The sequence below is a fragment of the Canis lupus genome, chromosome 1, assembly GCF_011100685.1.
Source record: "Canis lupus familiaris isolate Mischka breed German Shepherd chromosome 1, alternate assembly UU_Cfam_GSD_1.0, whole genome shotgun sequence".
Taxonomy (NCBI): Eukaryota; Metazoa; Chordata; class Mammalia; order Carnivora; family Canidae; genus Canis; species Canis lupus.
In genome coordinates, this window is record NC_049222.1 from 25403287 (window position 1) to 25475375 (window position 72089).

The 72089-nt window shown below is 36.2% G+C and overlaps 1 long non-coding RNA gene and 1 pseudogene across 2 annotated transcripts; one reads left to right on the forward strand and one right to left on the reverse strand.

Annotated features, from left to right (window-relative positions):
- Positions 1 to 204: 204 nt before the first annotated feature.
- On the reverse strand, positions 205 to 38691 carry LOC111095250. Of its 2 annotated transcripts, none has more exons than XR_005353499.1 (5): positions 38525 to 38691; positions 33249 to 33299; positions 6574 to 6775; positions 5577 to 5938; positions 205 to 5402 (listed from the first exon to the last, which is right to left on the reverse strand). It is a non-coding gene; the product is annotated as an uncharacterized LOC111095250 (long non-coding RNA). The 2 variants fall into 2 exon arrangements; XR_005353498.1 differs by having other exon boundaries at positions 205 to 5426.
- Positions 20241 to 20957, forward strand: LOC476204 (annotated as a pseudogene).
- Positions 38692 to 72089: the final 33398 nt, after the last annotated feature.

Genomic DNA, 72089 nt, shown 5'->3' on the forward strand with positions numbered 1-72089 from the left:
GATGGATAATTTCTAACATTGATAGGGAAACAGGCACACACACACAGAGTTGGTGGGAGTATTAATTTTATTACAGATTTTTTTGAGAGAAAATTTTTTTAAAGATTTTCTTTCTTTCTTCTTTCTTTCTTTCTTCTTTCTTTCTTTCTTTCTTTCTTTCATTCTTTCTTCATAGAGACACAGAGAGAGAATGAGAGGCAGAGACACACGCAGAGGGAGAAGCAGGCTCCATGCAGAGAGCCTGACGTGGGACTCGATCCAGGATCTCCAGGATCATGCCCTGGGCTGCAGGCGGCACTAAACTGCTGTGCCACCGGGGGTGCCCTTTTTGAGAGAAATTTGGTAATAAATAATAAAATGTAAAATTTTTTATAGTCTTTGGTTCAGTTGTAGGCTCTTGTAGAAATCCAGTGGAAACAAACAATCATGCATGAAATATGTTCACTATAGATCTTTTAGGATCATGAATAACTATCGGTAATCAATAATGGAATTATCAGACAGATTATGTTATATTCACACTCTGGAATATTATACAGCCATTGAAAAAGCAGATCAGTATGAATTCCTGATTTTAGGGAAAAGGGAATTGCTGTTTCTTCTTTTTACTTTATATGCTCCTCTGTTATTTGAATATAGTTTCAACAAACATACTACTTCAGTAATTTTTATGTAAATTAAATGACATATACGATAGATAAATAAATCATGCTCACTTAAACAGAACCAACACTGTGAAAATTATGGAAAGATCTGCATATTTTTGTGGAAAATAAGCTTCATAAAGTAATTTTTACAATAATTTTCCAATAACTAATATTTGTTAGCAGCACAATCATGAGGACAATTATGTGTGAGCAAAATGTAGATACTGCTTAGCTTAAGATTTCAAAATTTTAAGTAGATTTAAGAGTGTCTATAAGTGTATCTTGTCAATTGTAGGTTTTTTCTTTAATTAATCAGATATCAAAGAAAGTAAAATAAGACCTAAAGTTTAACCATTTTCTAAATACCTGAGAAAAAAGTGCTGTTACCAAAAAGAGGTGAACATGAGTAATGAATGTGTGGGCATTGGACTGGACATTGAATAATTTCTGTATACAAAGCATATCTTGTATTAGCAATGGAATTAAAGGTTTTTCATAATATTTAGGTTAAATAAATAAATATGATTCATTTTTCAACTTATTTGAATAAGCTTTTAGAGGAAAAAGAGTATTTCAAAGTTTGACATTAAAATCTTTACGATATCTTATATTTCTCAGGATTTTGTTTTCTTCCCTAAAAAAAGGGAAGGGGAGGGGCAACTAAATCAATGGTGAGCAAACTATTGCACAAAGTCAAATCCAAAAAACAAAAAGGCTACATTTTTAGCAAGCAATGGAAATTATATCTTTTAAAATAAGAAAATGCAGGGACTATCACTGGACTCAAGCAGTCCATTAATTTGCTGTCACTTGAGGGTTTCAAAATGTTAGCCATTTTCCAAAAATTTCATAAATGATACATACTGTAGTATCCAATTATAATGTTGTGGCTTGAACAAAATTTGGTTCTGAAAACAATTCTGAAACAAATGTATTTTATAATCTGTGTGATGGTTAATTTTATATGTCAACTTGGATGGGCCATGGTGCCCAAATATGTTGTTGAACATTATTCTGGATATTTCTTTGAGGGTGCTTTTAGATGAAATTAACATTTAAATTGGTGGACTTTGAGTAGAGCAGATTGCTTTCTATAGTGTACATGGACCTCATTCAATCAGTGGAAGGCTTGAAGAATAAAAGACTGAGCTCCCCAAGCATGAGAGAATTTTGTAACACTCTAAACCTGAGAGCAACATCTGTTTTTCCCTGAGTTTCCAGCCTGACAGTCTTTAGACTTGAACTGTAACATTGGCTTTTCTCTGGGTTTCCAGACTGCTAGCCCATGCTGCAGAGTTTGAACTTGACAGCTTCCATAATTGCATGAGCCAGTTCCTTAAAATAAATCTTTATATATGTAAATCACTTACACACACGCGCGCACACACACACACACATCCTATTGGTTCTGTTTCTCTGAAGAACCTTGACTAATACAATCTGCTTAGTTTTCTCAAAGTGTATTTAATTAATTTTAAAATCATTTTCCCATTGCAAATAAATAAATCCTCATACCTCACAGTCCCCATCTCAAGGTATTTTTCTGACGTAGCCAATAGCTCTCACTGATTGCTTAGCGAATTCGTTCTTGAATCTCCTTTCTTTGCAGACCTAAGTGCACTCAAAGTATTAGAGACTACAGAGGTCCCAAGTGGGGCCAATGAAACTGGGTTTTCCCTCTGACAGATTAGGTTACATGTGGCCAGAAGACTCAGGTAGTACTCTTTAAGGTTTCTCCCAGAGATATCATAGAGTCTATAATTCTCAACATAACATTTACTATAAATTGGGTATGTAAATGATTGTGCAAGTTGAAGCAGAAAACTGAGTAGTGAACAGTAATGTTGCTGCTCTGGGCACAGGATTTTCATTGGCTTCGGAAACACTGGTTTTCTCATAATAATGATTTAACTGGTCAGGATGGTGAAAATGGGGCATTTGAGGTATTCCTAGATAAAATCATGTAAGGGACCCATGGTCATAAAGCAAAGGTACAATAGTTGTCAATGTTTATCATCCTGCAAAATACAAAATTATGCTTCCTCTCATTGAATTCTAGAATTGGAAAAGATGTTATAAAGATGTTATTTCATTAAACCTCTCATTTTAGAGATTAAAAAATAAGAGTCAAAGAGGTCAAAATAGACTTCATCAGACCTATCAGGTCTTAAGATTGAAATGATCTATAAGGATTACACACAGGAAGCACCAGAAGGCCCAGGCAAGCAGTAGAGTCTGGAGGCTTTGACTTACATTTCCTCCACCACAGTTGTATAAAGCAAGACTTCTTAACCAGCATTTATCTATTCTGCATAGGATGCCTTACAACAGCTGAAAAAGTAGGAAAAGAACAAAGCTGATTTATGAACTGACAGCTCAGTAAGAGTGTCCAGCTAAAAATGGATTGGGACTTCACTGCAGCCCCTCTCCATGGTGACCTTGGAAGACATTGGCTGGGGAAAATCTTTGCAATAGGCAGAGCTCCAAGTGGTACAATCGATATTCCTCTTTTGATGGAAATAAAATAGCCCAGGATTAAAATTATATAAATATATAGGTGACATATAGCTTGGAAGGAAAAAGATGGGAAGATCATGGAGAGGAAGGTCTGCAGTCATGTTTTGTGGATGGACTAATGGGAGTGGGCATACAGTGTGAAGATCTTTGTATTGTATGTTTGTGTCCACTAGAGAACATCTACCCTGGAATAGGCATTAAACAAACAAATAATCAGAGTAGACAAAATGTCAGCCAGTCCATGTCAGCCAACTCTCTCTGTCATCAGAGCCCCCAGTGTTGAACATCAGATACAAAGAAACACAGTTAACTGTGGTGTCAAGAGTGGAGACTTGGCAAGAGAAACCAGTGCTAACCCCCAAATATAGCACCATCCCTTCCAGGTGCCAAGCAACCACCCAGTGGCAAATTGAATATGTTGTACTTATTCCATCCTACAAGAACCCTCCATTCATTTTGGATTGACACTTTTTGAATCTACACATATTCTACGTATGGATTTGCCTTTCCTGTTGGAAGAGTCTCAGACAGCATCATTATTTATGGGGTTACAGAAAGTTTCATCCATCCACATGAATTCCCAATAGCATTCAACAGACTAAGGTAGTAGTTTTTAACCAGGAGTAATTCCCCGCCCTCCCAGGGGACATTTGGGAACATCAGGAGCCACAGTTGGTTGGCACGTTTGGGTGGTGCTACTGACATCTAGTGGCTAGAGGCCAGAGTTGCTGCTAAACATCCCATAATGTGTAGGAAAAACTCTGGACTAAAGAGACTCACTTATGGCAACGGAGTGCAACAGTGGGCTTACAATCAGAAGATCCACAGGTCTTGTCACATAACACAGCATCTGAAAGCAGCTAGCATTGAAGAGCAATGGAATAGCTTATAGATGGCACAGATAAGACAGGTGCTTCAAAAATAAAACCATATTAAGATAGGGAGTCATCTTCCACAACACAGTATATCCTCAAATTAATGACTACTCTAGAGTGTTGTGCCCCATTAGTTAGAATACATGGTGCCAGGAACCAAACGGTGAAAATGGGAATGACCTATAAGGAATTTCTGCTTTCTTTTTCTGAAAATTCTGACCTATGTGTGTTTTGTGGTTTTTGTTCCTAAGATGGAAAACATCCACCATGGAAATTCAAAGTGTGATTTATGCCATGTACTTCATACTCCTTATGCTAAGGAGCCAGTGGCAAGGGGAGGATACCATATTGATAGAGGCGATTGATCTGATCATCAGGAGGAAGGCTTTATGACATATTGCGGACAGGGAAGAATATGGTGTATGGTTATCTCGTAGTACTTCTTTGCCTAATTTGGATGGTAAATGGACAAATAGAGTAGTAGCCACAATTTCAAAAGGGCTTAATGACCCAGGGTTTAGGCAATCAGATATGACTTTGAGTTGCTCCACCAGCTAAGCCACTAAGACCAGCAGAGATACTAGCTGTGGAAGAAGAATCTAGGATAGATTGTGGAATAAGGAGACAATAACTTATCATAACTGTAGCTTCAATCCCACATGCACCAGTGAGAACTACAGTTTTTTCTTTTAATTTTCCTCTAGTAAGTCTACCCTAGGAAAAACAATCACCATAGTCCTGGAGGAATGACTTTTGGGGCTTAGGTAAAGCAAGAGGAGCAAAGACTTGTACAAATGGACAATAATGGATGCTGTACTACCCTGCCTGGATTCCTCTTCCAACAAGGAAGGACTAATCCCCTTAACTGCTGAATGTGTTGCTGGCTGAGAACTCTCAGCTGCCAGTCCTCTCTGGAAGTTGCTGTCCCCTAAAGAGAGCCACATTGCATAGTATCACTGGTCCCTTTTTGAGGTGTATTTAAGGTGTATCGAAAGGCCATTCTGACCTTAGGGCTCCCCTTGGGCCTGCCCTAGGTGTTGTTGCTGCACCACAGCTCAGTTTCTCCCTTGGCCCTACTATGCTTCCTTACAATCCTGCACAGAAGCTAATCCTGACAGCAACTCCCCCCAAAACTATTTGTGGACTAAGCTCCATTTCCTGGGCAACTTCCTGGGGAACCTGACCTGCAACATTAATACATGTACTGCAGTCCATGCCCTTCAAGATACAGTGAAAGTATGCTGCTTAAACTTGCCAGAACTTTCCCTATTCCCTGAAAACTTACCTTTGAATGTCTGTTCACAGACACACAACATTCTCTTCCTTGCTTTTGCCTCTTCTCTTTCATGTTTGGGAAAGTTTTCTGCTAGAAGCCAGAATGACAGTTCTTAGAATGAGAAAGAAAAACATGTAAAAGGCTTACTTCATTTTTATCTGCAACAAGTACTCTGTGATAAAAAGATTGAAAAGAATTGCAATTATTTCAGTCCACCAAATATTTGGCCTGCAGCATTTGTTTATGAAACGCAAAACTCACCTTGATCTAAGCTCAAATTTACCATTACTCTTTTTTCTTTTTCTTCTTTCAAACACACTGACTTTGTTTATGTCAATCTTGATTTTAATAACCTTCAAGAAAAGTAGAACTTATATCCATTTTCCCAACAGCAGTGTCAGGTTCCTATGTTTGTCATTTCTCTTCTTGTGCATCAGTCTCTGCTTTGGGTGGGAATGGGGGGACTGGCTGGGGTGAAGGATCAGCATCAAGTGTTAACTGAAGAACAAATGGATAATCTCAACCACTTGCAATTATAGTCAAATTCTTTATTGGCCAGACCTGAGTTCGAAGTATCTCCATTCAGCAAATAAACTCAGACCATCCCTTTTAAGTGCACATTTCTATGGGGGAAAAAAAAAAACAGAAAAAGTTAAATATAATTGGGATAATTTATTTAAGTGCTTAATAGAATTCACTAGTGAAACCATCTGAGCCCAGCATTTTCTTGGGGGGTTTTTTAAAAACAAAGATATAATTGATATGCATTATATTGAAAGTTTTGGTGTACAACATACTCATTTAATATATGTATATGTTGCAAAAGGATCACTACAATAAACCTAATTAACTTCCATTACCACACTTAATTACAAAGTTTTTTCTTGTGATGAGAACATTTAAAATCTACTTTCTTAGCAACTTACAAATACACAATACATTATTATTAACCATAGTCACCATGTTGTACATTACATCCCAGGACTTATTTATTTTATACCTGGAAGATTGTACCTTTTGATTATCTTTTAATTATCACTTTTATTTATTTAATGGGACTATTCCATTTTCCTTTCATTTCTATCAGTTTGATTAGGTGTTTTTCTCAAAAAAAAGTTTATCCCTTTCATCTGATTTGTTTAATTTTTTCTTTAAATTTATCACAGTATTTAATGTTTCTTTTTTTTTTGCATAATTAAATTTTCACCTGTATCATTTACTATCACCCAAAAACTTTAGCATTTCTTGTAGTGCAGACCTGCGGCAGATCAGTACTTTCCCAGGTTGACAGGTTTATATTTTTCTTTAATAAGTTTAAAGATGTTGTTCCATTGTCTTCTGGCTTTTTCTGATGAGGGGTCAGTCTTCATACTTCAGATCTCTATCTTTAAGATATATTTTCCTCCTGTTCTTTTTATGTGCTATTTGACATTGGCTTTCCACAGTTTAAAATAATGGACCTAGCAAGGGAAACAAAAGCAAAAATGAACTCTTGGGATTTCATCAAGATAAAAAGCTTCTGCACAGCAAAACAAACAGTCAACAAAACTAAAAGACAACCTACAGAATGGAGAAGATCTTTGCAAATGACATATCAGATAAAGGGCTAGTTTCCAAGATCTATAAAGAACTTATTAAACTCAACAGCAAAGAAATGAACAATCCAGTCATGAAATGGGCAAAAGACATGGACAGAAATCTCACCAAAGAAGACATAGACATGGCCAACAAGCACATGAGAAAATGCTCTGCATCACTGGCCATCAGGGAAATACAAATCAAAATCACAATGAGATACCACCTCACACCAGTGAGAATGGGGAAAATTAACCACAGGAAACACCAAATGTTGGAGAAGATGTGAAGAAATGGGAACCCTCTTGCACTGTTGGTGGGAATGTGAACTGGTACAGCCACTCTGGAAAACTGTCTGGAGGTTCCTCAAAGAGTTAAAAATAGAACTTCCCTGTGACCCAGCTTTTGCACTGCTGGGAATTTACCCCAAAGATACCGATGCAGTGAAATGCCGGGACACCTGCACCCCAATGTTTCTAGCAGCAATGTCCACGATAGCCAAACTGTGGAAGGAGCCTCAGCGTCCATTGAAAGATGAATGGATAAGAAGATGTGGTATATGTATACAATGGAATATTCCTCAGCCATTAGAAACGACAAATACCCACCATTTGCTTCGATGTGGATGGAACTGGAGGGTATTATGCTGAGTGAAGTAAGTCAATCGGAGAAGGACAAACATTATATGGTCTCATTCATTTGGGGAATATAAAAAATAGTGAAAAGGATTATAGGGAGGAGAGAAAATGAGTGGGAAATACCAGAGAAAGTGACAGAACATGAGAGACTCCTAACCCTGGGAAACAAACAAGGGATGGTAGAAGGGGAGGTGGTCAGGGGGACAGGGTGACTGGGTGATGCCCACTAAGGAGGGCACTTGACGGAATGAGCACTGGGTGTTATAATGTATGTTGGCAAATTGAACTCAAATTAAAAAATAGGAAAAAAATTAAAAATTAATTTTAAAAAATAATAAAATAATGGACCTGGGGTTTCTCCCTGCATAGTGGTTGCTTAAATTCTTATAAATTATGGGTGGATTTTTGATAAAATTTTGAAATTTTCCAACCAATATTTCCCCAAATAATTTTTATGCTCCATACTCTCTCATCTCTCTAAGTCTCCAATTATACAAATGTTAACTCATCTGATGCTTTTGTACGGGTCACTAATGTTTTGCTTTTACTTTCTAATCTTATGCTACATTTAATAATTCTGATAGAAAAATCCAAAAAAAAGTCAAAAGGTGAAGTTTAGACCTCACTTTCTTTTTTTGTTTTATTGTCTTGGCCAGACTTTAGTATTTGTATTAATCAAAAGCAAGGATAATAAGCATTTTTATCTTTAATCTTAAGGGGAAAATATCTAAAATTTCACCATAGGGAAACAGTTTTCTAAGGTTATTGAAAGATATCTTTGATCAACCTTAGAGAGTTTCCTAACTTTAAATATTTTGTTGGTTTTAAGTAAATTTTGAAATTTATTGCTTTTTTTTTCAACTCTTGGGAAAATATGGGGTAGTCATCACTAGTGTTGCTCTCCACACTTTTCAGAATGTCTCCATTTCTGAATACGTGTAGGATTGCTCTTCCTTGTCCCCTGGAAGTCAGGTTGGTTGTGTTATGTGGTGAGCAGAAGAGATCTGGGTCACATATGGGCAGAAATCTTCAAAGCCAGTGTGTTGTAGTTTGCCAGATTCCCTTCTTAGTGATTATGTAAGTATGTTTAGAGAAGGAGCTTCCATCATCCTGGTTCCCTCATTGACTATGATGAGCAGGGTCTTTTTGCCAATATTCACTTGATGAGTAACATGAAAAAAAAATGTAATTTTATCATGATCAACTGTTCAGATATGAGGGTTATTTATTCACGCAGATTAACCTAGCCTAATCCCTTATTTTTCTTTTTATGCTAAGCCACTCTTTCATTTAAGATACTTACATCTGATTATAATATATTACTTACTAATATTTTTTATTTCATAGCTTCCTTTCATAGATAGTATTATACTTGGCATACCTAATAGTCAAAACCAGGTAAGGAATGCAGCTTAGGGAATATTTCTTTAAAAAATGTTTTCTTCCTAGTTGAATATATGGTCCCTTCCCTCAGGGAATGATAACTAGACAGTTTATTAGAAAAAAGTGAATAAGTCCTGAAAGACAATTCTACATGTGCCATGCAAGCTTGGAGTAAAAAGAAAAAGAAATATTTTCTGGAATAGCAGAAATAGTGGAATAGCAAGTTATACAGTTTGCCTTACTAATAATAAACAGCAAAGTTAATCTGTAGGAGTGTGAATTTGATTCTATAGACATCAAAGATTTTTAAATAAGGGAGTTTTTTTTGTTTTAAGAAGATGATTAATATTGCAATAGGATGAATTGCAAGAGGTGGGTACTAGAGGTCCTGAGAGGTTGGGAGGGGCAAGGATTTTTCATTGTTGATGTGAAACAATGAGGATCTGGACAAAGGGATGGAAAGGAAGGAATAGCTTTGAGTTTTGCTGAGCTACATGGTTTACAGGTTTATTTGTCTGACTTAGCACTTGAAAACCTAACATTCTTTATTTTTGTATATTGTGAGCTATATAAATAGAATCTGTAACTAGATACACCTTTATTGGACAACCACCTCAAATATATTAGTTTATATTATTGACTCAATATGCTAATGTTTAACACTAAAGCCAAAAGTGAAAACACAGATGCTATAAGGAAAGAAAAGTTGGCAGCACAAACCTCTGGCAATTAAGGTAGGGTATATTTTGTTTGTTTGCTTGTTTTGTTGCCTTCTGTTGTACAGCAGGCATTTGTGATTCAGGTATATTTTTTTATTCTGATAGAAAAAAATCCTCCCACTGAAACAAAAGTACCATTATAAAGAGCTAGATGGGATCAACAGCACCCTATTTTGTCATGTCTTGCATGACTAGAAGGGGTCACATTCAGGGACTGTTGATCAGACTTTTTTGTCTCCTTTTTAAAAGACATTCTGGGAGTTGTGATATTTTTCCATGTTCAAAAGTATTGTTTGTCCAGGGAAGAGGGTTTGGGTGTCAAGCATAGGGCATTTTGGAGTTTCTAAAGTGGTCACTTTGAGAGTCATTTCATAATATATTTGTTGGTATGTCTTTCTTCCAGTTCTGGTTTTGTTACCTTCTCTCTGTTTTCAATGTAAACAGCGGTACAAAGGGAGCTATCTTCCTGCTGCTCAAAATAACTACTTACTTGGGTAAAATTTATAATGTTGAATTCTACTTTTAGCCAGGAAATGCAAACAAAGCTTGGAGACTGCTTGTTCCCTGACCCCAAATTCATTCCATGTTGCTATAGCATCACCCCTGAGAAAATGGGCCCGCCTGTTTTCCTCCCCATAGATGCACTCAATGGGCTTTTGTCAGCTCTTGAATTATAACATTAAAATTTAAACACCAGGGATTTAATGGAGGATTATTATGACACTCCAGTGCATTCTTTCTGTTGCCATTAGCAACAACCAATGGATGAAATAAAATAATTGTTTTAAGAGATGCTATTTTCCTAAAAGATGAAGGATCTACCCCACATTCTGGAGTTTTATAAACTGGTTTGTGTGGGACTGTTACCATGAGAAGAGTACTGGTAGTCTATAATATCAATCCAAGGATTGAAGGTATTTTTTTTTCTTTTGGTTCACCAATCTACAAAAGCCAGATATTTTCACAGGCTCCCAGAAGATGAACTTCAATTTGCTGCTCCCAAACACATTTTCCACTGTCTGGAAGATGTGCAAAGGCAATAGTACAGCGTTCTTCATCTCAAATCCTTCAAAGTGCTGTGAGAATAAAAGATCGCCGCCAAAAGCCCCAAAGAGATCTGTCTGTCTGTATGGTATGGTAATAACTGAGGTTAGTCCAGATAGGATTCTGGGAGAAACTCGGCTATTGAAACCTAATGAATGGAACTGAGAATTTCTTGTTACAATGCTGTTTGTTTCTTCAATTGGTCATATTGTTGGACATAAGAAGACATCAAAATAAATATTAAAAGCAAGATATTGTTGGATTGGTTTTTGAATTTTCATTTGGTTACATATTCTGTGCAATTTTCTTATAGGTAATTTTGTATCTAGATTTATTTTCTCTACCACCTCTTTGCCTACTAATTGTGTGACATTTTTACTTCCTCCCTGATCTAATGTCAGCATCCAGGTTTACATTCAGGATTGTATTTTTCTTTTCAGCAACAGAGATTACAACTTTCATTGCTCTCCCAGCTACTAGAATATGGATGCATCCTTTCCTCTCTTTTCTCAAAATATTTTGAAATTTTTTTGGTCTTTGGAGTAAATTTAAGTTCATTATATAAATAATACAAAATTAATAACAGGCAATAAATAAACTGTTCTTTGGATTTTCACCACCCAGAGATAATACTTCTTAACCTAAGTGTGATTTTTCATATACAGCAATGAAAATTAGTCTTGTTTTCACCAAAGATTTTTTCAGGGTCCCCCTGGCCTCTTCCAGAGGCAACTCTATTACGAGTGCCTATGTTTTCTTTCACAGGTAGTCCACACAAACATCTATATATGTGCTATTTTTGCATGAAAGTGATAAATTTTACATTTTTCAGTGTCATGCCTTTTTATGAAACAATAGGTCTTGAAACCAGAATTCATATGAGGAACAATTTAGGTAATATTGTTGTGGGCCAGAGGGCTTGGAATTTGAGGGAGGAGTGGTAGGGATTTTCCTTAAGGTTACCTGTAAAAGCAAGCACAGTGTTATTTGTTAGGTTGTATGGAGCTGATCAATAAATGGAAAAGATTATGAACCATGTTCTTATTCACACTTAAGATAACACTGAGAAAATCCTGTCCATAAAAACAAAAAATTATCAACATTATTTTTACTTGTCATGTTTTGGGATAATTTGACATGGTTTGTATAGAGCAACTAATTTCTCTCTCTAGTCCCTAAATTAGAGATTTTTTAATAGTTCCCTGTCATTTGGGGTGGGGCAAGATGGCAGAAAATTAGGACCCCCAAGTCACCTGTCCACACCAACTTACCTAGATAACTTTCAAATAATCCTGAAAACCTACAAATTTGGCCTGAGATTTAAAGAGAGAACAGCTGGAATGCTACAGTGAAGAGAGTTCACACTTCTATCAAGGTAGGAAGATGGAAAAATAAATAAAAAAGCATCCAGTGGGGAAGGGGACCGGCTAGGAGCCGGGCTAAGGCCGGGCAGTGAGAGCCTCAAGGACAGGAAAGCCCAGTCCCAGAGAAGCAGGAACTTTATCAATCTTTACCAATCTTTACCTGCTTTACCAAAGCAGGAACTTTACCAATCTATGGAAAGGCGCTCGCAGGGAACTCGGGCAGGATCCCAGGAGGGGCAGTGGAGTCACCAGGTTGCGGGGGTCACTAACAGAGGAAGTGCGCCCTGCGGGAGAGCACGCCACACACCACAGGCTGAGCTCCCTAAAGGGCTAGAGCGTGTGCCCGGCAGGGCCCTGGGAGCAGTTCAGGCGGAGGCTCAGGCAGCGGCTCCCTCCGGAGGGGGCTGCCTGGCCCTGAGAGCAGTTCAGGTGGCGGCTCTGCAAGGAGGGGGCTGCGCGGCCCGGGAGCACAATTCCAGTGGTGCAGGCCCTGGGGACCAGGGCACTGGGGGACACGGCCCAGGATCCGGCACTCCCCTTGGGACAGGCGGAGGCCGGGAGGACACAGGACAGCAAGGACGCTCCTGCTGCTGGGCGCCCCTGAGCTGTACAGATCAGCGCCCCCCTACCCCGGAGCATCCAGGCCCTTGCGGAGGGGAAGCTGCGGTAGTTACTGCAGGACCGGACTCCAGATCTGGAGAGCTGGCCACTGCCAGTCTTGTTCCTCCCTGTGTCACCTTATGCCTGGGATGGAGCAGGGCTACCAGGGAACAGGGGCCTCACAGGATAAACAGCTCCCACTGAGTCCGGCACCTGGCACGTGGCAAGGTAGCTCCCCCAGGTGCACACACCTGAGAGTAAGCACAGCAGGCCCTTCCACCAGAAGACCAGCTGGAAGGACAGGGAAGAGCAAGTTCTTGACCGATGAGTGCTGGAAAGCTCAGGGGAAGTCGAGGGACTTACAGTATATAGAATCAGAGGATACCCCTCCTTGGTTGTTTTGTGTGTGTGTGTGTGTGTGTGTGTGTGTGTGTTTGTTTTGTTTTTGTTATTTGTTATTTGTTTGTTTTCCCCTTTTTTCTCTTTTTTCTTCATTCCTTTTTCCAGTAAAACTTGTTTTTAGCCACTCTGCATTGAGCAAAATGATTAGAAGGAAGAACTCACCACAAAAGAAAGAATCAGAAATAGTACCCTATCCCACAGAATTACAGAATTTGGATTACAATTCGATGTCAGAAAGCCAATTCAGAAGCAAAATTATAAAGCTACTGGTGGCTCTGGAAAAAAGCATAAAGGATTCAAGAGACTTCATGACTACAGAATTTAGATCTAATCAAGCTGAAATAAAAAAATCCATTAAATGACCTGCAATCCAAACTGGAGGTCCTAATGACAAGAGTTAATGAGGTAGAAGAATGAGTGAGTGAAATAGAAGACAAGTTGATAGCAAGGAAGGAAGCTAAGGAAAAAAGATAAAAACAATTAAAAGACCATGAGGATGCAATTGTAAATGGGATTGACTCCTTAATTTCTCTTTCTTCAGTCTCATTGTTAGTGTATAGAAATGCCACTGACTTCTGGGCATTGATTTCGTATCCTGCCACACTGCTGAATTGCTGTATGAGTTCTAGAAATCTTGGGGTGGAGTCTTTGGGTTTTCTATGTAGAGTATCTGGCCATCAGCAAAGAGGGAGAGTTTGACTTCTTCTTTGCCAATTTGAATGCCTTTTACTTCTGTTTGTTGTCTGATTGCTGAGGCTAGGACTTCCAGTACTATGTTGAATAGCAGTGGTGAGAGTGGACATCCCTGTCTTGTTCCTGATCTTAGGGGAAAGGCTCCCAGTGCTTCTCCATTGAGAATGATATTTGCTGTGGGCTTTTTTTGAGAATGATATTTGCTGTGGGCTTTTCATAGATGGCTTTTAAGATGCTGAGGAATGTTCCCTCTATCTCTACGCTCTGAAGAGTTTTGATCAGGAATGGATGCTGTATTTTGTCAAATGCTTTCTCTGCATCAATTGAGAGGATCATATGGTTCTTGTTTTTTATCTTGCTGATATGATGAATCACATTGATTGTTTTACAAGTGTTGAACCAGCCTTGCATCTCGGGGATAAATCCTACTTGGTCATGGTGAATAATCTTCTTAATGTGTTGTTGGATCCTATTGGCTAGTATCTTGTTGAGAATTTTTGCATGCATGTTCACCAGGGATATTGGTCTATAATTCTCCTTTTTGGTGGGGTCTTTGTCTGGTTTTGGAATTAAGGTGATGCTGGCCTCATCGAACGAGTTTGGAGGTATTCCATCTCTTTCTATCTTTCCGAACAGCTTTAGTAGAATAGGTATGGTTTCTTCTTTAAACGTTTGATAGAATTCCCCTGGGAAGCCTGCTGGCCCTGGACTTTTGTGTCTTGGGAGGTTTTTGATGAATGCTTCAATTTCCTCCCTGGTTATTGGTCTGTTCAGGTTTTCTATTTCTTCCAGTTCCAGTTTTGGTAGTTTGTGATTTTCCAGAAATGCGTACATTTCTTCTAGATTGCCTAATTCATTGGCATATAGCTGCTCATAATATGTTTTTAAAATCGTTTGTATTTCCTTGGTGTTGGTAGTGATCTCTCCTTTCTCATTCATGATTTTATTAATTTGAGTCATATCTCTCTTCTTTTTAATAAGGCTGGCTAATGGCTTATCTATCTTATTTATTCTTTCAAAGAACCAACTCCTGGTTTTGTTGATCTGTTCCACAGTTCTTCTGGTCTCTATTTCATTGAGTTCTGCTTGAATATTTATTAACTCGTCTTCTGCTGGGTGTAGGATCTATTTGCTGTTTTTTCTCTAGCTCCTTTAGGTGTAAGGTTAGCTTTTGTATTTGAGTTCTTTCCAGTTTTTGGATGGCTGCTTGTATTGGCGATGTATTTCCCCCTTAGGACTGCTTTTGCTGTATCCTAAGGATTTTGAATGGTTGTATCTTCATTCTCATTAGTTTCCATGAATCTTTTTAATTCTTCCTTAATTTCCTGGTTGACCATTTCATTTTTTTAACAGGATGGTCCTTAACCTACACATGTTTGAAATCATTGCAAACTTCTTCTAGTGATTTAGTCCTAATTTCAAGGCATTATGGTTTGAGAATACGCAGGGGACGATACCAATCTTTTGGTATCGGTTAAGACCTGATTTGTGATGCAGTATGTGGTCTATTCTGGAGAAAGTTCCATGTGCACTTGAGAAGGATGTGTATTCAGTTGCGTTTGGACGTAAGGTTCTGTAGATATCTCTGAAAAGCATAAGATACCTAGGAATAAACCTAACCAAAGAGGTAAAGGATCTATACCCTAAAAACTATAGAACACTTCTGAAAGAAAATGAGGAAGACACAAAGAGATGGAAAAATATTCCATGCTCATGGATTGGCAGAATTCATATTGTGAAAATGTCAATGTTACCCAGGGCAATTTCCACGTTTAATGCATCCTTATCAAAGTACCATGGACTTTCTTCAGAGAGTTGGAACAAATTAATTTAAGATTTGTGTGGAATCAGAAAAGACCCCGAATGGCCAGGGGAATATTAAAAAAGAAAACCATAGCTCAGGGCATAACAATGCCAGATTTCAGGCTGTACTGCAAAGCTGTAGTCATCAAGGAACTGTGTACTGGCACAAAAACAGACCCATAGATCAGTGGAACAGAAGAGAGAATCCAAAAGTGGACCCTCAACTTTATGGCCAACTAATATTCGACAAAGGAGGAAAGACTATCCACTGGGAAAAACAAACAGTCTCTTCAATAAATGGTGCTGGGAAAATTGGACATCCACATACAGAAGAATGAAACTGGACCATTCTCTTACACCATACACAAAGAAAAATTCAAAATGGATGAAAGATCTAAATGTGAGACAAGATTCCATCAAAATCCTAGAGGAGAACACAGGCAACACCCTTTTTGAACTTGTCCACAGTAACTACTTGCAAGATACATCCAAGAAGGTAAGAGAAACAAAAGCAAAAATGAACTATTGGGACTTCATCAAGATAAGATTTTTCACAGTGAAGGATAGAGTCAAGAAAACTAAAAGACAACCTACAGAATGGGAAAAGATATTTGCAAATGACCTATCAGATAAAGGGCTAGTATCCAAGATCCATAAAGAACTTATTAAATTCAACACCAAAGAAACAAACAATCCAATCATGAAATGAGCAAAAGACATGAACAGATATCTCACAGAGGAAGACATAGACATGGCCAACAAGCACATGAGAAAATGCTCAGCATCACTGGCCATCAGGGAAATACCAATCAAAACCCCAATGAGATACCACCCCACACCAGTGATAATGGGGAAAATTAACAAGGCAGGAAACCACAAATGTTGGAGAGGATGCAGAGAAAAGGAACCCTCTTGCACTGTTGGTGGGAATGTGAACTGGTGCAGCCACTCTGGAAAAGTGTGTGGAGGCTCCTCAAAGAGTTAAAAATAGATCTGCCCTACGATCCAGCAATTGCACTGCTGGGGATTTATCCCAAAGATACAGATGCAATGAAATGCCGGGACACCTGCACCCTGATGTTTCTAGCAGCAATGTCCACAATAGCCAAACTGTGGAAGGAGCCTCGGTGTCCATCGAAAGATGAATGGATAAAAAGATGTGGTTTATGTATACAATGGAATATTACTCAGCCATTAGAAATGACAAATACCCACCATTTGCTTCAATGTGGATGGAACTGGTGGGTATTATGCTGCGTGAAGTAAGTCAATCGGAGAAGGACAAACATTGTATATTCTCATTCATTTGGGGAATATAAATAATAGTGAAAGGGAATATAAGGGAAGGGAGAAGAAATGGGTGGAAATATCAGAAAGGGAGACAGAACATAAAGACTCCTAACTCTGGGAAACGAACTAGGGGTGATGGAATGGGAGGAGGGCAGGGGGTGGGGGTGAAAGGGTGACGGGGGGCACTTGACGGGATGAGCACTGGGTGTTATTCTGTATGTTAGTAAATTGAACACCAATAAAAAATAAATTTATTATTTAAAAAAAAGAAAAAGAAGTTACTGTGAAAAAAAATGACAAATACCCACCATTTGCTTCGATGTGGATGGAACTGGAGGGTATTATGCTGAGTGAAATAAGTCAATCGGAGAAGGACAAACATTTTATGGTCTCATTCATTTGTGGAATATGAAAAATATTGAAAGGGAATAAAGGGGAAAGGAGAAAAAATGAGTGGGAAATATCATAAAGGGAGACAGAACATGAGAGACTCCTAACTCTGGGAAATGAACTAGGGGTGGTGGAAGGGGAGGTGGGCAGGGGGTGGGGGTGACTGGGTGATGGGCACTGAGGGGGGCACTTAATGGGATGAACACTGGGTGTTATTCTATATGTTGGCAAATTGAACACCAATAAAAAAATTTGTATATATATATATATATATTTCATATATAATGAAAATTAACCACAGTCATCATATATATATATATATATATATGACCATGAGGAAAGATTAAGGAAAATGATTGCCTCAGAAAGAAAAATCTGTTTAACTGGGGTGCCAGAGGGCCTTGAAGAGGACAGAGGGACAGAAAGTGTATTTGAACAAATCATAGCTAGCAACTTCCCTAACCTGGGAAGGGAAGGGAAACAGGCATTCAGATCCAGGAGATAGATCCCCCCCTAAAATCAGTAAAAACCGTTCCACACCCTGACATTTAATAGTGAAACTTGCAAATTCCAAAGATAAAGAGAAGATCCCTAAAGCAGCAAGAAACAAGAAATCCCTAACCTTTCTGGGGAGAAGTATTAGGTTAATAGCAGACATTTTCACAGAGACCTGGCAGGCCAGAAAGGGCTGGCAGGATATATTCAGGGTCCTAAATGAGAAGGACATGCAGCCAAGAATACTGCATCCAGAAAGGCTCTCATTCAGAATAGAAGGAGAGAAAAAGAGCTTCCGAGATAGGCAGAAATGGAAAGAATATGTGACCACCAAACCAGCTCTGCAAGAAATATTAAGGGGAACTCTGTAAAAGAAAGAGGAAGTCCAAAGAAACAATCCACAAAAACAGGGACTGAATAGGTATCATGATGACACTAAATTCATATCTTTCAATAGTAACTCTGAATGTAAATGGGCTTAATGATCCTATCAAAAGGCAGGGTTTCAGAATGGATAAAAAATCAAGACCCATCTATTTGCTATCTACAAGAGAGTCATTTGAGATCCAAGGACACCTACAGCCTGAAAATAAAATGTTGGAGAACCATTTGAATGGCAAATGGCCGTTCAAATGGTCCTCAGAAGACAGCAGGGGTAGCAATCCTCAGAGCAGATAAATTAAAGTTTATCCCAAAGACTATAGTAAGAGATGAAGAGGGACACTATATCATACTCAAAGGATATATCCAACAAGAGGACCTAACAATCATGAATATTTATGAATATTTATGCCCCTAATGTGGGAGCTGTCAAGTATATCAATCAACTAATAACCAAAGTTAAGACATACTTAGATAATAATACAATAATACTGGGAGACATTAACATGGCACTTTCTGTAAATGACGGATTTTCTAAGCACAACATCTTCAAAGAAACAAGAGCTTTAAATGACACACTGGACCAGATGGATTTCACAGATATTTACTGAACTTTACATCCAAACGCAACTGAATATTCTTCTCAAGTGCACATGGAACTTTCTCCAGAATAGACCACATACTGGGTCACAAATCAGGTCTTAACCAATACCAAAATTTTGGGATTGTGCCTTGCATATTTTCAGATCATGCTTTGAAACTAGAACTAAATCACAAGAAGAAATTTGGAAGAAATCCAAATACATGGAGGTTAAAGAGCATCTTCCTAAAAGATGTAAGGGTCAATCAGGAAATTAGAGAAGAATAAAAAGACTCATGGAAACAATGAGAATGAAGATACAACCACTCAAAATCTTTGGAATACAGCAAAAGCAGCCCTGAGAGGGAAATACATCGCAATACAGCCATCCCTCAAAAAACTGGAAAGAAATTAAATACAAAAGCTAACCTTGCACCTAAAGTAACTGGAGAAAGAACAGCAAATAAAACCTACACCAAGCAGAAGAAGAGAGTTAATAAAGATTTGAGCAGAACTCAATGAAATAGAAACCAGAACTGCGGAACAGATCAACAAAACCAGGAGTTAGTTCTTTGAAAGAATTCATAAGATATATAAACTATTAGCCAGCCTTATTAAAGATAATAAAGAAAAGGAGATTAATGAAATCACGAATGGAAAAGGAGATATCATCACCAATACCAAGGAAATTCAAACAACTTTAAAAACTTATTATGAGCAGCTATATGCCAATAAGATTCTAGGCAATCTAGAAGAAATGGACGCATTTCTGGAAAACCCACAAACTACCAAAACTGGAACAGGAAGAAAAAGAAAACCTGACAGGCCGATAACCCAGGAGGAAATTGAAGCAGTCATCAGGTTGTACTACAAAGATGTGATCATCAAGACAGTGTGATACTGGCACAAAAACAGACACACAGATCAATGGAACAGAAGAGAGAATCCAAAAGTAGACCTTCAACTCTATGGTCAACTAATATTCGACAAATCAGGAAAGACTAACCACTGGAAAAAAGACAGTCTCTTCAATAAATGGTGCTGGGAAAACTGGACCGCCACATGCAGAAGAATGAAACTAGTCCATTATCTTACAGCAGACACAAAGATAAACTCAAAATGGATGAAAGATCTAAATGTGAGACAAGAATCCATCAAAATCCTAGAAGAGAACACAAGCGACACCTTTTTTGCATTTGCCACAGCAAGATCCAAGATACATCCAAGAAGGCAAGAGAAACAAAAGCAAAAATGAACTATTGGTACTTCATCAAGATAAGAAGCTTCTGCACAGCAAAAGAATCAGTCAACAAAACTAAAAGACAACCTACAAAATGGGAGAAGATATTTACAAATGACCTATCAGATAAAGGGCTAGTTTCCGAGATCTATAAAGAACTTATTAAACTCAACAGCAAAGAGACAATCTAATCATGAAATGGGCAAAAGACATGTTCAGAAATTTCACAGAGGAAGACATAGACATGGCCAACAAGCACATGAGAAAATGCTCCGTGTCACTTGACATCAGGGAAATACAAATCAAAACCACAATGAGGAAACCCCTGCCGCCACCAACATGGAGACCTTGTACCGCGTCCCGTTCTTAGTGCTCGAATGCCCCAACCTGAAGCTGAAGAGGCCGCCCTGGGTGCACATGCCGTCGGCCATGACGGTGTATGCTCTGGTGGTGGTGTCTTACTTCCTCATCACCGGAGGAATAATTTATGATGTTATTGTTGAACCTCCAAGTGTTGGTTCTATGACTGATGAACATGGACATCAGAGACCAGTAGCTTTCTTGGCCTACAGAGTAAATGGACAATATATTATGGAAGGACTTGCATCCAGCTTCCTGTTTACAATGGGAGGTTTAGGTTTCATAATCCTGGACCGATCAAATGCACCAAACATTCCAAAACTCAATAGATTTCTTCTTCTATTCATTGGATTCGTCTGTGTCCTATTGAGTTTTTTCATGGCTAGAGTATTCATGAGAATGAAAACTGCCGGGCTACCTGATGGGTTAAAAAATGCCTTTTGACAAGAAATCCGTGGATATTGGATTTGCCCCTGTTAATGAAGTTTTAAAGGCTGTACCAATCCTCTGATGTGAAATATGGAAAAAGAGTGAAGCAGCAGAAAAGAAGCATCTCGTGAGAAATAGGAATCATATTAAAGCTTGAACTAGAATGTCTTCTTGGTATCAAAGAGACAAATTTCTCACAGTATTTCTCCTGCTGGCCTGTACTGACACACCAGTGATGTTTAGTGGCATTTTCTTCTTAGTTTTTCATTTCTTAAAGAAAATATACTCCCATTTCCACAACTATAATATTGAATAAAGTGATTATTTCTTATAGCTCCCTTAACATTTTGTGGAGATGACATTTCTGACTTTCAAAAATTAATGTAAAATCAGGAAGCGAGATCCCATAAGCTGAGAACTCTGATCAGCTTTACCTATGGTGCTTTGCCTTTAAACAGTGTGACAGTACATTATTCAGATATGTGTGAGACTGTTTCTGCCCAATAAGATGTATGAAAGGAGCAGAAATAAATAATTTTTCTAATTAAAAAAAAAACCACAATGAGATGCCACCTCACACCAGTGAGAATGGTGAAAATTAACCACAGGAAACACCAAATGTTGGAGAATATGTGAAGAAATGGGAACCCTCTTGCACAGTGTTGGTGGGAATGTGAACTGGTACAGCCACTCTGGAAAACTGTCTGGAGGTTCCTCAAAGAGTTAAAAATAGAACTTCCCTGTGACCCAGCATTTGCACTGCTGGGAATTTACCCCAAAGATACTGATGCAGTGAAATGCCGGGACACCTGCATCCCGACGTTTATAGCAGCAATGTCCACAATAGCCAAACTGTGGAAGGAGCCTCGGTGTCCTTTGAAAGATGAATGGATAAAGAAGATGTGGTGTATGTATACAATGGAATATTCCTCAGCCATTAGAAATGACAAGTACCCACCATTTGCTTCGATGTGGATGGAACTGGAGGGTATTATGCTGAGTGAAGTAAGTCAATCGGAGAAGGACAAACATTATATGTTCTCATTCATTTGGGGAATATAAAATATAGTTAAAGGGAATAAAGGGGAAAGGAGAGAAAATGAGTGAAAATATCAGTGAGGATGATAGAACATGAGAAACTCCTAACTCTGGGAAACAAACAAGGGGTAGTGGAAAGGGAGGTGGGTTGGGGATTGGGGTGACTGGGTGACAGGCACTGAGGGGGGCACTTGATGGGATGAGCACTGGGTGATATGCTATATGTTGGAAAATTGAACTCCATAAAAAAAATTTAATTTAAAAAATAGTTTCTTGTCATTTGCTATCAAAAACAATGTTTCAGTAAACATCCTTGCAAATATAACTATTTTTAAACATATTAATATACTTGTACTCTAAATTAGTAGAAGTTGAATTACTTAGGTCAAAACATAATGTACATAGATGTTCACCATCAGAGAACCAGACCAAGCATATAGGAGTACCTCTGTGATTTGAGGGCCCCTTTGAACCAATAGTGTCACTTTGGAAAGCATAGTGGAAATTGAAATTTCCTCAGGAGGAAAGCTCCACTTTTCATATCAAGCTGAGAAGTAGCTGGGCCAGGCTGACTGTGCTCTTGAATAAATCATTTTCACCTGACAAAGGAGTCTTATTAGGCTATTTTAACCATATAAGTAATTGAGTTCCAGTTGACCCACCCAAAAAAATGGGACTGTCACTCCAGAGAGTCACAAGGCCTCCGTGGATCAGGTGTTTAGCTTTGCCAAGAGCACAATAGCAAGCTATAACTGGTTTCAAAAAGTCATACCTGGTAGCTATGCCAAAGGGACAATGAATCTGAAACCCCAATGTCCCTCAGGGTAGAAGCTGTTTCACTTTGCCAGAAACCCCAACTTCCTGAAACTTTTCAATGAAATTTGAACTCAAAGGTGTGTTCTATAAGCACTTACCTATATGAGGCTTCCATGATTGGGAGAATCCCCTTAGCACTTTTCAGATGAGGAAGAACATTCAGATATAGAAGCAACAACAGCCATACATTGAGATGGCCCAAATTTCTCAACCTCTAAAGTCCCATTAGCTTATTTTTCCCACTGTAAAGCCTGCCCAAACTCCATTCACTTGAATCTGGGTGCCCACTCACTCTATGGGACTGGATAAGATAGTGACCTGGGTGGTTGTACCCAGTAGTTTCCCAGCATAATGAGAGGGACTGGTGTGTATGTCCTTTGGTATCTCTGGGGGACAGGAAGACCTCTCTGTAAAGCAATTGGGATTGGTATAGATAGGAAGACAGTAATCAAAGGGTATGGAGGGAGAAAGGGGCTCCATGCCAGTAAAAGAATTGCATTCAATTTGAGCAGGTTTTATGCACATACTAGCTTATAGCTCAATAAAAAGAACTTCTAATGATTTTGCTCTGTCCAAAGTATTGTGTTGAGTAGCAAGGTCCTCAGTGCTGACACTAGTTATTTTTTGGCTGTGGAGCTTCTTTGGTTCACCATTTATAGCCACATTGCCTTTTAGCTGAGGTTGTAAGGCTTGCTTTCCCATTGCCCTGGTAAAATTAGCTCATCCACCCTCCCAGAGTAGAATGAGCAATAATCAAGGCACTGTTTGGGCAGCTTGGTTCAATCCTACCTCTCACTGCTCTAAACATTTATTAACAGGCAAGACAATAGACCACACCACCTTCCCCTTGCCCAGCATTTGCTGTCAGATCCCAAAGAGTCTTATCAGATTCTCAGACCTGGCCTGCAGGACCCTGTGCTTTCTTTTCCACAAGTAGCATCCCATCCTTGTCACTAAAACTGTTAAAGACTTGAGAAGGGTCTAATTTGTTCTCTTACAAGTTAACAAGTTAGGATTTGTATGGAGGGTGGGGGGACATAAGGGTGATATTCTTGTAGGACCAGAGGGTTGGGGCCTTGATAGGGAAGACTAAGGGACGCCTTGACAAGCATGATAAGCAACGTGAACATCGACCTATTTTTCAGGGTTCCTTTTGCTCCTGAGTCCTATGGAGGTGACATAGATGGGCCCAGATATAGTCTACATATGAGTAGTTTGTGTTCCAGGAGAGGAACCCTTAGCATAAAGAATGTCAATTTAAAAAAAAAAGACTTTATTTATTTATTCATGAAAGACACAGAGAGAGAGGCAGAGACATAGGCAGAAGGAGATGCAGGATTTGATCCCAGGACCCCAGGATCATGACCTGAGCCAAAGGCAGATACCCAACCAGGAGCCCCAAGAATGTCAATATTTATAATGAGAAATAAGCATGTCTGTTCTTCAATCCAGAGGGAGATATTATCTTTATTTTAGCAGACAGTAAGCATGCCTGTAATTTGTTCCAGGGGGAGATACCATCTCTATCATTCAAAGTTATTCAGTATACAAAACAACCTTAAAAAGGTAGTCTTAGAAGAAAAAAGTCAATGCCTCTGTTCCTAAGATGTTTCAAGCTATGAGACCATGGAAAACTGTTTCTCAACACATTCTATGGTTTGGATGTTCTTAAATGTATTCAACTCCCCATTCTCCATTCCCCATTGGTTGCCATTCTTTTATTAAAAAGCAGTGCCAGCTGCTGTAATAATCCTTATATCTTGTTGAACAGGTTTGTCCAAGAGTGACTCACTCCCTAATGTGGAAAAAAAGAAATGATAAACCTCATATTCTTATTTTTTCTAGAAAAGTAACTGAATGCAGAGACTATAGAATATAATTTCTTAGTACATTTGGGTTGCTCTAACGAAAACAGACTGGTGGCTTTTAAGTAACAGAAATGTATTTTTCATGGTTCTGGTGATAGGGAAGGCATTGACTGATTCAGTGGCTACTTCCTCCTTCCTAGACAGCCATCTTTTCACTGTATCCTCACTTGGTAGAAAAGATAAAGGCACTCTCCAAGGTTTATTTTATAAGGGCATTAATTCCATTCATGTGGACTTCATCATCATGACTTAGGTACCTCCCAAAGTCCTACCTCCAAATATCATCACACTAGGGATTATAGGTTTTCACATATGAATTTTGTGGGGACACAAACATTCAGTCCATAGCAAAATTAATAAAGAATCTTAAAAAAAAGATAATATCAAAATTCTATGAACCTTTAAGTAGAGGAAATTTTAAATTCTTGGGGAAGAAGTTGCACAAAAAAAGAATAATCATATAATAAGAATAACAATAAGATTAAGATAATCTGATGGGCTTTAGGACATGCTACCTAAAAATATTGACACATTGGCATATTAATTATCTTAAGCTGAAGGAGCTTAAGAAAATGGCATAAGTAGGAAAGTCTTTCTGGCCTTTCCTCCCCTTCTCCTCAAAACAGGTCATAAAACCCTCCTGTGGGATGTGTCTTTCCTATACCCAGACGAAAGAAGCATCCTTATCTGCAAAGACAAAGGAATGCCAGGAAGAATCCAAAAGTAGGATTTACTGTTTTCCTCAGTTAACTACAATTACTTCAGATTCCTCAACCTATCATATTTCTACACTACTGCCTACTCTTCATCAATATTTTTAAAATTTTATTTAAAAGACCTGTTTAATTAAACACATTAAAATATGTTTATATTTTTATTTAAAAGAGGGAAAAGAAAAAAAGAGGTAAAAGACCTGTTCAAAAAAGATTCAGAAGTCCTGAGGTAAACAAGAGGTGAAGATTGAGAGAAGGGGGGAGTGCTAACTACATACTGGGTTTAAAACCATGTTTTGACATTTGAATGCTAAATTTATGGGATACACTTTTAAAAAGTTCTCTTCTGCTGCCATGGTAGAGTGTTCTTTCAGATCTGGGAGAGAAGGTCACATTTATTTATTTATTTATCTTTTTAATAATAAATTTATTTTTTATTGGTGTTCAATTTGCCAACATACAGAATAACACCCAGTGCTCATCCCATCAAGTGCCCCCCTCAGTGCCCACCACCCAGTCACCCCACCCCCCACCCACCTCCCCTTCCACCACCCCTAGTTCGTTTCCCAGAGTTAGGAGTCTTTATGTTCTGTCTCCCTTTCTGATATTTCCACCCATTTCTTCCCCCTTCCCTTCCCTTCTATTCCCTTTCACTATTATCTATATTTCCCAAATGAATGAGAACATATAATGTCTGTCCTTCTCCGATTGACTTACTTCACTCAGCATAATACCCTCCAGTTCCATCCACGTTGAAGCAAATGGTGGGTACTTGTCATTTCTAATGGCTGAGGAATATTCCATTGTATACATACACCACATCTTCTTTATCCATTCATCTTTCAAAGGACACCGAGGCTCCTTCCACAGTTTGGCTATTGTGGACATTGCTGCTATAAACATCGGGGTGCAGCTTGCCATCAGGGAAATACAAATCAAAACCACAATGAGATACCACCTCACACCAGTGAGAATGGGGAAAATTAGCAAGGCAGGAAACCACAAATGTTGGAGAGGATGTGGAGAAAAGGGAACCCTCTTACACTGTTAGTGGGAATGTGAAATGGTGCAGCCACTCTGGAAAACTGCGGAGAGTTAAAATAGATCTGCCCTACGACCCAGCAATTGCACTGTTGGGTATTTACCCCAAAGATACAGATGCAATGAAATGCCGAGAAGGTCATTTTTAAATACTCATCCATGATATAATAATGTAGGATATTTTTCTGAGTAGGATTGCAGGAAAACCAGCAGAAATATTTTTAGTTTTATTAAACATTTTAAATACCATTCCAGTTTGGTACAGATTCTTCCAGAAAATGTAAATAGAGAGAAAAGAACCCCATTTCATCTTATAAGTCAAATATTATCTTAATAATAAAACTAGATATATTAGTTTTCCATTATTGCTGTAACAAATTATCACAAGCTTTGTTGCTTTAAACAACAGATATTTATTAGAGTCCTAGAGGCCAGAAGCCTGACCCAAGTCTCACCAGAGTAAGATCAAGGTGTTGTGTCTCTTTCTGGGACTTAGGGGGGAGAATTGATTTTTAGAGGCCACCTGTGTTTCCAAGCTTATGGCATCTGCCATCTTCAAAGACATCAGTGGTAGGCTGAGTTCTCACACTGTCTCTGCTTCTCCACAGATGGGGAATGTACTTTTAAGAACTGAAAGAATTAGGTTGGGTCCACTCAGGTAATCAAAGCTAATCTTCCCTTCTCAAGATCCTTAATCACATTTGCAAATTTCCTTTTCCCAAGTAATATAGATTTCAGAGATTAGGATATGAACATCATTTGGTGGGGGGGCCACAATTCTACCTACCACACCCAAGAAGTTAGTATGAGAAAGGAAAACTAGAGGTCAAGTATTTTTTTTAAGATTTTATTTATTTTGAGAGAGTGTGTACATGCCCCTAAATGCAAGTATTTAAAACAATATTTTAGCGAAAGAATACTTTGTGCCTCTTAATCCATGATCATATTATGATCAAGAATTTCAACATTGTTGAATAGCTTAGAAAAACCTATAAATATAATTTGGTATGTTAAAAGAAGAAGACATAAGGGTAGGTTGGGCGCCTGACTCTTGATTTCAGCTCAGGTCGTGGTCTCAGGGTAGTGAGATCAAACCTGGTCTTGAGCTCCATGCTCAGTAGGGAGTCTGCTTGAGACTCTCTCCCTCTCTCTTTCTAAAATAAATTAATAAAATCTTTAAAAAATAAAATAAGAGGACATATAATCATCTCAGTAGCTACAACAATTGCTAAAATTCAATTATTTATGATCTTAAAAACCCTTAGTAAACTAGGAATAAAATAATTTTTGTAATCTGATAAAAGAAGTCAACAGAAAACCTTTGAGACAAAACATTCCTTTCAACATAGAAGTCTAAGTCAAGTAAGACAAAAATAAAGTTCTAAAATTTGGGGAAAGGGACGCCTGGGTGCTCAGGGTTGAGTGCCTACCTTTAGCCCAGGGTGTGATCCTGGAGTGCCAGGATCAAGTCCCACATTGGGCTTCCTGCATGGAGCCTGCTTCTCCCTCTGCCTATGTCTCTGCCTCTCTTTCTGTGTCTCTCATGAATGTATAAATATAATCTTTAAAAATAATAATATAAATAAAATAAAATAAAATTTGGGGAAAGAAGCTAAAATATTTATAATTCACAGATGAAAAAAAAACAAAAATCAACAGAATTAATAAGACCATATGGCCAGGCGCTTAAAAAAAGTTAACCTAGAAATCTGTATATAGTTGCAATAAATTGTTAAAAATGTAATTTTAAAATAGATACCATTTTCTTATGTCAACTTAGAGTACAAGATGTATAGAAATAGGGATCCCTGGGTGGCGCAGCGGTTTGGCGCCTGCCTTTGGCCCAGGGCGTGATCCTGGAGACCCGGGATCGAATCCCACATCAGGCTCCCAGTGCATGGAGCCTGCTTCTCCCTCTGCCTGTGTCTCTGCCTCTCTCTCTCTCTCTGTGACTATCATAAATAAATAAAAAAAATTAAAAAAAAAAAGATGTATAGAAATATACCCAATGAAAATGAAAATATGTAAGGCCTTCATGGAAAAAACCTTTAAATATTATTGAGACATTAAAGAAGATCTAAAAAAAATTTAAAGCTTTGCCACCTTCAAGAAGACTTCCTATTATACAGATGTCAGTATCCCCAGCTATTCCACAAGTTACCATCTAAATTAATCTTTTTACCTCTGGATCTTGAGACATAGCTAATAATTTTCTAACAACATTATGCATATACTTGAACCTTACGTGATCATGAACAGAAAACATTATAAATAAATAAAGGTATGGTGATAAACTGGAATATTATACAGGAGTGAAAATAATGAAGCTTTAAACACATGTGGGAAAAAGTGATAAAGATTATATATATGATTCCACCTCATAAGACTCAAAAATAATAAAAACTAAGGAATATATTTTGGAAAACTTTTTAAAAATGGACAATAAATTCAAAATTCAGGAGAATGGTTACCTTTGGGGACAGGAAGATAAGATATGAAAAAGTATAAATATACACAGGTAGTTCCAAAGCTGTTGGTAATACTCTCTAAGTCCAGAAATTGATTGTTTACTATTATGCTTCAGAACCTACATATATATTATGTCTATTAAACACTATGTAATAAAAATTTTAAAAGTTAGGTGTTACAAGTAAGAGGAACAATATTATTAAAATAAAACAAAACACAACTATAATGTTCTCACCATTAATGATAACCTTGATTAATATTTTGTTGTATTTCCTTCTAGTACACACACATACACAAACACAAATATTTCCCTTATTTCTCTAAATAGCATCATATTATTTAGACTATTAGACTTTTTCCCTTTTTATAAGCATTATGAGCATTTCCTTTTTTCTTAAATAGTGCTTTAAGATAGAACTTCTAAGGTTTCCATTAGTTTCCATTATCTTAATCACTGTAACTTATTTACCCAACACACCAGTCTTAACACTGACATTGCATTCCTGCATTGTTATGACTGTGATGAATATTCTTGCACCTAATCCTTTGTAAATATAACTTTATTTCCTTACTGTAAATTTCTAGAAATAGAACTGATGAATCAAAGTATACAGATTTTGGTGGTCAAATTGACCTTTACTTTGACTGCCCCCATAGTATGAGGCATAATTTTTTCTCTCTCACATACTGCAGTATTAAATTTTGTATTTAGCATTACATTTAATGCTGTAATATAGATGCTAAAATAACACCATGTAAATTTTTAGAGGAAGAATGAACCTAGTCAATGGAGAGATCAAAATACCCTTTTCTTATCTTTCTTTCTCCTCTCCTTCCCTTCTATCTTTCATTTGTATACATAAAAAAGCAAAACAAGAAAGAAAGAAAGAAAGAAAGAAAGAAAGAAAGAAAGAAAGAAAGAAAGAAAGAAAGAAAACAAACCCACTATAAATCACCAAGTACTGGAAGAAAACCAAAAGAACAAAGAAGGAAACTGATACCCTAGGTAAAATAAAGAATTCTTATCAATAACAAATTTAAAAGAATCATCCTCCACAAGATTCCAGAAAATATTTTATCACTAAAACAAAAATATGTTGCTAAAGAAGAAAAGCCAGAGAACCAAATTTTCTTGGACCTTAAATCTATGCTTCCAGAAATAAAAAACTGTTAAAACCATGATTTTGGAAATAAAATTATTCATAAAGAGATTGAATTAAAAATAGTCCTGGTAGAAGAACCTACTCACATCAAGGAAAATATCCCAATGAGAAGCAAAAAGAGATGAAAATTGGATTATGAATGTGGAAGTGTTTTAAGCTACTACATACATATAAGGTAGCATTAGTAGTAGGTAGTGGAATATTATATACAATGGAAGAAATTAAATATTCATACAGAAAATTGGGACAAATATATTTGCCTAATATATAAAGATGTGAAGATATCCATGTGAGTGTATCTGGTTGAACAGCTGAGTTGTCTAATTTGACTAAATAACTTTGTCTTTCAGAAGATAACATTTATTGTGGAATTATTTCTCAGCATTGTGGAAATCACATAGGTTCCTAGAAGTTACAAGATACCTTTTCATTCAGGCTGGAAATACTAGTAGCATGGAATTTCATGCATGGTCTGATACTTCTGTGATTACAGGTAAGCAATGCTTGGGTAGGTATACACGAGAAACCAATGATGGTTTTTAGGGAACATGGGTCAATTTTACCAACTTCTTCCAGGGCTGACTTAAGTTCAGACTGACAACAAGGATTCTGCATCATTGTCATTTCATCTCAACTCAATTTTCCTTTTTAGTGACTTTAAAACCAAACAGCACAGATAATTTCATTGGTCTGTCAAGCTCTCTGTAATACACTTAGGTTTTCATTATTATGCAATTTGAGTGTCTACACATGGATTTTTCATAAAGACATGTGATTCCTACAAGATATAAATGACCTGATGACCCCAAGCTCCTAAAATAGGATGGCAAATATACCTGAAACCCAACAGTAATTCCAGGAAGTCCGCTAATACCCATGCTTTCAAACCACAGATACATGGTACTCAGTGAGAAAGCACCTTTAGCCTAGTCTTACTTCTTAGTAATAAGAAGTAGGTTGGTGACATACACCATTTCCAACAAAATGAGGAAACCTAAACCACTGACTAACATTCTCAACTCCAGAAATTGGAATTAGGTTATGGAGAAAATAAAAATATTAAATGAAGTGACCCTGATAAATATTGACTTTCTGGCAAGTTTGGATCTCTTCATGCTAAATAAAAATATGAGGTTTCTTACTGACACTTGACCTATGAAGTCATCTCCAATAATGTTATAATATATTGGACAAGAACTGCAAAACAAATGATTCCCCTAACTGAGCCAAATTATTACAACAACCTTTGATTAATTCTTTCCATATTATGCTTTCCTTTTGCCAATTACCACCTACTTCCTCCATATGGTCTTCTTTGTTTATGGGAATTTCAGGCTATTGGTATCATAAACTTAAAGTGCAATGACCACAGACAGAAAGTATAAACAAAATGTAATCATAATTCAATATCTTAATTTGGGAAACAAAGGTGAAAAAAGACCACAAAACTACTGAAAAATGTACAAAAAACGAGAGATAAATTTTCTTGACTGGGCTAAGTTTATCTAATTATACTCTGATAATTCTATCTTCCAACCCATTTCTAACTTCTCATAAAGAAAAGTCAAAGTTTTCATAGCATTTCTTCTTTCTCCTCTCCTAAATTGGGCTTAATTTAATTTGTTATCATATTCTTCTACAGGAAACAATCACTGTTAATACAATAATTTTATACTTTGCACAGGTATATTTCCAAGTAAATAATATCATGACTAACATAAATTTTGATGGTATGTATGCCAGATGAAAAGCAAATTGGCTCCACACATGTTATGGTGTATGGGAGAAGGAATGTAAATATGAAAAATAATGCATGGTCCTTGTACTCCAAAAACTTGCCAATTACAAGAGGTAAAAGACCTGTTCAAAAAGATTCAGGAGTCCTGGGGTAAACAAGAGGTGAAGATTGAGAGAAAGGGGGAGTACTAACTACATGTTGGGTTTAAAACTATGTTTTGACATTTGAATGCTAAATTTACAGCATGAACTTTTAAAAAGACCTCTTCTGCTGCCGTGTAGAGCATTCTTTCACATCTGGGAGAGAAGGTCACTTTTAAATACTCATCCATGATATAATAATGTAGGATGTTTCTCTGAGTAGGATTGCAGGAAAACCAGCTATGCATGAAGTCAAGATGTATATATATGGCTCCAGCCAACTGGTTGTGATACATAGCTCAAGAAAATGCCATTTACACTATTTACATCTGACTTTAATATTGACACAATAATTGTTGCAATTTATCAAAGAAAAACAATCCACCACAAAAATTTTCTTTTGATGTTATGGAGATAAAATGATTGTTCAGTTGACTGATTAAACTCACTTTCAACCAACTATGGTTTTAATAGAAACATGATCCTTGCTTCCCATCCTACTTTTTTTTTCCCAATTCAATTTTTGGTTCATTTTATGACTGTGAGAATGTAACAAACTAGTGTTCCACCTATCAGTGGTTTAAAAATAATTTCTTTGAGGATATTGAATAAATCAGCAGAATATCAATTGATAAGACCAGAGCAAAAAGAATCTAAAAATGCAAAATAGTCACAAAAGAGGCCTATTTGCTGTTCTTTCCTATTCTGCTGTTCAACATGCTGTGTTTCCCTGGGCAAGTCACTTGAGCATGTCAAAGGGAGCCCTGGTAAACATAAAATTGCCAGCACCCATTCCCTCTGGCTACATTACCAAGAAATGATATTACCATAGAATACTAAAGGTTCATTTTGTTTTGTTGTATTTTGTTTTAATCAGGAAAGCAGAAAAACCTGTTTCATAGGTTTGGTTCTGCCTCTTGGTCACTGTATGACATTATGCACATTTCACTCCCTCTTTGGGCTTCAGTCTTCTTATTTGTGAAATAATGTTGGACTAAATGATCTCTGGTTCTATCTAGCTCAAAATTCTATTATTGGGGAAAAAAGTGCCTCTGGGCTTCTAATTTGAATGCCAGGTTTCAGCCTGATGTGAATTAAACAGTTTGGATTATAAACCAACTAACTACAAAACAAGGGTTATAATGGAAACAACAAGTGACCTTTGGCCGTGGCAAAGCTAACAATTCCCGCTATAATATTCAGTTACCGCTCAAATCCCTGGGCAGCAACTGGAGTGTTATGTAACAGTGACTATTGCAAGATTACCCAATCCTCTCGCCTAACCCTAATTGTACAGTCTGCTTGTGGCTCCTGTAAATACCTGGTTCTCTTCAATGACAAGCTCTAGGATAGATGTGGCTGCCACCACTAAACCCAACTCTTGGTGGTTTAAAAAACACAGTTATATGCAACTTGCAAGCACTGCCCTTTTTAGAGTACATTATTTTTGCTTTCCCTTCTGCCTCTTTTCTAACTGGCAATGACTTCTGCCCAAAATGACCTAGCACTAGGAAAAATTCTAACAAATAATAAAATGCTCCAGCACAGGTAGAGTACATACTGTCCTCTGCCTTAAGGCGCAAACCAAGTAGAGAGGTCCAGCTGGAAAGACCTAGAGGAAAGGAAGAGAGAGATGATTTATGTTAACTACAACAAATCTTAAATTGATGGAATTGACTCCTTTTTGTCTTTGCATTTAGCCTGTACTCCTTTTATTATACGCAAATGTTTGGCTTTCAGGAAAAAAAAATGATAACAAATTTAGAAGAAAAAGAATATTTTTAAATTAGAGTGTAATTGACATCATTTTTATAACACAAAATAGAAATAGATATCAAGCTAAATATCAAGTGTGACACTTAAGGTGAAATAATAGATTTATTACAAGATGTGCATATCACCTAAAAGTTTAGTGATTAGAAACAATGTAAACATATATTCCTCAAAATAGAACAATCCAATAACATAGTTCTCAAGATGTACTAATTTTTTCTGCTTATGAAATTTTTGCATTCCTATTTTTTAAAACACCAGGTAAACAGAAAAAACAAAAAATCAAAACTGATAGCAACTTATCAAATCTTCTATACTTCATCAATGCATGGTTATATTAACATATAAAGAAATTATGTTCATAAATTTTGCATGCTGTTTATCAATCACTGTCATATAAACACTGATATTATTTAAATTTTTGATAATAGTGTAAATGGGCATGTATTTTATAAATTATAATATACTTATCCATTATGATGAATTTTACATTGTATACAATTTTTCTATGTATTTTTATGAACGATATAATAAACATCCTTTTGCAAACATTTTTGCCTGAATTTCTAATTATTTTATTCCTTAAGCTACATGTCTTAAGCTATTATACAGACTGCCATCTAAATCTAAAAGCTATAGCTAAAATTAAAATTATTTTCCATGTGCTACAAGGAATTTCTAAGGCCAAATAAGTGTACACTATAAAGATACAAACCATATAAGTTAGAAATAAAAATTCTTTATGTGATTCAAAATGTTTATATACCTGGATGCTTTATATTTCAAAACTATGTTGTAAATATTCTAAATTCTAAAAACTGTCCAGAAAGAAGAAATTCATTTAATTTCATTAATTATGCTAAATAAGAATATTAGTGTAAAACCAGGCTTATGAATGACAATCATATAGAAACTTGGCTATGCTGGGATCCCTGGGTGGCGCAGCGGTTTGGGGCCTGCCTTTGGCCCAGGGTGTGATCCTGGAGACCTGGGATCGAATCCCACATCAGGGTCCCATTGCATGGAGCCTGCTTCTCCTTCTGCCTGTGTCTCTGCCTCTCTCTCTCTCTGTGTGACTATCTTAAATAAATAAAAATTAAAAAAAAAACTTGGCTGTGGATAGATTTTTAAATATCATGATATAAAACAAAAATTAGTGGTAAGATGAGAACTTCCAACCATCAAAATTACATATGCACCTGTATTCACAAACCATCCTCTTGTCTTTTTTATATACATATACAATGGTAAAGGTACTTTTCCTTCAATCTGAAACTAATTCTTTCACTCATTGTGTGGGTCCAAGCATCCTCACCTTCTTTAGGGGATTTTGTTCTATCCATTGTGTACCACTTCTTCTGTATCCACAGTTCCTTACTCTCTACTTCATTTTTTCCATCAGCATTTTAAAAGTATACAACCCTCTTCCATTTTTAATATCTTTCCAATTTATACTGTCTCCTCTAGTTATTACTCTATTTCTTTCCTCCCTTTGACAGTCAAGTATTTTTTTGAAGAAATGTTTGTACATACTGACTCTCTTTCTCATTGTCCTATCACATCTTAAGTCACTGTAAAAGGGATCTCACTTCTATCATTCAATAACCCTTGCCAACCCCTTAATTTTCCTATTATGTGTCATCTCAGTCCAGTCTTTTTCTATCTCTTTGACCCTCCTCCTTTTCACTCTTCTGTAGAGATGTTCCTCAGGTTTTGCCATTTAAGTCATGTCACAGTTTATGACCTTCTGTCTTTGAATTTTGAATCCTATATTGTTAATTAAGCAACACAATCAACTTTGTAAATACATATTAATAAATTTTTTCATCATCATTAGCCATTCAGCTTTTATTCACAATTATACATTCCTTTAGGTGCCATAGTTTTTACTTCTTCTTAAGCCAGCTCCTGGAGCTAGAAAATCCCCCATTTAAATCCATTTCCAAAATCCTAGAATTTTATAAATAAAATAGCAAGTTTACAAAGTGAAAAAAATATTTTAGATGAGTATGTCTATCTATTTGCTGGGGGGAGGGGGGGAGGCGTGAAAGCAAGCAAACTGCTTTCCAAAATTTATTTCTAACATAAATAGAAATGGGGGATGACCCTGAGACCTTGGATACCCAATGGACAGCTCCATTCTTGTCAAGGGTGCCTGATACTGGCACCAGAGAAGATGTCCTTCTTTGTATGCTTCGGACTTGACTCAGCAACTCAATGTGCTGCCCACACACTGGCACAGTTAAGTACTCATAGAAAAGAAGAGTCCAAGCTGACAGCCTATGGCTGGGACTCTGTCTATCAAAGCAGTTCCTGAGAAGAGTGGGTGGTGTTTAGTCACATACATAAAAGACCAATGTCATGCCTATTCTTCACATATCCTAAGATATTGTACTTTAGTTCTTTCAAAGAAATTTGTATATCTAGGAAGTTTAAAGTTGACATAGTAAGATACTCTTTTCTAGTTATGATCTTGGCTAATGCAATTGTCTGATAACACATTTAGGATTTTTAATTGAATTTTTGTATTGATGTGGCTTGAAAAGTGTTTACTTTGTGTGCATATGTTTTGGACTCTAATTTTAGTGAATTACATGGTAATGAGGAACAGAAGAACTGTTATCTGCTGACACATTCTTAAGTAGGGGAGCTACTCAGTGATAGAACCAACCAGATTACCTCTGAGTGCATGATTCTGAACATCTAGATGCCTATTGTTTTGTTGTGTATATTTTAATTTTAATACAACTTTTTGTGGGTTCTTTAAGTCTTCTCAAAAGTAACACTGAGAAAACCACTAAAACATATATCAAAAAAGCGTTCTTTAGGCCAAAATAAAATTGTTACTTGGACTTGTAAATAAAAATACAAATAAGGATAAAATTCTGAGTGGGAGAAAGAGCCCAAATACCAAACACTCTGCTAACAGACCTACAATTGGTAAAATTATGCTCTTGTTTGGCACTGAACAGACATTCCCAAAAATTGTACAGCCACATAGTGGAAATCAGACATAAAACAGCCTTAGCTATTGGGTGAATTTTATTACTTATCCAAGTAAAAGAGCATTTTTAGGGCATGACAGGCTGAAATGTAGGAGTATACAGTACAAACTGTACACTAATAAAACTTTGTCTTGCATGTGGGTTGGAAGCATGGATTTTCATGACTAGACCAAGTTATAATCACATTCTTGGATTTTAGATTTTTTCCCTTTTTTTTCCCTTTTTTAATAATACAGGTATAACCTCCTATTTTGTAAATTTAATCTTAAAATATAGATTATAGAAAAAAGATGGAAATGGTGATAATATTTCAGTAATGGAATCTGAATAAACCTTTGACAAACAGAAGGTCACTTTCCAAATGATTAGTCAGAAGTCTATCTTAATTTGGAACAGATTTCTGCCTAAGACAATGGAGGAAAAAAACCTTACCACACACACCAAAAAACAAACAGAAAATGATAATGTATATCCAGCACTATGTAGGTCTGTATTTGTGTAGGATAAACCATTTAATATAGGAAATGACAATGCTTATTAAGCCAGCCAAAGCCAGGATGCCATCAATTATAAACATCCTTCCCTCATATATATCAGGTAATATTACTTGGGACAATGTAATGTGAACACAAGGCTTATTCAAATAACAAATAATCCCACTATATTTTAGCTGTAATAACTTTGTTCCAAGACAATAAGAGATGGGAAAAATCAAGTCGCCAATATTTCCTGAGTACAAATAACCCCTAAAAATGTTTGGGTGGGTTTCTGCAAGTCTGCATCTACACTATCTGCATCTACACTATCTGCATGTACACTATCAAGCTTAGCTTCTTGAGGAACAAAGATTTATACTGTTTTACCTCCAGCACAGAGCATAATATCTGTAATATCGAATTTCTAAACAAAAGTTTATTCAATTAACTTGCTAAGAATTTTGGAAGTATAGAGCACAGAAGATTTTCAGGGAAGTGAAAATACTCTGATATCTTAATGATGGTTACATGTCATTATATAATATTTGTTCAAACCCATAAAATGTACAATATCAAGAAAAAAACTCTAAAGTCAACTATGGACCTTGGGTGATTATGATATATAGCTTCATCAATTGTAACAAATTACCACTCTGGTGGGGGATTTTATCATAGTGGAGGCTGTGCCTGTGTCAGGGAAGGAAGTATATGGAAAATCTCTGACTATCCTCTCAATTTTGCTATGAACCTAAAGCTGCTCTAAAAAATATATATAAAATCTTTTTTAAAAAGATACCTAGACCATTGTGATATGTGGCTTTGCCCAAGTCCATTTAACCTGTCTGAGCCATGGTTCCTTATTGATATTAAAAAAACTTCTCCAACTCTAAAAGTCCCAGACACCATGAGATCAGTGATCTCAGCTGGAGATGACCATATGCCAGCACTATTTACCAACATCCTTTTACTGTTCCAAGTCAATTAGAGGGAGCCCCTATGACTTATTTTTAGGCATAGTCAAGTTCATTCTCAGTAAGTACCCACATCATTTTGTTTGTTTCTGAAGCAGATAAATGGTTAAATCATAGAAAATTATATTGTTCCTACTCTAGTCCCATTTCACAAAATCGTACTTTCTCAATTCTCCAAATTAGTCTTGTTAATAAGTAAATTCTTTTCTGATAAGGTAAGGATGTCCAACAAACTAAATTTAAATATTTGAAGTCAGACTAGTCACTTTAGTACATTATAAATAAAGCCAGCAACAGCTTCCTTATGGCATTGTTAACCTTAAATAATCTTTATGAAATTCTCATTTTATGGGTGGATCTTTGTTAAAATATGCCTATTTTGGATGTTTTGGAATTCAGAACTTTAAAATATGTAATTTTCCCTACTGGAAAATATTGATTCCTCCCCCCGAAAAACCACATTAGTTTTAGTGTCTCATATTCATGAAACTAGTAAAAATTAACAATTATCTATAGGTTTAAAATACAATCCCCTTGAATAATCCAATTTCCCATAATTCCTGGATGCTGTAGCCATGACCTCTTAAGGACCTTATAAGTAAGCAAACTCACTGAATTTCCTTCAGACCTGTCCTTGCATCCTGTATCTTCAGGGCAACATTACTTCATAGGCCAGGGATCTGCTATCAGGGAATGCACACCAGTGAGCTGGCAAGACAGTCAGAGTGGCCAGCAGGAACAATCGGGGAGGCTGCAGGCTTGTTTATGTTAAAAGCTCTTGCTGCTAGACAGCGGAACGAACTCTTTTAGAATTTGTTCCCATAATAGTCCTCAAGGCAATGACGCACAGCTGTGGAGAGGAAATAGGCTTTTTAATTTGTTAACCATGCCCAGAAAAGAAGAAAACCAAATGCTCAAAAGAGACTATGAAGAGTTCTTTTTAAAGTCTCCTCCAAAAATAGCTTAAAAAAAAAAAAGGAGTACAAACTCCCTCTCCCCCATCACAATGTACATATATATGGTTTGTTTGTTCCTTAATATCTATCCAAACTTTGATTTGAATCTAATGAAATCTTTTCTTCTGAATTCTCAATTTCACCTTCCATTAATGATCACATTGTTTAGAGACGCTGCTATCATAAAACAGAATCATTACTATTGAAATATCCCATTTGGAAAAATTCAAAAAGTCAGGGAAAACAGACCTAAACTTCTGTCCAGAAGATTAAGGTTAAGATAAGAATGTGATTTCTTTAAACTGAGGGCCCCAGGTTTTTAGAGCAGGAAGTTAAATATTTTAATCCAATTCCACCCTATATATATAGCTCTTACCCAAACCCATTTTCTCTTTTTAAGAATTGTTTCCAGTTTCTTATGTTTTTAATGCATTTACCTTGGTTATCATGAAATATTTCAAATATACAGCAGGTAAGATTTACCACAGCAAATGTCTGGAACCAAGACCTAGCTATGAATCTCCATCAAGTTATAATAGTTTATCATACTTTCTTCATCTTTTAATTTTCATTGTTGTTGTTAAGAAACAGCTCATTACAAATATGACTGACATTTCCTGACCACCTTATTCACATCTTATGGCACTTCCTTCCTCAGTCTTTGCCTTCCCAGAGAAAATCATCAACCTAATTTGATTATCATTCTCATGTATACATACACTATTATAACACAATGTCCAGAGTTCTTTGGCATGTTTTAAGATTTTACATAAATGGTATCATATGCATCCTTCAGTAATGTCCCTTCATCAGTTAATATTGTGTTTGAGACTTAATCAAGTTAATATGGGCAGCTGTAGTTCATTTCTTTTCACTAGTGTACCTTATCTATTCGCAAGATTCTTCCGCAATTTATTTGCCTGTTGTTTTTCATGTTTTTGCTATTATTCATGACACTGTGAACATTTTCATACATGTCTCTTTGAAGACATATGCCACAGATTCTCTAGATTTCTTTTTAAGATTTTATTTATTTATTGAGAGACAGAGAGAGAGAGAGAGAGAGAGGCAGAGACATAGGCAGAGGGAGAAGCAGGCTCCATGCAGGGAGCCTGATGTGGGACTTGATCCTGGGACCCCAAGATCACGCCCCGGGCCAAAGGCAGGCGCTAACCCCTGAACCACCCAGGGATCCCCCAGATTCTCCAGATTTCAATCCTATTTAATGTAGTCAAACTTCAAAATAGATGTAACAATTTACACTTCCAGCAGCCTTAAATTCTTAGCGACACTAGATATTACCAACAATAGATGTAATTTTTGTTAATCTTAGGTTTTCAAGTGTGAATTTCTGTTTTTACTAGCATCTTCACCATGTTTATGAGATTTCAGTCTATTCCAATCTATTGCTTGGTTTTGCTATATTTATAGGAGTTACTCATTATTTTTATGTATTCTTCTTTGGATATCAGCATTATAAATATCTACTCCAAAATGTAGATTTTTCAAAATTTTGTTCATGGATTTTTTTTTTTTGGCTGAATAGATGTTTTTAAAATCAATATACTCCAATTTGTAGTGAACTCCTTCCCCATCCTAAGGTCATAAAGATATTCTCTTAAATTTTATTTTAACAATATTAAGTTGATCATATAATGTTTCTTTTTCAACCTACTAAGGTAAGTCCTTAATAACTGTTATATTTAATTTCTTGGTACCTCATTTAAATTTTTATCTCCAAGTTCACAATGAAGTTTGGCCTATATAGTTGACTTTTCTTGTACTATCTTTGTTTGCCTTTGGTATTAATATATACTAATCTAATAGAATGAATTGACAATTTTCATTCCTCTTATGGTCTACATTTAGTAGAGGTTACGCATTCTTTGACTTTTTCATAAAACCCTTCTTGAATTTTTCAGCCCTAATTTGGAGAGAAGGGTCAAAATTCCTTAGAATAGTGAAACAATTATTTATGCCAAGTTAATGATTATTTTCTTTTTTTTTCTGTTTCTTTTTAACACCATTAGTGGCAATTCTTTTATAAATTCTGCATTTTATCTAGTTATTTAAATGTATGGAACAAAAATTTTTACTAGCACTCACAAATGATTTTTTAAATGGCATTGGGTCTGTGTTTATGCCCTATTACTATTTGTTATTTATTTATGTCTTTCCTTTTTATTATATCAATCATGTAAAATATTTGCCATATTATTAGTCATTTTAAAAACTAGATTTTGGTTGCTGACCCTTTTATTGTTTCTTGGTTGTCATTTCATGGATTTCTGCTTTTCTGTATATAGCACCCTTTCTTCTTTCTGTAGGCTTTTTTCTGTTCTTTTTCTAGCTTCTTGAATTAAAAGCTCATCAATTTTCCAAGCAGTATTATTTTCTAATAAATGCATTTAAGAGTCTAACTTTCCTTACCCTTCACCATCTTATGTATGAATCTTGCTTCATCAGATAATACACACATTTTTTTTTCTTGTTTCTTTTTCCAGGGTTAATGATAATTCCATTCGAGGGACAAACAAGAATAGTAAAATTTAAAAATTACATATATCTTCCATTCTTATAAATCATTAGTAATAACACTTGAAGGGTCAAGAAAATTACTATTTACTTCCTGTCTTATGAAAAAGTAATATACAAAAACTTTTACATATAAAGAGAAAGAACTTGAGGGGGAATGATCCATATGAAATGATAAAATGTTTGCCTTAATGGTAATATCCTGTTATGCTTCTCCAATATTTTGTATGTATCTGTTGATACTTAGCTACTTGAATGGAATGATAGATCAGAGAAAGAAAAATGTAGAACTAGATAGAAACCATTATCAGTCAAAAATAATCAGGCACTGTCTTTGGACACATGCAATCAAAAAATGAAAAAACAAAACAAAAGATGGTTTCTAACAATAAGGAATGTGTTGTCTAGTTAAGCTACAATAATCTTTAAATCATATGTAAATGTAATTATGTAAATGATGAAATAAAGCCCACTCTAGAAAATACTATATTTAAACATAACTCTTTGGGTTGTATCTATGTAAAAGAAGCCTTCAGAAATAGAAAATGGAAGTATGAAAGATATATTAGTATTAAAAATGCCAGAAATAGCATATATTTAAATTGTTTAAAACTCATTTAAAATATTACAAAAAGAACGTAATATAGAGAACTTAAATCTGGACTTTTTTTCTTTCAATAGAAGTATCATTTAGTGCTCTTGAACTTCAAATTACTTTGATCCCTTTTGTTTACTAGTTTTTAATGGTACTTTCCACAACTTATAAACCAATGTTTCAGCATATATTCTTACATTAGCCTTATAAGGAAGAAATACTAAGACAGAAATCTACAAACCTAGCTTTTGATGTGGTGCAGCAGAAAAAATACTTTTGAAATTTGACACACCTTTGACTTCTGCCTCTTCCATTTACTCATATAGTCAGAAATTTCACTATGGGGATCCCTGGGTGGCGCAGCGGTTTGGTGCGTGCCTTTGGCTCAGGGCGCGATCCTGGAGACCCGGGATCGAGTCCCACGTCGGGCTCCCGGTGCATGGAGCCTGCTTCTCTCTCTGCCTGTGTCTCTGCCTCTCTCTCTCTCTCTGTGTGTGACTATCATAAATAAATTAAAAAAAAAAAACTTAAAAAAAAAAAAAGAAATTTCACTATGTAATGTCCACATAAGGAATTTTGATGCCACTAGTAAATTTTTACTTATCTAGCTAGTTAGCTCTACCTACCTACCTCTTGTCAAAAACTTATGAAAAAAGAGAAGGGAAACCAACAAATCACTCAAGTAGAAGTCAGTAAAAATGTATTGTATTGTGCACACACCAAAAAGACTGTTTGCAAATCAGAAGCACTCAAAGTAAAACATGGAATGAAGCTCAGAGGTATATTGTTATAAAGTGGCTTACAATAGTAGGAACACAGTGTTTGTTTTTTACAGTGGTTGGTTACAATATTAGAATTTTCTTAAATGAAAGGGAATTGGTTAGTGGTTACCTCATACCAATTTTAGGTAACTATTTAAGTTTTGTTTATGATTTTTTAGAGGCATTACCAAGAAGTGATCCAGGTCAAATTAACTTCACTCGTCTTGTAACATAAACTAAATTGAGCTTTGCTTGTATGATTAACTGGTTTTATCTGCTCAGGGAATTTTTTGGTCTATTCTCCATTTGTGTTTGATTTGAACACTATTGTCTACTTGAAATCCTCCCCCCTTTTTTAAGTAGGCTCCACGCCCAGCATGGTGCCCAACATGGGGCTTGAATTCATGACCCTGAGATCAAGACCTGAGCTGAGATCAAGAGTCAGACACTTAACTAACTGAGCCACCCAGTCACCCCTATTTGATATCTCTTTCAACCTACAACTTCATTAATTCTTTGTGTGTTGTGACCCAACTGACTCTTCTATAACTTCTATAAGATGATGTCACAACTTCTAGATATACCGTTTTTGTCATTTAATTTTTCTTAAGAAATGGAACAGTTTTCCTTTTCTTTATCTTTTGTGGTATGTAAGAATCCCTTGGCTTGATCTTTTCATCATGTTGATTTTTCAATTTAGGTTTTTTAAAGATAATGACTTTTAGTCTCTTATCATGGAAAATTTCAAACATGTTACAATAGGAAAAATATTATAATGAAATCATGTATCTGTCATTAAGTTATCTTTAATAATTATTAACATGTGACCAGTTTTGTTTCGTCTACCAGTAGTCTTAAATTTTAATTGTTATGATCAGATGTTTAATTTTCATAATCTGTTTTATTATTTATTTTATTTGCTCCATGTTTACTTGTAGAATTCTCAGTTTGGTTTAAATTTAAATTATTTGGTTACTCAAATCTGTAGGCTCAATTCCACTGTATTCTTAAATGTTCCGTGATTCTTGATTGTGCTCTCAATTTTATGGCTGAAATTTCTGATTAGACTATCTGCTGTGTGTGTTTGCACAACCCAAGGAGGGGTTAGCGATTGTGATGAGCTGCTGGAATATTTGCAGCAGCCTGATTGCAGAGATGGCCGAGAAGAGACAGGTGCCACTGCACTGAATACCCTAGCAGCTGGTCCTCTGTGTGTATGAGTACACACCACTTGCCCAAGGTCTTGCCAACCACTTGGAGTTCTGCTTCATTTTTTTAACTCAAGTGCCCACAGACTGGTGCTTCCAGTATGCAGAACATCCTGTGTAGCTGAGAAGTAACGTACCAGGAGTTTGACTGCCTAGATGCTCCTGCTACTTACCCAAATAACCAATTACCCTAAGAGTTACCCCTATTAACTCTGCTCCTATAGTCTACCTAATGTTGCTCTACTCCTATTTGCTTTCCATCTTATAAAAGAAACGCACATCCAGGGAGATGCATGCTTTAAAGATGTCAAACAAAAGGACTTTGGAACAATGGTGTCTTTGGGTGACATCATACTGCCAGTCAGGTGCTCTTAACACTCAACTTCCAGTGAAACTGAAGAAGAACCCAATGAATTTATTAATTGGTGGATCATTAAAATTATTTTGATGATGGATAAATAGGTGATATTTTGCTTAAGTCAAGTGCTGTTCAACAAGTGAATGCTAGTGTTCTAAAAGTCTCTCACAGTTTTAATTTATGTGATTAAGAATTTTTTTTAGTTTACATCTATGAAAAGTATGAAAGTTTAAAAATGAAACAATTAAAACTGAACTCTCTCTCATTCTAGCAAAAAGTAATAGTCCCTCTAGGGACATGACAATGAAAATAAGAAAAGCCCCCTTCATCTCCCTGAGAATTGTATTTCTAACAATATTTTACTTTTTGTCTTAATAATTACCAACATTTTAATGTATTTTATATCATTTTTAAAATTGGGTGTTAATAATAAATGTCATGATAACTCAATCTAGACAAAACATTTAAAACATAGAGTCTTATGATTATAGAAAAGCTGAAAACTTATAAATTCCACTTTCATTTATTCAAAAAATATCCAGTCAGCAACTACTCTGTATGAGTCCCTGTCTCAAGTACTAGAAAGTCAAAAGTCACAAAACAGAAATGAAATTTCTATTCATATGAAATTTGCATTCTAGTAGGTAAGATTCAGATAAACCAAATAATAAACACATAAGAAATATAAAGGTAGAGACATGTATTTTTGTGCCAGAAAAATGCCATAGAGTGTTTAATGACTTCCAAACATAAAATATATTAGGATACTTGGTGAGGAAAAATATGAGTTTAAGGAGAAAAAAGAAACATTCATAGGAAAAGCTTGATCATGCCTTTTTAAAATGGGTGATTGATGCTAAGAGCCATATGGCTATAATCTTAGATCCCAATGGAATATTTAAAAGACTAATATAATAGTATCCTAAAATTTTTATTTTGTGCCATTTTTTTAGAATACACTGGAAATCTCATTCTTCAAAAATAATGAAAAAATATAGATATCTTCTTTAAAATGTATAAGGGTGTACAGAGTTTTGCAAAATCATTAAGCAAATATGGGGACCACTAGATACCTATAGTGCACCTTAGGGGAGGAAAAGATGATGCTAGAATGTAAAGTTGTGACTAGAATCTTGATTTTATTAAATCTATTTCAGTCATGATATATCACTTAACCTGAGTATGAATTCATGTCAGTTTTTCCTAAATATTCTTTGTATTTATGTCAAAGCAAACAATTGCTTGAAATTTGAATACCAAATATCCTTTTAATAATATAGTGATTGAATACCTTTTTCTGATGTTTAATCAGAAACAATTTGACAAAACAAACAAAAATGGTCAATTCTGAAGCTCTTGATAAATTCTTCAGAAAAAGAAAAGAGACCCGTCTTTATAATAGTCATCATTAGTTTGGGAATTATTTCTAATGATAGTAGAAAATATTTGTGTTAACATTCCTCTGACTAAACAGCTCCTGAGCCCTGTAATGCTGAGGGTAAATGAAGCCTAAAATACCTCTATCTGTGATGATTCTGAACCTCCATTACTGCATTAACCTAATCCTTTTTTCCCTATTTCAACTCACAATAAGAAAACATCACAGATGAAGTTAGGAGGGCTTGCCTCCATCTAGTGGTCAGTGTATTATACTAATACTATTATTCTAAAATTAAAATATTGGCATTTTATTTTTTAGACTATAGTGAAAAGTAACTTTAACCTGAATACTATTGTTATTTTCTAATCATGTCTGCCAAATTTGACAATAATCAGCTATAAGATACACACTCTTGGTGTGCCTGGGTGGCTGTCTGTTGAGCATCCAACTCTTGAGTTAGGCTCAGGTCATGATCTCAGGGTCCTGGGATAGCTCTAGCAGGCATCATCATCCAGCTCCACACTCAGCAGGGAGTCTGTTTGTTCTTTTCCCTCCCCTTCCTTCTCTCCCCCACCTCACCCTTGTGCATTTTCACATACTCCTTGTCTCTCAAATAAATAAATAACATCTTAAAAGATACAGAATCTCAAAATAGATACATTGATACATATGGCTTAAATATATTGTTCCAAAATCCTGTGAGGCTGTTTCTCTGCTCCAAAAAAAAAAAAAGGATTTTTTTTCCTATTAAATGTAATTTTAGGTACCTTACTCATGTTAGAGAAAGATAGACTAAATGGTTTGATTTTATTTTCATATTAGGCATTTCACTTTGACACCTACATGTAAAACAAAATTCGGTAACCTATACTGAAGATTGATAACACAGTTTAGGGCTGTTCTTAACAGAAAGAGTATTGTGTCTAATTAAATTTAAAATCTTGCCCACCGTGGACACCCGGGTGGTTCAGTCAGTTAAGCATCTGCCTTTGGCTCAGATCATGATCTCAGAGTTTGGGATCAAGTCCCTGCTCAGTGGGGAGTCTGCTTCTCCTTCTCCCTCTGCCCCTCCCCCTTCCCTCTGTTTTCTCTCTCTCTCTCTCTCTCTCTCTCTCTTTCTCTCTCTCTCTCTCTCTCTCTCTCACTCACTCTCTCAAACAAATAAACCCTAAAATATTGCTTACCAAATAGAGACTAATTCCTAAGGGGTCAGTCACACCTAGTATTTTTTCTGTAGAAATGTGCCACTTTTCATAATGACTTTTTTCTTTTTCTTTTTTGTAAACCCATTAGAAATAAAAATGTAATTCACATATTTAAATTATATTATAAAAATAATATTACTTTTCTGTAGAATGTCACAATTTACAAATGGTTGTATATAGTTTCTATTATAGTCTCCATTTTCATTTAACAAAGGTGCTGGTGACTCTTCCATCCCATTAAGACCTTAATAAGATTGGCTTATAGATTTATTTATGCTTGTAGAGGTTAAAGCCCCCAGATGTCCAGAGGGTTCACATTCTCAAAGCCATTTCTTTCTCTGGATTTCTGCATTCATGCCATACATCTCTTGTCTGCAAAACAGCATCCCAGATATGAAACCAGATGCATTCTTAATTTCTAAAAAAATACTCATTCAGTCTGGACAGTAAGAGTATAGTAAATATTGCTGACAATTAGAAGATATGGAAGGAAGATAGAGAAGTTTAGCCACATCTATTCAAACTTCAACTTGAATATTGGGCAGATGAGTTCCGAAGAGGTTCTTCTGTTCCTCCTCTACTGGGAAACTTACAATGGTCCTTCTCTCCACCAGCACCTTAGACACAACCAAAGGCCTTATGATAGACAAGATGTACTCTTTAAAAGGAATTGCAAGCACATTTTTCTAATACAGAAAAAAAGAAATTGATGCACAGTTTCACAGGAGTACTGTGCTCAGTATTTGAAACACAGGTGAGTAAAGAAGCCCTCTAGATCTCAAACCTTATATTCTGTTTAAACTTTAAAAAAAAATGCTTGGCCTATCAGGTGAGAAGTTATTTCCTATATAAACTGTAGATTTAATGTGCAAGCAACTCAAATAGAGGCCTACCCAGAAGAGGAGGAGAAAAACATTGTCTTTAAGTCATTTATAGCACAATCAAATGGCTGTAGTTTTATTTTGTAACCTACAAATTGCTTGCTTTGAGGTCCTAAAATCTGTGAGAAGGGGGGGTTTATATCTAAATTAAAAATGCAAACTATTAGACATGAAGTTTACCCCCTGCCTTCACGTTCATTAGCAATAAAAGTAGGTTGTCTTATATTTATTACAAGTTAGGCTTGTCTTATTTTTAAAAATCATGGTGTTTGGGATATCTCCCCTCAGCTTTCTCAAATTTTCGACTAGTTTTCTTTTGGCCCTGATTACCAGAGGAATAGAAAGGAGATTAATCAGCAGAATAAATGGATATGGTTAGAATCTTGCTTCAAATTAAGAAAAGGACTTCATATTGCATATTACAAAAAGAGGTAACAAAGAGGTAATGGGATGATAATAGAGACCAGTTAGTATTAACTCATCATGTTGACCAGGGTGTCACATACAGGCTGTACACATCTTTCATGTCATAACAAAAAGTATTTGTTCTATAGCTCAAACTTGACTTTATCTACTGGGTTTGAGTAGTTCAAAGATTTCTGAGCCATTAGGACAAGGGTCAAATGGCAACAGATCATGGCCAGTGACTTTTATGGTTTCTTCCTCTCTCTGGGAAATTGGAAGCTGTGCAGGCTTCTTAGGGAAAAAAAATGGCTAGATATATTATGAAAAATCTTCCAAATACTAACTCCCAAATGACAAGTATAATTCAAATTGGATAAAGAGAAAAAGGAGGCAAATATCATGTGTATTACTCGACAGAGTATAGAACTGTTAAGCTCTCTAATTCCTCGAAAATCCATGTTCTCCTTGACTGAGACTCAGTTTCTCCTCTTTTTCGCATCACCTGCTAAGGTAGCTAGTCTCCATAGATGGCTCCCCGGAGAACCTTACCTCCTCTTAATCATCACTTTGTGTATCTCTTCTTCTTGTATCTAGACTTTCCCTATTATCATTAGGAAACAACATAATGCCAAAGAAGTGATGCTGTAGGATAGATGAACCTTGGTCAGGGAAAGTCTTACTGATTCCATCTCTTAGGCTTTCAGTCTCTGTGAGCCTTGAGCCACTGTGAAAAAAAAAAAAACAAGTGTTCCAGTTGTGATAGGGTTTGGAATATAGCACACTGCCTGAATATCACATAGAACACAGGATTCTCTCAGGCAAACCCTGCCCAATTCCTTACCCAAACAACTGTAACATATAATAAAATAGTTGCCTAAAGCTTCTAAGTTTTGGGGTTGATTGTGATGCAGCAGTTGGTAACCAGAACACTTGCTTCTCATCATATCACCTTCTGGGTCTCAAAACAGATTTTGTACCTTTGAGGGAAGTCTTTTCCAACCTCATAGTCTGGATTGAGCATCCCTTCTAGGTGCTGCCTCACAATAGCAGTTTACATACTGTGTTATAATTGTCCACTTATTCTTGTCTGAGATTAGTGACAGTAAGGATAATGTCTAAATTGATTGTCATTGTACCTTCAGAACCAACAGTGCTTGGTATTATGGTAGGCAATAAACAAACGTACCCCATTGAATCAATGAATGCATTTCTTATGCAAGTAAATGCTGATATCTTACTTCACTAGAAATAAGCCCCTTGCCTATCATACTATTTGATAACCACCTTCAGTATAAGTAATCATGCAAAATATATCTTAGAAAACTGTAAGAAGAACATGCATTGCACAATCCATGAAACCACTCAAATTATTAAAATACATGGAGAATTAAGAAATAGTTTTGAGCAGTAGAATTTCTTTTTTAAATATTCATTGAACTCTATTGTTTTGGATTTTAACCAATGGAAATTAGTTTAATCTTGGATCAGTGCTATTATCATAGCTTTTAAGGATAAGGAGAATTTTAAGACTATGAGGTTCATGATCTGTGTGTTCTAAATGGAGAAAAATGCCCTCTTGTATCCTATAAATAAGACTTCTGTGAATTGGCAGATGTTAGCACAGACAAGTTCATTTTGTGACTGTAAAACTGTCACGAACACGTTTAAACTGGAAATACACAACTCAGAAAAGATTACAAGATGCAGATGTCATGTAAGGCAGTAAATGACCTAAAATGTAATGGGCAGGAATTTTTAATGAAATGAATAAGAAATCAGAGAAATCGAATTGCAGGTACACAATAGGATGACCCTCACTATTGTGTCATTTGGTGGGTTGCTGGAGTCATCTGAAAAGTGGAATATTTTTCCACAAGCATCTGACCTTGATTAAAGAATTACCAAAAGAAAGGCCAAAGATATGACCACACGCTCATCTCAGTCATGAGCTTTGGTCAGTGTTCTTAACTCTTGGCAGTTATTTAAAATTCCTTGTGAGACCTACCTCAGTGCTCTTCCATCACTGTGAGTCTGAGAAGGTACTCTGGGATGAGTGGTATTACAGCTTCTGCCACACACAGCAGCCCCCACACATTGCCTTCTCTGTGGGATTCTTTAGGAAATAAAATTCCAATGCACTGACATCTCAATTAGAGCTGAATTTTTCCTACAACATATCCCTTACCAAGAATTTCCTATCAAAGAAAAGTAAAATGTGAGAACGCTGGACCAATGTAACTTAATACATTTTTCCTGATATACAGCAAAATGTAATATATATTTTTTCTATATCATAATTTGTTTTTCCATTGACTTTAAAGTCTTGATTGTCAACTGAATTTTTAAACATTATCTAAGGGTACATGCAGGAAGGGAAATCCCTCTGAAGTCAATACTTTTTTTTGTTTGAGAGAGAGGTGCACGTGGCATATCATCCTCTCCCTGACTGAATTACTGATTGTGTTTTCCTATCTAGTCAATCCTTAGCCAATAGGAAATATTCTTATAATGCTACATCATATAACTTGCATAAGGCATAAAATTAATTTAAGAATAAAGTTTTAATTAGCTTCTCATGCCAAAGATTAACAGCAACCTTCCCAAGGTTGTGTTTTCACTATATCCTTACTATATAACATTTCTTTTTTTTTTAATTTATTTTTTATTGGTGTTCAATTTACTAACATACAGAATAACCCCCAGTGCCCATCATCCATTCACTCCCACCCCCCGCTATATAACATTTCTATTGACTTTCTGAACTCAAGTATCAAGCAAACAAAATGGCAGCCAGTAAGCCCTACAACAAAGGAGTAAGGATAAGTCCATGGACAAGTGAGACACTTCATGTACTTGCAGACAACACTGGTTTCCCTCACACCTCATAATTAAGCCGCCCATTAAGATGCTCTTATCGAGGTCAAAGAAGCTGATCAAGGAACATATATTTAGAAAAAATGATTGTCACATTAAACTTGAGGTTGCTTCCTTAGAAGTAAAGTAAGAAATGAGAGAGATTTAATATGTTACTGTAATTAACACGGTCTTCGGTTATGGCTCTTAATGCAACACAACTGCTAAAATTTGCTCCAAAGTTTAAGAAGACAATAAATCTCTGATATTCCATATAATGACAACTCTGTTGAATTGCTCTTCCCAGAACCAAATCCAGAACAGGGGATTGAAAATAGCAGGGCTCAGAGGACCCCAAAAGATGAAAAATATTTCTGTAAGTGGAAGCAGCACAAATATTACAAATCAAAGATTAATTCATTTAGGCTGGGAAGGAATGTTAAAAATCCAAATCACTTCATCTGGGCTTTGTTGACATCATCATATAGTAATATGATAGCAGGTACCCAATAGGGTAGTTAACATAATATTTACATTTTCTTTCTGTGGTTCTTTTCCACCTTTCAGATTAATCAGAAACATTACAAAATCTTGGGCAGCTGTATTGCTGTTTTGTCTTTCATATCTAGGAAATCCAGCAAATGATTTTTGGATGAGCATCTTTATGAATAACTCAAGATAGCTATATATGTGGAGATAATCATGAAGAAATGTTGCAAATATCTCTTCATAAGTTATGTACATATAAATAATTGTACAAATCATTTCTTAGAGTTTGGACAAGATTAACTGACTTTTCAAATTGAGGAGGAAAAAAAAGTCTTAGGGAAGCATAAAGGAAGCCCCAGACTGTCTTCTTACTAAAGACTATTTTTATTTGTTTGTTTGGTGGGTGGGTGAAATAGAATAGACTTTTTTTTTCCTTAGAAAAGTAATACTGCCTCATGTCTGGTTCTTGAGATAATTTTAAGGTTTCCCTGGATGACAAGAAGTAAAATTGGCATGGAGAGCAACACATATTGAAGACACACTTCTCCATGTGAAGACATGCTAGCAACCATACTTGGTGCTTCATGCTCTTTAATTTTATTTAGACTTCAAATTATCCCCATGACATGTATTTTATGATCCTCAGTTTATAGATAGAAAATTTGAGGCTCAGAAAGCTGGAGATTAAACAGGATATTGTGGGAAGAAACATTTTCTTACAAAAATCTTCGCCCAGCAGAATTTTCTAGTGAAGTACTCACAAATCTCTTCATAAATTTTTCTCTCCCTTGTGCTACAATTACATTATTTCTTATTTTATTGATTTATTCAGTAAATATTCACAAATTACCTACTCTGTGCCAAGTATCATTCAAAGCATTGAAGATGCAGGAGAGTAGTTAGCATAGAGCATAATTCTAATAAAGGAGACAGCAAGGAAACACATAAAAGAAATGGATAGTTGTATAATTGTATCAGGTGGTTTTAAGTGCTACTTGGTAAAAAATAAAAAAATTTAAAAAAAGCTGGAAAGGGGACTAGAGAGTGCTAGAATGCAAAAGGAGTACAAAAGGGAACAGCTGGAACAAAGGAGGAAAAGCCCTAAAGCAGGAAAATGCCTACTGTGTTTGAGGAAGAGCAAGCATATCAACATCACTAGGAAGGGTGGGGAAAGCTTCAGAGAGATTATGAAGGTCACATCGCAGAGGGCCTTAACAGCTTTGGTAAGGCTTTGTCTTTGGGTTTGACTGAGATGAGAAGTCACAATGAGTTTTGAATGGGATTATTATTATCTGATTTAAGTTTTCAATGGATCCCTCTGGATGTTATACTGAGATTAGTTTATAGAGGAACATAGGTGGTAGTTGGGTGACAGACTAAAGGATCATTCTACATGCTAGGCTAAGACTAGTTTATGTGGAGCCATGTTGGAAATAGTCAACGTGGCTTGTTTCTGTGATTCCCCATGCATCTTAGCCTTCCCAACTCTTAAGGCTTAGTCTCAAATGGTGTCCATGGGACCTCCACATAGCAGTCCATATAGCATTTCCATGGTTGTGAGTAGAAGATTTTTATTTAGAAAACATTTTACGTGCTACTTATTAGGTGAAAGTTGCTCCAGAATAATTGACTAAATGCTGAATCATTCATTTCCTCCATCTTTCACAAACCCTTATTTGGCCTTCTCTATTTTGGTAGCCTTTCTCTTTTCTTTTTTTCTTTCTGTGTGTGTATGTGCATGTGTGAGTGTGTGTCTCTGTGAGTGTGTGTCTGAGGTTTCAAGATATCTCAAAACTACATTGAAGATAAAGATTGGTTTCTCTTTATCATTCTTCTGATGATTTGTGGATGATTTTCTTTCTGATGCATCTTCCTTATTCCTGCCAATCAGAGTTTTCACAAGTATCACTTTCCCTTCTACAGAAGAACTTCTAGTGTTTCTTGTAGTTCAGAGTTGCCGAAAATGATTCTCTCAGCATTGTGGGTTTTTTTTTTTTTCAGTTTTAATATGATATTCTCTTTTTTTCTTTTCAGTCCTTTAAAGTCATCTTTCTGTATTCTAGCCTCTGGTTGTTTCTAATGAGAATTTAGCCTTTCATATTCTTATCGATATCTCCTGGAATATAATCTATCAAGATCACTTTATCCTTAGCAGTTAGCAGATTGACTAATGTACTTGGTTTGGGTTTCCTTTATATTTGTCTTGCATGGGGTCCACTAAACTTGGATCTAAGTACCACAGATCTCAGACACTGGCCAGTTTGTGGCTTTTTCTCTTTTCTTCCTTTTGCATTATTTTTTCTTTGTGCTTCAGTATGCATAAGTGTTACTGGTCTATCTTTACATCCAAGTTCACTGATCCTTTTTTAGCAGTGTCCAGTCTACTATTAAGTCCATCAAATGAATTCATTTATGATAACCATTTATTTTTCCCTTCAAGTTTCCATATTTTTGATGAAAAGTCTCACTTTGATATCCGTGAGTTTTCTTTTATTAACTGATTCTTCTTTTGATTTTGGATTACGTCTTCCAGTTTCTATGCATGTATCATAATTTTTTGTTTGCTGGACATGCTGTGTCACCACCTCTTTTAAGCAATATTTTCACTTGATCAACAGGCTTAGTTTATCTATTCACTGCCAGCACCTTTCTGCTTTTTGTCCTTCCTTTGTGATTACATCTCCCCTTGGCTTTTATCACATTAGTTTTTTGCTTTGGGGTTTTTTGTTTTGTTTTGTTTTGTTTTTAACTGCCTCTTGGGAGTAGTGAACTAGTTTATTGTGAGATAACCAAGGCCTTGCAATCCACTAAAGATGTAAGACAAACAAATGCTTCAGTTCTTCTATTTTGGAGAATTCTAGCTCATAGCAGTAAAAGTTGAGATCAGAGTGGATAAGAGTAGTCAGGGGAGGTATTATGAAGGATAAAGCTTGAAGAGTGGGTTAGACATTAACCAACAGAGAGGGAAGAGAAGCACTTTTGACAGAGAGAAAAAACTTAAGGGAGAAAGAAAAATAAGTAGGACATTTGCAGGTCTGTGAAGAGATGAATATGAGAGCTAAGGTTAATGTGAGATCAGAAGAAATCATGATGAAAGAAATTTTTTAATTCTCTTTTTCCTCCTGGTTTTTTATTCTTCTATGATTAAATGATATGAGTAATATGATGTCCTCTATGCTATTCCATTACTTCTCTACAAAGAGCTATGAATGCTATTTCCTGCCCTAATATCTTTATGTGTTCTCCTCTATGTTCAATAGCCTTATCAAAATACAATTAGGATGTTTTCCATTTATATTTAACTTTTCCTCACCATCCTAGATTAATTCTTATCCTCAAAAAGTCAAATAATAGAAAAGTTAAAAATGAATTGTCAAACAAATTAATATTTCATCTGTGAGGGATTAAACTACCAATATGAATAATTATTTTGGTGAATTTTTTTTTACCAAATTTACCAATCAATATAGTTAAAATAATTGAGGTTTCTATATAAATAATGAATCATGAGACCCAAACTTAATCATCATTTTTCATTTTGTTAGTTCCCAAGCTAGAAACTATTTTCTCTTCTATTAGCCTTTAAATTCTCTTCAAATTCTTCTTTATGACCTTTAAATTCTCAGCTCTGTTGGACTTCTAACACATCAAGAATTCCATCAATATTCTACAAAGAACAAATAATCACAAAATGTGTCTGCTCTGTGGTAAAAGAAATTCCTGACAGGTTCCTCCCTAAATAAAAATAAATGGAATGACTCCCATAAAATTCATGTGGTCCACACAGAAATAGTTGGACTTCATCAAGACCTCAAAAATGTCTGGTTAAAAACATAAGAACCACACTAGAATAAACTTCCTATTGATGAGATCTCTTGGATCATGGAATCCCCATTAAGAGAAGCTTATCACTGGAACCCCTGAAACACACACTAAACAAAGCACTAAACAGTAAAAGTAGCAATAACATTTTATGCGGAGGTGAAGCAAAACTCCATCTTGCCTCCAAATACTAAGATTCTCAAAGATTCATGTAATACGCATTTTTTCCTGCCACCTAAACCTGTTTCTTCAGTTAGAAATTATATAGGTATATCTTGCCTCTCTGGTTTTGGTTCAGCATCTTTGACTCATGAGATTGCTGATAATGAAACAAAATGAAAATGTTCTTATTTAGAACCTACTGTCTCTAAGTCCTAGGATTTCAGTAGTGTGCTCAGCATCAGTAATGGAATTCAGTTTTGATTCCCTATCCAATCTACTGTGGGGCAAAGGACTTATATTTGTGAGAGGGCTAGCTGGGACAAAGCTGCTTTCCCTGGCCTTATAAGAGAAGTATGTTAATTAGATTGCCAGGGATTGAATGCATACCCTATTCTTCATTAATTTTATTCTGGTCCTAACATGAAGTGTTGGACTAAATTGCCACTTAAAAAAACTAGTACAAGTGTAAATAGTAGCATTTTTTAAGGTTCCTGTTTTTATTGTTTTTATTTTTATTTTTTGTATATTAAAGAAATCTGTAACTGGCTGTGATCAATTAATTGTAAACACCACTGCATTCAGACCGGCCAATAAATAGTAGTATTTAAGACACTTAGGCGGTATATAAATTTACACAATTGATATGACAAAGTTTGGTCATAAAGTGATTAAAATTACAATATATTGTGGAAGTAGAAACAGAGCTGTGGAGACACAGATAATAGTAGTAATCTCAAATAAAGATGCTATATTTGAATAGTGACCCCACACTAAAATAGCAAATAAAGTTTTATGCTCTTGGAGTTATTTAAGCCAGAAACTTCTACTCTGGTTGCATGCTTCTTTTAACTAGCTATAGAAGCATTCATAAAAAATGTGAGTTAAGCCTGCCCCTTATATAAGCACCTGAGAATGTTATTTGTGTCATCTTTCGATCTGTCTTGCCTCCTAGACTTGGGAGAGGGAATATTTCTTTTTATAGTTGCATCCCAAATTCCAACTCTGTTCCATCATGCCCTTTAATGAGCATTTATGCATGCAATGCCTAAGAAACTGAGAATTCAGTACCTGGTTTATTTGCTTTTTTTTCTTTTTTTGCCACATATAAAAATAATGCAGGGAAATGGAGCTGAAATAAACAAGATGAAAGGAACATATTATCGAAAATATGCTAATCAATTGGTTCTTCCATATGGAACTACCTAAGGCTCTTAAATACTTTCACCAAGCCACTGACAGTTTATAGACCATAATGTGTATAATCCGAGATCTCTAAATATATAAATCATATTAAAGATTTCTGCAAAAGAGTATATCCTATTTAAATTAATTGATCACAAGAGTGTCATGGCTTCATCTCTATGAATGGAATGATTGGCAGAATTTTACTCCTTATCAGTTGCATAACACAACCTAGTTTGTGTGTGGTTCTAGTGTTTTATAACACATTTTATGTGGCCAGCATGTGATTCTCTCAACAGCCTGTACACCAAAGCTGTGGATCACTGGTGTGGTTCTTGTGTGGTTCATACAATATTTCTGTAACTTGGACACAGTTCATGTTTCACTGATGTGATCTATACACACCTTAAGGAATCTTTTTCAGTTGTTGTTTCAAGAAGGAACTTATTTGGAATTCTTTATGCTGCAGGGTTTGGGGTTTTCTGAAGGTTTGCAACATCGAAGGGAACAACTTTGTCATATTGGGAGAGGAGGAACCACTTTCTTTGATGGCAGGTTGACAAAGGCACTTTGTCCCTGGAGTCATTTTATTATATGACTACTGTGTTCTGCCAAGAAGGCTGAGACCACCTACCTGCACATTGAAAAACACAGCTGAGATCTGTCTTTGTGACCCAGACACATGGCCTCTCAACTTCTCTCTGTACTGAAGGAAAACATCATAGCCCAGGCCAGATGAAAACAAGTACTTTTTTCCCCACTTTTTTCTGTGGGAAAGATGAGCTGAAACCAAAGTTAATATATTTGAAAAATCTGGGAGAAAAACAGAACAGATTTTCTAAAAGTCATTCCTTTAGCCCCATCGGTATGCTACTTGAAGGAGTCTTACAAAGAAAACTTCTGTTGGAGTGGAAAACACTGAACGAAACCTATGTTATGTGAGACCTTAATTCCCTGGAGCCTGGAAAGGTGAAAGAATCAGGTCCCTATATTCTTGGACTGTTTTCATTAGTTACCAAGAATGTTTATGCAATCAGTTGTTAGCCACTTCATTAGGAATCCCCTTCATCTGTTTGATAGAGTTAACACAAATCAGCTGAAGCTAATTTTTAAAAGCCATACTACTATATTATGTACAACACAATCTTGAGGACAAAGATGCAGTTGAGGAAGAAGAATTTGTTTTGTTCTGTTTATTTTTTAGAATGTTTTTTATTCCCCAACTGTATATCTGCACACATTGTCAACAGTGCAGCCTGACACAACTCCCCTGAATCACTGATGTAATCTAATTTATGTCTCAATCCTTTCATCTTGGAAGGGGTACATTTGGCACAAAGTACCTGATTTTACACAATGAACTCACAGACCCTGAGCCAATCTTGTGAAGCCATTGGCTCATGTAAAGCTAAATCACTTAATATAATTCCTACATATAGCCTCTTCCATTTTTTAATCACATTATCGGCAAATTTAATTCAACAATACCAAAATGAAAAATGCTGGGCCATTTGGTATTTTGCATGATGAACTTTCCCCTTTCCAGCAAGAACAGAGGTTTATTTTCATCAGCCTAAACAAATTGATTTAACAGAGTGGACTTTAGATCAGTGCATCTCTAGCTTTTTGGATATGATTCACATTAAGAAATACACTACACCAGGATACATAGAGATAGATATAATGATATAGATATAGATAAAGGATATGCATGCACACATATATTCCATCCAAATATATAATCTGAAACAAATTTTCATGAAAGAATACTCATGCTTATTTTTTCCTAAGAAATGGAATTTATTATTTTAAATTTTATTTATTTTTATTGGCTTTTTCTCTCTTTTGTTATAGTATGAACATTTAACATGAGATTTACCCTTTTAACACATTTTTAAGCATACAATACAATATTGTTATCTATAGGCATCATGTTGTACAGTATACTCATACTTATTTTATATGGTGATCTTTAATATGTTCTGTTCTATTCTACTTCATGAATGGGAATTTATTTTTACTACCCAGTTATGTGTTGTGAATATTAATTTGAAATAAATGGCTTTCGATGGCATTCACTCTGGAGTTGAAAGCTGGGCACAGAATAAAACTGCACCTAAAACAGCTAAAAATAGCAAACTCTTACTGAATATCGAGCTAAGCACTTGCTTTCATTTACTCATTAACCTATAAATCTCCATGATAACCACACAAAGGTTTATAGAATAAGGGCATAGATGGGAAGCTATCTTGCCAAAGATTACATAGCTAGTGGCTGTTGATATATCTTCACAGTCATGAATTTCAATGAAGGCTGAGTCTTGGGTCATGTCCTTGACTTAGAAATATTTGGTTGACTCCAGACTTTCCAAATCACAGAGGATATTTGGAAAACCTTATATGGTCCTGAGAGGATCTCCACAACTCTAGAATATTTATGGTCTCCTCAACACTCTTTTAAATTACATATGTCCTTCAATGGGAAGGCAGTAAGAGTTCTTTGCCCGAGATTGGCCTTTGCATAAAAGTCAGTCTATTCTAAGGCCTGGAGTACTAAATATCTTGGATGACTTATTCTAGAACTAATAATAGAGAGCACCAGCCTGTAGTATGACTAACTCTGAGGGCAAGGAGGTAGGTGGGATCATAGCTTGAGGCCTTTTCTTTTCAGCAACTGGCATGATCATAGCACCAAAGTCATTCCAGATATGGAAGAGAGAATCATAGATGCAGTTCCCCATTGAGGTTTTCAATTTTGTTTGACCCCTGGCCTCTGTAACAGGTTTGAGACTGTTAACAGTCTACTCATTTACCACAATCTTTCACTCCTGTTGACAGATGGGGCAGCAACCAACAAGTCAAATTTGTTGAGAAACAACCTTATCATGATGCCTCAGAGTTAAGTTAAACACAGGTCTACCCTCATAGACTACTAGATTAATGTGTTCTGATCAAGTCAGACTAATTGATGAGCAAATAATTAATTGGTTTACAGAGTGGTTGAAATGAGTAGGTAATTTAACAGAAATAATTAAAACATTGCTTGAAAATTTAATATAGGGAACCCTGGGTGGCGCAGCGGCTTAGCTTTGGCTAAAAAAGCTTAGCTTCCTTTGGCCCAGGGCGCGATCCTGGAGACCCCGGATCGAGTCCCACGTTGGGCTCCCGGTGCATGGAGCCTGCTTCTCCCTCTGCCTGTGTCTCTGCCTCTCTCTCTCTCTCTGTGTGACTATCATAAATAAATTTAAAAAAAAAAAAAGAAAATTTAACATAATCCTGGGCTAAAATCAATCAAAACAACTAATCTAAAAAAGACTATAGGTATTGATAAAAGAGCAAACAAAAGCAAAGGGCAGGCCTGCTGTGGGCCAAAGGATGAGATGTGGCTCTTTTACAGGTAGGCAGTTATTTAAAAATTTTTCATCCATTTGTTATTTTTGGCTGAGAGGGGAAAAACTTTTTACCTTAAGTGTTTTTTGACTGACTTCTCTGGAATGTCTAAAAAGAATTAGAAATAATTTTAAATGATTCCTGCTCTGTGCTTCTTTATCCTTGGAAAAGAAATAAGTGGAGTCACAGCTGAATGTCAGGAGCACATTTCATAGTATAAATATGCTCAAAAATGACATGTTCTTGCCTTCTCCTCCCAGAATGTAAACTCTATGAAGGTTAGAATTCAATCTGTCTTTACTCATTGCTGTATTCCCAGCATTCAATTTCCTATAATTCTTCAGTCACTTATATTCTAAAGGGTTACTTTTTTAAAAGTAAAAAATTTTAGATCATTGAAACGTTTTTACAAATTATTTCAATGTTTCTTTGAAGCATACTTTTTTTTTTAAAAAAAAAAGGATAATTCTCTTAAGGTAATATTTGTTTCTTTGTTTGCTTAATAAAAACTGAGTATCTATCATATGAGCTGAATGCAGACTCTGCATCTAGTTAAAGTTCAGATCATCAAAACCTCAGTTAAAGACACTGCAATATTTTGTTCAACTTCAGAAATTAGAGGTCTGTTTTTGAAGGAAGCATCCTGTGATACCTTTGTATTTGTCAGTAATGAGCAAAAATTACTAAATGACAGTACTTGCAGTGATTGTAAATCATTTTTAAAATAGTTAACAGTGAATTAATAATGAGGTACAAGAGCCAGGTGACTAAACTATTCCCTGAAGGAAAAATTCTTATCTATGAGAGGTATTTTTCCTAAATTGGTTGTTGGTAACAGCCCTGGTTTCATACATAGGGTTTTTAATTACTCTAGTCACTGATCAAGTAGAAACAAGTCTATGAATTCCTTGTGGAGATGGAATATTTTGAACTACCCAGGAAAACAGCACCCTATACCAAAAGTCTTTTCAAAGATGCAAAATGTGCATGGCATTTGTTTGCACATGAAATTGTAAAGGGGATCTCTAGAAAAATCAAAACTCTCTTTATACATACCACAGTGATAATTATATTGAAAGACAACTATTATCTAGGCCTGGAAAACAGTTTCTCATGTTTCTTCTAGGTGATGTACATCTGCATATCTTGCATAGACTTTATGGCCTGTAGGTCACAAAGATCCTCAAAGATGCATGCAGACTTTTAGATCCTGTTCGGCTCATTTGCAAAATAAATTAGAGATTTCTTCTGAACCTTGAAACCAATATTTACTTATGAAAACATTTTTGCTTTAATGGTATTTCATGTGTTTGATTCAATAATTACATTTCAGGAAAAGTTATGTGTTTGTGTACTATAAATAAATTTATATGCTAGTATATATGTGTTTATACTACAAATGGAGATAATGTACATATATATATATAATGTGTATGTGCATATATATATATATGGCCCTGGTTTCAGTAAATTATATGTCTTTTCATTGCGTAAGGTCAAACCCACCAAGTTTTATTGACACCCTCAAGATAAAAGCAGAATTCAGGTCACCCCTTTGGTTTTTATTTCACCTAGTATTTGCCCTCTAATTATCCTTTTCTTTATTGCTAGGTTACTGATGTATTTGTTTTACTCAGCATTTTAGTTATTTTCCAGCAGAAAGTTGTTAGAAAACCTTGCCCACCATACTGCCATAACCAATAGTTGGGTTTCATGGATTTTTTTAAAAAAGTAAAATCAGGGATCCCTGGGTGGCGCAGCGGTTTGGCGCCTGCCTTTGGCCCAGGGCGCGATCCTGGAGACCCGGCATGGAATCCCACATCGGGCTCCTGGTGCATGGAGCCTGCTTCTCCCTCTGCCTGTGTCTCTGCCTCTCTCTCTCTCTCTCTGTGACTATCATAAATAAATAAAAATTTTTAAAAAAAGTATAAAAAAGTAAAATCATTAAATGTGACATAACAAAGATATACAATTAGTTCATTATTCTATCTAAGCTTTACATCAATCAAATCTCATCTCCAATATGCATTCCCTTTGTGACATGGCAATTTAGTTAACTTTTATATCTCATTTAGAAATAAAGATAATCACAGGTCCTATTCCTCAGATTTGTAGTATGGTTTAAATGAGTTAATGAACATAAAATAGTACAGAGCTTGACATGGTATTAAGAGTTCGCTTGACATGGTACTAAGGATTGATAAAAGGCTAGCCATTATGATTTTTTTTTTTTTTTGGTCTACACTCTATTCAGAAAAACAAGTTTTTGTGTGACTGATATAGTTGACTGTAAATGGCTAGAAAGGCCCTGCTCAAAGACATGCTCACTTACTAATTTGAAACTAACAGAAGTCTGAACAGAATTTGAGAATTTTTCTTGACGAAATGCCAGAAATTTCCATTGATAGTTTAAGTAAAACAGTGAATACATATATAAAGTTCATTCAAAATCAAGTAGTAATACAATAGTATTACTAATGTAGTAGTAATACAAAGGAAAAATCAGAGTACACTATGAAAAAAAATAAGTGGGGGAGGCCTGGATGGCTCAGCAGTTGGACATCTGCCTTCAGCTTAGGGCATGATCCGGGAGTTCCAAGACCGAGTCCCACATTGGGCTCCCCTCATGGAGCCTGCTTCTCCCTCTGCCTGTCTCTGCCTCTCTCTCTCTCTCTCTCTCTCTGTGTGTGTGTGTGTGTGTGTCTCATGAATAAATAAATAAAATCTTTAAAAAATAGAAAAAAGAAGTGGAAGCAATTAATAAGGATTAACACATTATTCCAGAATAGTTGTTTCATGAGCAGTGATGCTTATGGTTTGTAGGCAGCTACACATTCTATGCACAAGATTTTTAAACACTTTAATATGGTGGTACTTAACTTTGCTTCATGTCCCTTCTGGATTCAAACTCTGGTGATACCTTATATCTGAGAACCTGGGGATTTGAACAGGTGATTTGTAAAGAATTCTAAGCTGTGAGATTTATGTCAATAAAGTATAATTAAACTCAGTAATGAACAAAGAACTAATTTTGAGGACCATCTGAATGTCAGCTCTCAGGATAATAAGTTCATGAATGTCAAGAACAACAATAAATTGATATTCTGGGGACTGCAGAGTCTGTGGAGATTTCTTCTCTGGGTGTTCGTTGCCATTGCTGCCTCTGCTACTGTGGGTGTTGATGATAATGATGAAGAAAGTCTTTAGCTCCTTAATAATCTTGATCTTTAAGATATGAAATACACCTCTTCAGCATTTTCTTTCCTTAATTTTTAAAATGAATCTTCAAGGAATGAAAGGTGATTTAGGGACGGTATCTCTGGAAGCAGAGGGCTGTTTGTACACAGGTTGAGGAAAAGCCTGGGTGGCTTGCATTTGCAGCTTCCCACAGTGTTATGGAAACACAAGTTAGCCTTGGTCTGGAAAAATGGCTCTCTGTCATTCTCTGGATGTGTGCATCTTCAGGGCACAGGCTGCCAAAACAAACAGGCACCATCAGATTCCTTTCCACCTCCCACAGAAAAGTGGCCTTATTGACGATGACCTCTAGAGTGGTGAGAAAGGATGCATTTACCCATCACTGCCTTTGCCCTCCCTGAATTCTTAGACCCCTCACTTGAACCCTGCAGGGGATGCAGACAATCAGCAAAGGAATGTTTTTATGAACACCATTTTTCAGATAGGTTTTCATCAGTGAAATATGAAGACACTGGAGCCTTCCTCAACCTGTACTGGACTGGATCAGTAAAATGACACCTTGCTGTTGATCATGACTTTTAGAGACTGACATATATACATGCAAATACATTTCATCTAAAGGTACTCGTTAGCATGATCTGAGATTTGCCCTTGGTGCTCAATAGTAGGTGTCAGGAGGTGGGAAAGATCTTAGAGATTAATTAACCCAACCCTTTTTTCCATATAAAATGTGCCTTACTTGTTGCCCATAATAAGTGATTCATAACCACTCAACAAAATGCTTACAATGGGAAATTTATTGAATATTTTCGTAAATTTGTCTGTCAATCCCCAAACCTTTCGAAATCATTTATTCTCAACCGCCGGAGTAACCTGTTAATGATCACAGTGAGAAATTCATTCTGATGCTTGCATACTGTGAGACCAATGAGAAGATACTTCTAATTAGGCGGAGGGAAAATATGTTATTAAGTATCAGCAATATAAGTATCATTATTATAATCATCTGATTCTGGGTACATTTTTTATCTGGTCATGTTTTCGAATGAGTAAACCAAAAGCAAACATTTGACTCATGGCTCGATATGTTCTAAGCCCTAAACTTGGTGTCCTGAAGCACAGGAGAGAAGCGGGAAGCATCTCGTGCACACAGAGAGCTGGCTGGCAGAAGGGAAGGCTGGTGCTGCCTCGGGTCAGCAAGAGCAGGGCCTGGCCAGGGGCGGCTGCCGCCCAGAGCCAGGGGCAGGGGGCCGAGGGGGGTGGGGGGCTACCTCACGGAAGAGCGAGCTTGAGCTGGATGCTGGTTACTAGGAAGCCTTTTGTTTTTTTCCATTCAGTGTGGTCTTCAGCACTGAGCACCTCCTACGCGGGATCGGCATCAAAGAGCTATTTCTGACCACTTCACTGAATGAAACGGCCAGCAAGGGAATGATGCGGGTTTTTACAGACCACACATCCACCAGTCATTAATCGGGTCTTCTGGCCCCTAAGTGGTAGTGTTTCACTTACCAGTTCTGTTTCAATATCTGGTGGAAAGAAATGTAGGTCTAGAAACACGGATAAAACAATGAAGTAAAAACATACCACTTCTTCAATTATAGCATTTTGTAGCGGTTTAGTCCCTATAGTCTGAGTGTACTTTTCAGATTTTCCCATAGTAAGTCTTTCTTTTTTTTTTTTTTCTTTTAAGATTTTATTTATTTATTCATGAGAGACACAGAGAGAGGCAGAGACACAGGCAGAGGGAGAAGCAGGCTCCATGCAGGGAGCGGGATGGGAACTAGGATCACGTCCTGGGCCGAAAGCAGAGGCTCAACCGTTTAGCCCCGCAGGCATCTCCCCATAGTAAGTCTTTCATCGGTAGTTAGCATGTAAAAAAATGAATGTTTTGCAATTTATTGATGATGCGACAACAGGACCTGTAAAACCAAATTCATAGAACAGAAGGTCTTGCCTGAAGTTTGTTCAGCAGAAAAGTATCATGTGTAAGAGAAAGTGCTGGCTGCTCCATCATAGGAAAATATTTATAAAGTTATGCCACACACCCATAGTTACAAGTTAGCACCACCCAACAGATTTTCAAACTTTTTTCAGGCATATCCTATTAGTAGTTTACCCAAAGACAGATCAAATTCATCAGTTTTTATGGAATAAAAAGATATATAATTTAGCTGGAACCAAGGCTAATTATAATATATATATTTTTTCATAGTATATTTGAATATATATATATACTCATAGTATATACACACATACATATACATATATAGTAGCATATGTCTATTTATACTGTATATTCACATATTTGCTCACACATTTTTTCTTGAAATGTAAGGATTGACTTTGAACATGTCAAAAGCCTTTTTGTTATGATATTCACCATTAAAGCACCCATGTTTTTATAAGTATATGATGATTTCATAGTTCAGAATAAATCTCTAATTTATTTCACAAATGAGTTAGGATGTGAAAGTTTGTGTGCATCTATGAGGATCTGTGTGACCTTTAGACCAAGTCTATAGCATAGAGTAAGCTGCTGGTTAGTGATCTACTGGTGTGTGAAAAATTACCCTGAAACACATGACTTCAAGCAACAATAATTATTTATTATCTCTCACTTTCTGTAGGTCACAAGTTTGCACAGAGAAAGCAGATACAGCTTGTCTCCATTTTACAATTTTGGGGGCATCAACTGCAAGACTGAAAGCTATAAGTAGAATAATTTGGGAGTCTCTTCCGTGCACATGTCTGATGCTTGCTGTTGGTGTCAGCCATTAGCTCAGCTAAAGTTGTCAACTAGAGCATCTGCACATGACCTCACCTCAAGGAGTCACATACCATCATTTCCACAAACTACATTGATTGGTACCTTTTCTAGCCTCTGCCTGGATTCGAGTAACAGCCATCATAAGTATAGGTCAGAGTTACTTCTGGTTGAGGAGGAAAGAGGACCTAGCTTTCTGGAAGGGCTTTCCAAGTTCTTCTGAGGTGATGAGTAATGTTCAATTTTTAAACTGTAACCGAGGGATCATGTGAGTATCCTCCCTGCAACTCTTCTCAAACCTGTCAAAACACACCTTCTCATATCCATCCAAGGAATCACCATTGTTCTAGAAGTTCAACCTTCACTGTATGTCATAACAGACTATGTACCCTCCAGACTCTGCCTATCTCATCAGTTTTATCTTTCACTTTCTATCCTACACCTGATTTTTATTACCCAGCAATGTTTCAATTATTAAAAAAAAAAAAGTAGGCCAGTACTAGTTATGATTAGAGTCAGTGACCTAAAAACTGTTCCATTTTGGAGTGGTCTATATTAATCCTTGGTCTTTTGTAAATGAGTTGTCCTTTTGTTGTTGTTACTATGCTTCTTGGCATTCCTTTGTCTATTCCTTGAGAGTAAGGCCATGAAAACAATTCCTGAAATGATGCTGATTCTTCAAGTCTCTCCTGGAAGCTTAAGAGGAAAAATGTGTTTTGCACATTTGAAAAGCTAGAAATAGCTATTCAGACTCTGGGTTTATTCAAACCACTGATTTCTAATTTGTAAAATTCTTCAAATGGTGTTGGACATAGAAAGCTCTACTAAAATTTTTGAAGGTGTTTACTTCTCTGAATTACGTATGTGTATTTTGGTCATTTCCTTGAAGGGCATGTCTAGTTAGCATGGCTTGTGCTTGACATTCCCCTTAGCTAAAGATACATCCCTGAATTGACTTTTCTGTCGGGACATATTTTTTATGTGCTAGTCAGTCAACAAGTATTTGTTGTGCAATCCTTGCCCACCAGGCACCATGCTAGGTCCCTGATATCCCAGGGTCAACAAGACTTCCATTGTTCTGGCCACTATAAATTTGTAGTCTAGTGATTATGCAGGAAGCTTTGGTTTTGTTGTATTTAAATTTAAAAACAGATTATTTTACTTTTGTCTTGAAAATTTATGAAAGGAGGAATTCCTTTACAACTTTATACTTATACTTTCTTAGTGACAGCTTGATTATCTGATCCATTTGCAAATATAGGACAGTATTTAACTGAAAAGGAAGTTCAGAGAATAAAAGAAAAACAACATAAGAAACAACACTATGGGGATCCCTGGGTGGCGCAGCGGTTTGGCGCCTGCCTTTGGCCCAGGGCGCGATCCTGGAGACCCGGGATCAAATCCCATGTTAGGCTCTCGGTGCATGGAGCCTGCTTCTCCCTCTGCCTATGTCCCTGCCTCTCTCTCTCTCTGTAACTGTCATAAATAAATAAAAATGTTTAAAAAAAAAAAAAAAGAAACAACACTATGAACTTATTTAGAGAAAAAAAAAAAGAACAAAAAGGCATGAGTGAATACGGCTAATCTGTTAGGCAACCATTCTTCCATATACTAAAAATTGCAGTTCATGCAGTGAGAGCAGTTTAGTGGCAGCATTATGTATCTTGTGTTTTTTGGATGATGTACATTTCAAAAGGATGTTTTGGCTTCCTTTATTTTTGAGAAAATGTTATTTTTTATATATATAAGCATAGCATTTAATAAGAATTTGTCACAGTTGATAAAATATCAATGCCTTTGATGCCAAAGGGACCAGTGAGTTGGTTATAAAATGACTACAGATATTTATAGTTGCAAAATTGATAAAATCTATGCTGCAGGATTTTTATATTTATATTGTTGGAGACATATAATGTCTGTCAGTTGTATAAACAAATGAAATAATTTAAATAATTTTTGCCTATGACTCTTTTATTTTCCAGCTACAAACAGTAGTGTTCTCCTACTTCTGCATGCTCTTCCAAACAATTGGGAAGACAATGATACTCCATAAGACTGGTTTGTTGTAGCAGTCCTAAGTATATCCACTCATTATTTCTTTTCTGGGATAGCTGCAAAATAAATGAAATCTACTAAGGTTTAGAAATATGCAGGGTTCTCAAGAAATGTTCCCCTCAGGTAAAAACAACAGTAAAATGGAATGAAAATCTTCTTACAAATCACTACTTGACTATTTTTTTCTCTCCTATTAAAACAAAACTTGTAGAAAATTGACCCAATTTCAGTTTTTAAACCATTTTTCATATAGAGATAACTTTCCAAGTAACCTTGAAGCAATTTGGAATATATTTCTCCTGTAACTAATTTTCCTAAGAGTTTTGTGGAACTGTTAAATTGAGATATATACCACAGTTTATTTCTAATTATCTATTTATATACACTGCATGTGTATGTGTGTGTATGTATGTACAATATTTATTTATAAAAGAACAAGGCAGATCTGAAAGAGGAAAATGGACCGTTTATTTTGCTGTCTCTATTTCTAAATACTATGAAAACATCCTCCTTTGCTGCCTATTCAAACATTGGCAAATTACTTAGCAACAAGAGCATATATTTGGGGTATATTTTTTTAGTTACCACATCAGTGTCAGGGATAAGAAATATTATCAGGTATGTACCTTCCAAAAACACCACATTATCAAAAAAAATAAAATTGCACCAAGTAGGTCAACCATTCATTAAAGTCTGGGATAACAGCAGTCAAGAAAAAGTAGGTCTGGCACAGGATAGAGAAAAGCACTTTGTCTGCAGAAGAATGAACACTAAAATTTGGGTATGGAAGAGGAAATTGCTTCCTCTTCAAGGTTTTTTTTAATCTTTAAGTATTCATTCATTCAGCGAATATTTATTAAGTGTCTACCATGAAGACATTAAGGCTGGGAGATGGAAGAAATGGAGAGACGTTCAATGGGTATAAAGTTTCAGTTATCCTAGATGAATATGTTCTAGTGATCTACTGTACACATACTGCCTCTGGTTAATAGTAAGGTATTGTGTACTGCAAAATTTGTTTAGAGAGTAGATCTCATGTTAAGTGTTCTTACCACAAAAACAAAGACAAAACAAAAAACAAACAAACAAAAAAAAACCAAAAACAAAAAAACACAAGGAAACTTCAGGAGGTGTTGCCTATGTCTATTATCTTGATTGTGGTAATGGTATCATGGGGGTTTACACATGTCCAAACTCATCAAATTGTCCACATTCAATACTTACAGTTCCTTGTATATCTATTGTATCTCAATAAAGCTGATAAAAATATTAAAAAAGAAAAACCACTGTTCTAGGCATTCAGGACACAGCAGTAACAGTCTGCCTGGACGGATCTTACTTTCTAGAAGAAGAGAGAGAAAATAAACATAATAGAGTATGTTTGTGATATCCAATAACTCCAGGTGACATATCTTTAAAGTTTTTCAGTATCATCACATACATCCACATTAATATCAGAGCGGCCACCTTAAAAGGATTTTTATTCAACACTCATAGAAATAATCATTAGACCAAATACTACGCAAATTAAGTTAAAAGATGCTATCTCTGCACTCTGGAGGCTATCTGATGCAGATGAAATTGACACAAGTTAATAATGGAACATCTAAGAGTTACACAAAGTTAATTTCTAGTCAATAGTTGGTATTATGGAATATGAGGTTACAATTATGGAAGGATTAAGAAGTGATATGTAGGTTGACTCTCTTGTTTCATGGGTCATATATTATATTATATGTGGGAAAGGAAATTTTCACCAGAAAAAGAAAAGACTTTCATTTAACTCAGGGAATTACCATGATATTTTACCCTTACTCAATTATTCTAGGAATGGCGGGGTAATTCTTTAACACTTTCTGGTGCAGTAGAGCCAGAAGTTGACATGAACCAGGTAGACTCCTTCCTAAGATTAAGGCATCATCTCCAGGAGATCCTTCTTGTCATCAATGTCATCTTGGTTGCAAAGAAAGCTCCAGCATTCAGAATGTCACAAAAATAAAAAAAATTTAAAAAAAAAAACAGAAAGCAAAGTATGACTGGGTTTCAGGTGAACTTAATGTGAGTACTGGAAACTTAACCCTTCTTAACCACAGCCATTAATCCATATTCCACACTATGACCTCGCAAAATCAAACAATAATAATTGGTGGGCTTCTTTTTTTCTGAGAAATAATAAAATTGACACAATACCTCTCTACGTGAGCAGAGACTTTGGTACCAGGTGACATCCTAGGATCCCAAACAATAAGTTACTGTCCTTAGGTCACACACATCAAGGTAAGATCAAATCAGGAATAGCATTGTGTCCTGAGGTTCATGTTGCTGCAGTTCAATGCTCTGAGGATGAGGAAATGAGTAGGAAAGAAATTGAAAAATGTGAGGATCCACATTAAATGAAAATCTGTAGTCTGGAATTGACTACAGAATAATATACTGAACTATCAGATTAATTAGTTATCCCACAGTGGATCTCAGGATCTCAAGGTGATGGGAAAGAAAGCAGGTAAATTTAGTTTGTTTGTTTGTTTGTTTTTTAAAAAAAGCCAAATAGAAAAGAGAAGGAGAAAATTAAATAAGCTATCAAATCCAAGAGGTCATGTTCAGGTGGTATCCAAATGTGTGATGCTTTGGGAATATACAGATAATAGCAGGAGACCGGGTCTCCTGTAGGAGGAAGAGGGACTTGCTATAATGAAGTGTGGTTGTCAAAGTGGGATCAATATAAAAACCACTTTCTCCTCTTTCTTAATTTTGCTAGAGGTCAGAGCTTTATGTTTGACATGAAATGGCAAATTTTCTGTTTTCATCTGGATGATTAACAACATAGATACTGTCTTGATGTCCGTGAATAATCTAACAAGGAAAAGGATAAAGGAATAAAATGGAGAAGCCAGAAAAATCCTTCTGAGACTGAAGGAAAAGTAAAAAGGAATGAGCTGAACACATCTCCCCAAGCCACATAGTCCCTTCTGGACATACTCAAAGACTCAACTCCTTGTCTTCTACAGGAAGGGGATATAATGTCTGCCAGTAAAACTACTTACCATGCACTCTACAAGACCCCATTCCTTCCCAGAGGGTCTAGCTCTGTGCTAAAAAGCACAAGGAAAAGCAAATGGTTTGGAAAGAAAACTTGTTGATGTCTCTTTTCCCCAAAGGTACTTCAAGCAGTAAATGAACACACACAATCTGTGTTTATTTTTTTTAAATATATTTTTGAAAATATTATGAGATCCAAAATATGTGTTTTCAATTTTGCTTGCCATTCCCTGGCCATGAGTGATGTATTTTATCCATATTCATAACCATGCACAAACTTTCTATTCATAGCTCACTGCAGTATAAATTCTAGTGGCAGGGAGGAATTTCCTTGTGGCCCACGTATGGTAATCCTTTACCAGAGGCCTGGCTCCAAATCAGTGTTTGCATTCTTCCGATGGCTCAGGTTAAATGTAAAGGAGTGAGGTATTTAGGTCTTCCTTCAAAAGATTAACTGCATTTATATGTCCAGGGAGGATAGGACACTGTGTTCATAAGCTCTTGCTAGTTTCAGGAATGTCTAACCTGATTTCCTGTCATAAATATTACATTTAGAAAAAAAAAAACAGGTTAGAAATATGCCTGTTCAAACTAGGTGCAGACCCTTCTAATACCAGCTCACTGTGGCAACAGGAAACCAGCACCAGTCCCCAGTGCCCAAGGAGGTTATGGGCATCCCCACTGTCCTCCTCTTCATCCTCAGTGTGAGGAAAGTCATGCCCACTGGGGTTTCTTCTGGGTGGTAGAGGTAGAATTGTGGGTGGTAGCCCAGTGTGTGTGCACAGCTTGGAGAGGGGATATGTTTACTAAGGGATGACTACAAAGTTGCTCGTAGAGGAAGTGTCTGTCCCCATGTCCACCCCTGTTCCAGAGAACAGGGTTTTTGTTTCAGGTAGGAATCTCCGTTGGATCTCCTTCCTCTGAATAACTATGGCCAG